The sequence below is a fragment of the Dermacentor silvarum genome, chromosome 9 (assembly GCF_013339745.2).
Source record: "Dermacentor silvarum isolate Dsil-2018 chromosome 9, BIME_Dsil_1.4, whole genome shotgun sequence".
In the NCBI taxonomy this organism is placed as follows: Eukaryota; Metazoa; Arthropoda; class Arachnida; order Ixodida; family Ixodidae; genus Dermacentor; species Dermacentor silvarum.
Genome location: NC_051162.1, coordinates 109,465,512 through 109,520,412, shown reverse-complemented (window position 1 = coordinate 109,520,412; position 54,901 = coordinate 109,465,512). Strand labels below are relative to the sequence as shown.

At 48.6% G+C, this 54,901-nt stretch overlaps 1 protein-coding gene across 1 annotated transcript; it reads right to left on the bottom strand.

The window, feature by feature from the left end:
• Positions 1-7,622: 7,622 nt before the first annotated feature.
• Positions 7,623-29,393, bottom strand: LOC125939886 (histidine-rich glycoprotein-like). Its single transcript, XM_049655393.1, has 4 exons — positions 29,366-29,393; positions 28,260-28,279; positions 20,519-20,733; positions 7,623-8,436 (listed from the first exon to the last, which is right to left on the bottom strand). The coding sequence occupies exons 1-4, from the start codon at positions 29,391-29,393 to the stop codon at positions 7,623-7,625; spliced, it is 1,077 nt and encodes a 358-aa protein (XP_049511350.1).
• Between the last annotated feature and the right edge of the window lie 25,508 nt (positions 29,394-54,901).

Below are 54,901 nucleotides of genomic sequence, written 5' to 3'. Positions count from 1 at the left end.
ATTGATGATAAGGCGCTCCTGCTAACAATGCGAAGCGCCTAGCGCTGCCCGCATATACGTTTCCCGGTAACGAGTAGTGTTGCGCAAGCTGCCGCGGTGACGACAGTTTGCGACGCGGGTAGTGATGTCACTAGCCTTTCATATATAAAGGAGCCAGCCTAGCAACTGTCTTGGGTAGGCAACGCGTAGTTAGGACTCCCGAGGAGCAGCGAGAAACACGAGCAGCGGGAGAGGGAAAACGAGTGGCAATGCGACAAGCGGCCGCGTGCTGCCACTAGGCGTATGGCCGTGGAATTCCCGTACTGGAGATGTACGCACGTGCACATTCTCCTGTGGCTGAATTATACGCCGGAGGAAGAATTGAGCAATAAAGCATTCGTTGCATACGCCCCACAGCAGATGTAGTGGTGGTTTCCAACAGCTTCGCTAGGCTTCCACATTCGTAGGGCCGGAATGGTGAGCAAATTGTTTGTTTTTTTTTCGTTATTTTTTTGGGGGGGGGGCCAGCTGCCGAAGGGCCTGTCTTTGAGAAGTCCTATGCAGTGGTCTCCAGATGGAATATTAGATATTTTCCTAAATTTCTAGTTGACGGTTAAGATTATAACGTCGTACTTGTTTAAGTTGACTGTTAGAAGTAATAGGTTTTGAGCATTTAGGTAATGCTCTAGGAAAAATTTTTAAGAATTTAGGCCAACCTATAGAATAAAAACTTGAACCTGTAAGAAAAACACTCACGCGTGCAACCAAATCGAACACTCATTCGTGTGATTTTACTGGGACATCTTTTTTTTTTTTTTTCTTGTGACGGGTACAATGCAGGTGCACGAGGCCCGGCCCTAGATAATGAAAGCTTTTCCAGCTAGCCTTCCCCATGAACTGCGGGATTGCTCCATGGTTCTCATTTGAGCGTATAGAGACATGCGTGTGTCACAGATCGCTCGCTTTACCTGACCTGGCTGTCCTGAAAAAACTATCCTACAAAAAGACGTGTGGCAACAACCGACACCCTTCGGGCCCAGGCATTCTTTCCGGGTTCTGAAATGTTTCTTGTTTTTCTCATGCGCCCAAATGTATCGGATGCGTAGGTTCAGGCTAGTTGAGCTTCCTGCATAACCAACCTGCGGGGACTTCTGTTGTTTAAATACAAAGTGTTTATGCGTTTGTCCCATTGAAGTGTACAAATCGTATCATGATGCTTCAAAGCTTGTTTTACTGGACACAGTTTCTTTCTATGCGTTGCCCTTGCTGGAAGAGGCTCGCTTTTGAATAGCGTGTTTCGTGTTACACATACTGCTTTATTTAGTCGGTATGAACTGTATATAAAAAATAAAAGCTATACGCGCCGCGAACGGGCCGTTTTCGCAAAGATGTTCGTAGGCGGAGCCGACATACTTGAGGCTATAGCGTGAGGTTTGAAAAATAAATCACACAAAATTTATTCATTACGTTTTAATAATGCTTTGGCGGCAGCGCTTAAATGGCAAATTCAAAATGTTGCATTAGTTGCGATTCCCAGAGTATTAAAATTCGCAGTTTCACCCGAAAGGCGGAGCATCGATCCCGATAGCAAATTAGTCGACAGCTATACGAAATAAGGATAGCTGTTTTATCGGCCGTGTACACTTGTAAACATAATCAGGCTAACTTAACAACATCTATGGTGTCACACGCGTACAAGCAAAGATGAACGCATATTGCACGATAACCGGAAATTCACTCTCAAAACGCTGTAGTAAGTAATCGTGGCAGCACCAGCGAGAAAATTGACCTAAGCTTCGTGATGCCGCTCGCATCAGCGTGAACTAAGCCGCAAAAACACAGCGCAGAGACGACTCTGCCCCCCCCCCCCCCCCCCCCCCCGCAGATGGTCTTTAATATACAGACGCCTGGGCGGGCGGGCGCGGATCGAGTAGATCTAAACAATGACCACCAAGCCACTATAGAAAAAAATTCGGGGTAGCTTACACTAGTGACGCAAGGCTTAAGACACAGCGGAGCTGATCGGTTCCTAGCTGTTCCTGGCTATAGGAAACGATACTAAGTTATACGAAGTAATGCCGAGTGATGCTAAGTTATTCTAAGTGTATAAGCATATCCTCGTGGTCTGTGGCATCGCGGAACGCCTCGCGAAGCACTTGCAGTCCGAGTACAAGTAGGGGATGTGGGGCGAAAGCTATGCACATTGTACGGGCAGCGCGCAGCGAACAAGCCGGGATGACGTGACGGCGCATGTGTAGTAGCGGGCAGCTCGGTGGGAGCTCGGCCGAGCCGCCGCGCCACAGGCGCCTGCTGCAGTCACGGACGCCGCGAGCGTTCGGCGCTACTGCGGGCAAACGAAGAAACGCGGATGGCGTCGGCAGCACCTCTGCGCGTTGCCTCGTTAGTGCTGCTACAATTTGTTTCTCGCTCTCGCTCTCATTTTCTCTTTCTCTCTCCCGAGCATAGCGCGCGACGCTCCGCGAGGTGGTTGCTGGGCAACGCAGTGGAAGGCGGCACGCATTACGGCCCGCTTAAACAGCTCTGCTGTTAAAAAGACAGCTTTAGCGTGTTTGCCGTAATAGCGGGCTTAGCGGAATAGCGGGATCGAAATGCGCGTGCGCAGAACGCTAAACGACCCATACCGTTTACCGTACGCACACTATTTCTCGGATTTAACGTTACCGTGCTTGAGTGCTTTACGTAGTTTACGTACAACCTTGCGGCGGTCACGGCCGCCCGCTTCCGAACTGAATTTCGCGTTTTTGTAGAATTCACTTCATTCATAGCAAATCACTGTGCAAACGGCTTTCGCTTAGTCTCAGGCTAATTCGACGTCAGAGTATTTTGGATAACCTTGAGGAAATTTCGAGAGCGTTTCTCGTTTCGAACGCGTCTAAGCCTAACGAGAGAAATTTTCTCCTAGAGAGCCTACATGCAACGCTGTTTTGCATGTAAGCTCCCTATTTTCTCCGAGATGCGAGCGCCACCTATCGGTAAAGTCGAAGAAGATGCATTTGGCCTCATTTCGCTATGGTTTTGCATTGTCTGTTTCGTTGCTGATACATGGAAGTAAAAAAATGTCACAGTTTCGCCCTAAGGGCCTATTGTCATACGAAGTAAGGTGAGCGGCTTTGGTCCATGAGAGTAAGCAGGTGTGCTGCGCGGCGTAAGTAGACCGACATGAAAAGAGTCGATGACCACAGGCGCCTATGAGAAGCGCTTTCCGTGGGCAGCGCGGTACACCTGTAGCACTCGGAAGCGTGCGTTGGAAAATGGCCCGACTATTACTAACTGGCGCGACGCACAAACAAGCGGCTGAATGATGCCGCGACTGTCAAAACGCTGAGATGCGAAGATACGTGCGGATCGCTTTGAGCGGCTGAGCGCATAAAGGTATGGTAGCGACTGCGAGCGAGCGACGAGCGCTTGGCAGAGTACTGCGTTCGCTCTGTTAGCGCGCGTCCCCGCACGCTTCCACTTACGGCGCGCGGCGAAGCTATAGGGAACCTCACGGCGACGGCGACGGCGATGCCGACGGCAGAAATCCGGTTGAAGTGTCCATATAATTGCTATCGCAATAGAATAGAACGCATTCCTGGCTTTCATTGCGCTGCCTTTGCAGTGTTTGGACGCACACACACATTGAATTAATTAGGTGCCCTACATATGCGAAATTCAAAGCGTAATGGAAAAAGCGTCTCGCACATAAACTACTCTATCCGGCTATACTAAGACTCTATTTCTGCAAAGTTCGTTTGCGGAACGGTAACGCTATTTCCTTTAACCCCGCTATTACGCTAACGTTAAACTCAAACTGCCTAAAAAGGCAGTAAATAAATGTATCCCAATTATTGTTCTGAAGCTCATGTTATAGGCAGCAATGTATGCCTGCCTCGTCGGGGAACACCTTTGCAAGAACGCCACGTTCGCCAATGTTATATTTTTGAACCAAACTTCTCTAGGGTCTAAAAAAATACCCTGTATCACATAAGTATCCCTCAATGAACGTCGGCCCATTTGAACTCCACCAATAAATTCGAGCATGCAACAGGTACCTTCAACACTGTAAGCACGCGCTTGAAGTCGGCGTTTGACGTTTGTTCACCACGCATATCCATCATTCCATAAAATAAGTTTCCATTACCGTACAAAACGTTTAGTTCAAACTTGAAATCCTTCGTAGTGTAGTCGCGGAAGAGGTCGCCGTTACTGAAAAAAAAAGAACACATGCAAAATGTTCTTATCATGAAAACCAACCAATGCCACCGTGGTGGCAGAAGCCGCCCCCCAAAAATGCTCGCCTGTAGTAGAAGACATCCCTGCGTTAGTATAGCAAGGAATTGCAAATATGGCTACCTCTAATAAATATTGATACCTCTGTGTCGCAGCTCCACATAATGTCGACTAATTTATCGATTGCTTAAAAGTGTAATAGCTTCATGCAATAAATTTTGTCACTACTGCTGTTGTAGTGGCGACTATTGTGTCAGTTCTATTTCATGTCGATTTTGTCAGTGTCGCAAATGGAGGGGCGGCCGTGTAGTCCGCATAGTTTTAGGTGAACAATAAACTGTGGTGCTTTTTATTAGGCAACACTTATCAAATCGTCGCGCTTTCGAATGTGTACACGCACTTACTCGGTAGAAAAAGAGGTTCCATATACGGTACCATACGGAGGAAGAGGAGAGAAGGTGGCTTTGCTGAAGAAGTCTCCTGCATTCGATGTACCATCAACAAAGTTGCTTTTGCCGTTTTTGTAGAACGAGTCGTAAAATAGGAAATTACACATAGACGCGCCACCCAGGAGTTCTCCAGCTTTGTAAAGACTTCCCATGGAACACAGCAGTAAGTTGCGTTTGAGGACGTACGGCGGCATGTCAGGGCGCTCTGAAAAGAGAAAAATGAACTTTCAGGACGTGATCCTGGCTTGTACAACCATTCATTTTGTTCACCGTTTAAAGTGTACCATTTGCCATCTGAACAGAACTGACATCCTAATGAACCTATAATTGTGTATATATATATATATATATATATATATATATATATATATATATATATATTCTCATCACAAGAAGCCAACAAACAGTGACACCAAGGACAGCATAGGGGAAATTACTGGTACTTATTTACTGTAGACATAACTGAATGGGCATGAAAACAAGTGCACAAAAAATTGCAGGACGCTTACTTAAGCTTCGCCTTTAAGATGGCCGGTCCTACTCCGGTGACACGAGCCCCCCGTTTTCAGTACTTTTGGAGCAACCGTGGCGGCTCTTCTACTTAGGATATAAAGTTGTCGTATATGCCATAAAAAAATTTTAATTTTTGTAGATTCCAACTATATATAATATAAAGAAATTGATTGATGTAATTTAGAAATAAATGTTCAAGAACAAGCATGATAGATGGTTTTTGCGAACTGTGTCTCAGTTGTGCCCATATTTAAAAGAAACTACCGCATTTACTGCATTTCGGCTTGCTCTGTAGCTTTATAACATATTTATCTATTTCCTAGACGCAGTAAAATAATGTTGAATTTTTATTTTTTGGGTAATTTGCTTTTGAATATTGCCAAAATATCGCGACTTTTGTTGTAAACAGCCCGGAAACTACACACTCAAGAAAGCTAAATATTGGAAAATGAGAATTCAAGGAATTTCTATTTAGGACGCAAAATTTCATTCATGTACCTTCATTAGTTTTCCTAATAATGTGACCGAAATTAAGCAATACTTAGAATTCTGGTTCTACTTTTGCCCATTTTAGCGGGAAGGTATTAAAGCTACGAAGCTGTGGTTTAAAACTAATAAAGGTAGATGAATGAAATTTTGCGTCCTAAATGGAAATTCCATAAACTCTAATTTATCCAAAATTTAGCTTCCTTGAGCATGTAGTTGCCGTGCTGTTTACAACAGAAATTGCGATGTTTTGGCAATATTCAAAAGCAAATTATCCAAAAAGTAAAAATTAAACATTATTTTGCTGCGTCTAGGAAATAGATAAATATGTCCTAAAGCTACAGAGCAAGCCGCAATGCAGTAAATGCGGTAGTTTCTTCTAAATATGGTCACAACTGAGACACAGTTCACGAAAACCATGTATCTCATGCTTGTTCTTGAACATTTATTTCTAAATCACATTAATGAATTTCTTTATATTATATATAGGTGGGATCTACAAGAATTAGGCTTCTTTATGGTATATACGACAATTTTATATCTTCAGTAGAAGAGCCGCCACGGTTGCTCCAAAAGTACTGAAAACGGGGGCTCGTGCCGCCGGAGTGGGACCGCCTAGGGAGCCTACATGCAAGCGCTGTTAAAACAGCGCTTGCATGTAGGCTCCCTAGGACCGCCACCTTAAGAGTAGAACGCGATAGCGCCATCGAGACCCGTTCGCATCGCAACGCGCGGCTGTAGGTCTGGTAGAAATTCTGGAAAAGGGGTTTGTGTTTGAGTTTCCTCGTAGCAGAATTAGGTTTTCTTGTACATTCAAATTACAATCCTTGCACAAAATGCTTTTTTTTTTGCAGCGTTGATCTGTCGACATCGAAAGCGGACTTAAAAGAGCCCGATCGACGCAACAGGTGTTGCGGCTTCAAAATTCGCTCTAACGGATACACTATATAGTCGTTCAAGGTGCGTCCACGATTCCACGTCTTTTTCACGAAAATAGCAGAATACGCTACCTGAACAAGGCAACATCAGTTATGCTTAGCCCTCTAAAAACACGAAATTGTGTTGTCCAGCAGAAACAAAGAAGCCATGAACACTTCCACGGGACAAGGTGTGAACGGAATAGAAACAAGCTGCCGACGCGAAACAATTTTTGAATGCACAAATGTCGCTCCTAGTCTCTGTCCGAGTAAGTGGAGAAGCAACTGCTTATTCATCTATGTCTAGACTAGCTGAATTAGTTGCAACAGGATTGAGAAAGCCTGTCTCCTGCGGCTGAAACTGGAAACGTCGCTCGGCTACTGCAGATGCTCTCGGACGATTTCTATAACACGCCTCCTCTGAGGCGCACCTGTGATTAGAACTACATGACAAAACCTCACTCATTTAAGAGGGAAGTGTTGCCGAAAGGCCTTGAAGATTTTTGCTGTATTGAAATCATTAGCAATTTCACTTTCGCAAGTGCTATTACTTTCAGAACCAGGTACGGTGCACAATTTGCAACCATTGTCAGAAGCGTCAATTATTTACTTTCTTGCTTTAGTTTTTATTGCTGTACAATACGGCTTTGGTGGACGGCTATGAAAGACAATTGAAATTTAAAGCTTCGTACTCATCAATGCTCAATTGCTCGCAGAAAACGGGGATACAACTCGCTCGTTCCGCGCGTTTAGAAGTAATGCTGGCGGCGCTATTTCTGTGTCCTTACTAAATGCACTCGTGCAAAATTGATGCTACATGTTGAGAATATTGAACGCCCCATGATATATATGTATTGTTATGGCAATCAGTTGGCCCAGGTCGGCATAAAATTTTCACTGTTTGGAATCGCAAAGGCGCGTCAGATAATGTTTAACTAATTGTTGAACGAATAGTGTCCTAATGAGGCGGCAACAGAGCGCAAGCATTTTAGGCAACATTTTTAACGTACCGGGTACTGGATCTGGATGGCCTTTGGTTGGAGGCTTAAGCTTCCTGGTTGTGGTGGGTCTGGGTGTGGTTGTCGTTGTAGTGGTCGTCGTTGTGGTAGTAGTAGTAGTAGTGGTTGTTGTAGTCGTGGTGGTGGTTGTAGTGGTGGTTGTTGTAGTGGTGGTGGTTGTAGTGGTGGTTGTTGTAGTGGTTGTTGTAGTTGTAGTCGTGGTGGTTGTTGTAGTGGTTGTTGTTGTTGTTGTAGTCGTGGTGGTTGTCGTAGTAGTGGTGGTTGAAGTAGTTGTGGTGGTCGTTGTTGTAGTCGTGGTGGTTGTCGTAGTAGTGGTGGTTGAAGTAGTTGTGGTGGTCGTTGTAGTCGTGGTGGTGGTTGTAGTAGTAGTCGTCGTAGTGGTTGTAGTTGAAGTTGTAGTGGTGGTGGTTGTAGTCGTGGTAGTTGTAGTAGTGGTGGTGGTAGTTGTAGTAGTTGTAGTTGTAGTCGTAGTGGTGGTAGTTGTAGTTGTAGTTGTAGTCGTAGTGGTGGTTGTCGTAGTAGTCGTGGTGGTGGTTGTAGTTGTAGTCGTGGTTGTAGTAGTAGTTGTAGTGGTGGTGGTTGTAGTCGTTGTGGTAGTTGTAGTCGTGGTGGTGGTAGTTGTAGAAGTGGTGGTGGTTGTAGTCGTTGTGGTAGTTGAAGTCGTGGTGGTTGTGGTAGTTGTGGTGGTGGTAGTTGTCGTGGTTGTGCTGGTGGTTGTCGTAGTCGTCGTGGTTGAGGTAGTTGTTGTGGTGGTAGTTGTCGTGGTTGTGGTAGTTGTCGTGGTTGTGGTAGTTGTAGTCGTGGTAGACGTCGTCATTCTGGTCGTTGAGGTGATTATAGCTTCGTCGGCGTCCGGAACAGATATAGTGGGCCTCGTAATGGGTCTTATTTTGACCCCTTTAAACGCTCCTGTGGTGCCTTCTTCCACTGCGAAAAGCAAATCAAATGGTTAGATTATCTGCAAAACTTCTTTTAGCATTTGGCATGAGCAATGCATTATCAGACTTCACAAAAGCCATGCTGTTCCATATTTTCCTTTATAGTTAACTTCAAAGTTCCACGGGGTCGGATTGCAGCGGGGTCGGATTGCTGCGCTGGCTAAGAAAAGTGGATGCAAGGATATTATTATACTCTGGTAATATTTTGCAAAAGTGGACGAGATCGTGAACACAATTTTTTTCTGCTCACAGTACCTCCTCGCGTAGGCGTCTTACGGGTTCTCCAGTTATACTAACGAGCCTGTAATTTCCTCCTTACCGCTAGCTCTTATTTATTATTTGTAGCATAAGAGAAAAATGACGATTCAATAAAGATGAAGCAAGCTCACAATTCAAGAGATACAAGGGAAGCTCTTCCACTCACGGCACGCTCTTTTGTCCACACAACCACTGAAACGTTCATGCATTGCTTTCTCGTTTTTGACTCTCTGGCGCGGGTCTTCATCGTCGTCAAAATCTCGCCTCCTGTCGCGTTTCCATTGCCCCAATCGCCACCCAGACGCCATGGCTCACAGTGGAGTTTCAAGCCACGTGCACTAAACGGCTGTTATGAGGCTGAATAAAGCATGCACAGGGGGACACTATCCAATGGCGTAACGCCCTTCAGCACGGAGTCCTTTCCTATACGATTCACCCACCCGAGAGTTCCTAGGACGGCGGCGTTGCAGAACGGGCGCAAAGTGCACGCGGCGGTGATACTGACACGTAGTAGTTACCATCAAGAAGAGTGTAGGAAAACTGTGAATGACAAAACTAACTTTAATTGGGTGAATTTGTGCCCACAAAACAAGTGACACTCGAAGCACAACGATAGCGGCGAACACAGTCAGCGATTGTCGAAATCTGATCTGAAGGTCAAGAACGTCGGCTTTTATACATGACTCGTCGAAAGTTCCAGGGCAATCTCTGGTGCTCGCGTGCCTTCCAGAAACTACTGCACAATTCGTATCTCGCATGCACGCTGATATTACAAGGTTTGGCGAGAAAATACACGAGAGATAGCATCAACGATAACGTTCGAGTAAGCTCCAATCATGCAGGCGCGTCTGCAGCGGTGACCGGATAAATAAAAAGAACACATGTCAATATTCGCGGTGTTCGCACATGTACACTTGCACAGAAAGAAATAACGAAAAAAGCGGTTGCATCCGAACACCTGAAAATCTATTAGCATATTATACGGAAACGAGAATTGGACAAAGACGCTGTAACGTAGTGGCCACGGAACCCAACGCTAAACGTGGCCGAGTTCGAATGTGTATCACTTCTGAAGTGGCCGTGGTTACCCGCAAATTCACATATGCCATCCTCATTGTCGCACATAAATTGATTCAGGATTCCTAATATGCTGGAAGGGTGCGCCGAGCAGAGAAGTAGAGCCTATTTCGAAGAATCGCCAATCTGTTGCGCCCCCGTGTTCGGGTTGTGTTCGAAATTCCTACTCGGGAACGGCTGTCTGTCTGGGTTCGGCCAGTGATAGTAATATCGTCAAACGTCGTTAGCTATGCTCATTGTAGAAGAAATGCGGCTGCTTCAGCATTGGAACCACTAGACGGGCGCCAAGGAGCTAGAAAAACCGCAAGCGGACCTGATCTTGATCTTTCCATTGGATAGGCTGATGAATACGCCTCGCCAAAACCACATTCTGACAGGCAGCGCCCACTCCATAAGATGCGTCGAGTATTAATGCATTGTGGGCAGCATTATTGTGTATTGTGAAACCGAGCCGTTGATAAACGTGACCACACTTACTTATCCTAGACATCATGTAGTAGAGCAAACCGGCAGCCACGAGCGCCAGCAGAGTGCAGCACCAGCAGAGGGCCCAGCGCAAACGGCGTCTCGACTCTTGCTCTTCTTCCCTGTACAGACAAGCACCGCTGTTCATGAGTATGAATCGAAGATTGCATGCTTTATTGCTTATTTTATTTATTTAAGGCGACAGCGCCCGTATCGTGTATCGGCCAAAGAGCGACGAGTCATCACAGAGCAAGTGGACGACATGCTCAAACGTGAAGTCATCCGTCCTTCTCAAAGTCCTTGGTCTTCACCTGTCGTGTTGGTAAGAAAAAAAAGATGGCTCCATTCGTTTTTGTGTCGACTACAAACGCCTAAACAAGATAACAAGAAAAGACGTTTATCCACTGCCTCGAATCGATGACGCTCTCGACTGCTTGCAAGGCGCAGAATATTTCACTTCCTTGGATCTGCGCTCCGGGTACTGGCAAGTTCCAATGGCCGAACCTGACCGTCCGAAAACCTCATTCGTTACACCCGATGGCCTCTACGAGTTTAACGTCATGCCCTTCGGGTTGTGCAATGCGCCTGCTACTTTTGAGCGTATGATCGATACCATCCTTCGCGGCCAAAAATGGAAGACATGTCTCTGTTACCTCGACGACATCGTCGTCTTCTCAACCGATTTTCTGACACACCTCGCTCGCCTGCATGACATTCTGACCTGTCTCGCCTCTGCCGGCCTACAGCTCAACCTCAAAAAGTGCCGTTTTGCTGCAAGCAAATTAACCATCTTGGGTCACGTAGTCTCAAAGGACGGCGTCCTCCCGGACCCAGACAAGCTCCGCGCCGTTGCAGACTTCCCTACGCCCACGTCTATCAAAACCCTCAGAAGTTTTATTGGCTTATGTTCGTATTTTCGTCGCTTCGTACGCAACTTCGCATCCATCATGGCGCCCTTGACAAGTTTACTTTCCGACAGTAACGGCATAGCAGCGTGGTCACCTGAATGTGATGCGGCATTTCAGCAGTTGCGCCAATTGTTGACCTCACCACCGATTCTTCGCCACTACGACCCTGCTGCTCCTACGGAAGTTCACACTGACGCCAGCGGAGTTGGCATTGGTGCGGTCTTAGCGCAACGAAAGCTGGCTATGATGAATACGTCGTCGCTTATGCTAGCCGTACTCTAAAGAAAGCAGAATTAAATTACTCAGTGACAGAAAAGGAGTGCCTGGCGATCATCTGGGCACTAAGCAAGTTTCGTCCATACCTTTACGGCTGTTCTTTCGCCGTAGTTACAGACCACCATGCCCTTTGTTGGCTTTCTTCCTTGAAAGACCCGTCGGGACGCTTAGGACGTTGGGCGCTTCACTTGCAAGAGTACGACATCCGCGTCATGTACCGCTCCGGTCGCAAGCACTCCGACGCTGATGCGCTCTCCCGCTCACCACTGACGCCTGACTTGGCGTCTTTGTCAGACTCCGCGTCCACCCTGTCACCATTGACCATTACCGACATGCACACAGAGCAGCGCAAGGACCCAACACTTGCAATGTTACTTGACTAACTTGCCGTTCCGTCTGATGTCCCTTCGACACGAGCACTGCGTCGCCAAGCAACCCACTTTTCCGCGCGAGACAACATTCTATATCGCCGCAACTATATGCCGGACGGTCGGAAATGGCTCCTTGCTATACCTCGTCATATGCGCTCTCACATCTGCGCATCTTTTCACGCTGATACCCTAAGCGCTCATGCCGGCGTCCTCAAAACTTACACAAGGTTGCGTCAGCGCTATTATTGGCGAGGCATGTACAACCTTGTGGAAAAGTACATTCAGGCCTGTACTACTTGCCAACAGGGCAAGACACCTACACACCGTTTCACAGGACCGTTGCAGCCGCTACCATGCCCGGCTCGCCCGTTCGACCGCGTTGGCATCGACCTCTACGGCCCGCTTCCATGCAGCGGGTGTGGAAATCGGTGGATTATTGTCGGCGTCGATCATCTTACTCGCTACGCTGAGACGGCAGCTCTGCCGGCAGCGACCGCCCGTGAAGTTGGGTTTTTCATCCTTCGCAATTTTGTTCTTCGCCACGGTGCTCCCCGAGAACTGCTGAGTGATAGGGGCCGTGTCTTCGTGTCAGAGGGTTTCGAAGCCCTCCTCACGGAGTGCAGGATCATTCACCGAAAATCGACCGCATACCATCCCCAAACCAACGGCCTGACCGAACGGTTCAATCGCACACTTGGCGACATCTTGCGGATGTATATTTCATCCGACCACTCCAACTGGGACACCGTACTCCCCTTTGTCACGTTCGCATACAACACCGCGACGCAAGCGACTACTGGCTTTCCCCCCTTTTTCCTTGTGTATGGCCGAGAGCCTTCCTGCCCTTTGGACACCATACTGCCGTGGCAACCTGATGCCGCAGAGTACACTCCACTTTCCGAAGTCGCCAAGTATGCTGAAGATTGCCGTCAGCTGGCACGTTCCCTCACTAGCGAGACTCAAGAACGTCAAAAGACACGACATGACCATACTCATCAACCACCACCCAGCTTTGCTCCCGATTCGCTTGTTTGGCTTTGAATACCAGCCCACATTCCTGGCCTCTCTTCCAAACTCCTGGCGCGTTATCACGGTCCGTACCGTATCATCAATGCTACTTCACCGGTCAACTACATCGTTGAGCCGCTCACAGTGTCACCAGACCTGCGTCGTCCTGGGCGAGAGACAGCACATGTCAACCGCCTGAAACCGTATTACGACCCACTCATCTTCACTGCGCCCTGAGTCGCCAGGGTGGCTATGCTTCGCTCCCGGGGCATTGTAATGAAGCAGAGGCGCCCCTGGGTATGTGCCGACTGAAGAGGAAGACGAAGGACCGTTCCGTGATCGCGAGAGAACCCCGTGCTACAAACAGCCCTTGCAGTGCCTACCAGTACCTAGCGTTCTTACAACGTTATCGACGACAATAAACCTCGTCGCAATTTATTTATTTATTTATTTATTTATTTATTTATTTATTTATTTATTTATTTATTTATTTATTTATTTATTTATTTATTTACTTATTATTTATTGGGTTTATGAATTTGTTTAAGGAATATGTACAGGAGGGCTAACGCGTATGCGAGTATAACACACAATGGGTATTAACATCGCCACAGTAGGAATTCAGATGCCAACAGGGAATCGAGCCAGCGATGTAGTTAGTCGCTGGCCGTTAACGCGACTTATTCAGCGCAGGAGCGAGGGAGGGAGGGGAAGAGGGGGAAGGGGTGGCGATCGAGATGCAAGGAGGGATGACCACTGTTTTGAAGACTTGGCTAAGCGACTTAAGTTCCCTACTCAGTGAAACACCTAACATACTTTCTTGCGCTAATGAGCAGTGGTTGGACTTTTATTTGTTTACTCGTATACCATGTGTGCAAAATTAAGCTTTATGGTTTTCTTAAATTAAGTCACTGGCAGGCACGTGAAGACCGCCTGTGCAAATAAGTTATGTGGGCTGGTGGACACAAAGTGAGATGATGATTATCGCTGTCAGCAGCCGAATTAAATAAAATTGAATATTTCGCTTTTTATTGACTGCAGTAAGAGTGTATGTATTTTAAAGTTAGAGGGCAGTCGTGTTTCCATACAGTTTCACTTGGAAGAATTCTTCTAGAATGTCTGTGCTTCGAAATACCTGACTCAAAATTTTAATTGTCGTTCGCATGATTACCCATACAAGAGAGTGAGTATCGGCGCAAGGTACTCCCTTATGTGACTTGGCTGTTGCGTGCGGCATTTATTCTGACAGCATGGCGGAGGCAGAGATAACTGTTCCCCTTCCCCTCTCGGCTGGTGAAATCAAGATATTATAGAGCGGTGTGCCGTACGCAGAACGTATGATCCTGATAAACGCGATAACAGGAGATAATGTTTCGGCACATTTTTGTATTACTTGAGATTGCATCGGGATACTATCTGTGAACGCGTTAGCTTCACTGTCATCTACTAGAGTGCTTCTGGAATAGCGGCGACGCTGTACGGAACGATAACCAAAATATCTACGTGGAGTCCCTCCGTGCTAATATGGCTGCTTCTGGCGGGACGAAGTATTCTACCGAAGAAAAAATACACGTCGTACTTGCAATGACTGAGATGAATGGCAACGCTTCATTTGGTATGCGGCGGTACGCGGCTCGCCATCCACACTGTCCCTTCCAACTAGGCCTACCTTCATAAACGTGTTTAGGTGCTTTCACACAACACAGTAAGTTCATCGTCCGAGACTGATCAGGAAGACAATCGTCGATAAAGACTTTGAAATCGACGTTGTCGCGTGCGTAACGTTGATGCCAAAACTCAGCATCCGACAAATCGCCGATCAGTGCGGTCGCAGCGTTGGAACAGTCGGAAATGTGCTAAGAAAGCATGAGTTCATGTATATCATGTTTGCCTTCACCAGGACCTAAGTGAGGCAGACTTTGAAAGGCGGGTTGACTTCGGCAATTGGGGCCTGGGATTAACATAGATATGGGATAATGTCAGGAGCATGAGTAACATGACTGTACAATGCTTATTGACTGTCAGTACCGATCATTTAAATGTAGGAACATCCTTATACAATAGTTAATGGCGCATTAGTCATTTGAACGATGTATGCATATATATGCATGCTATATATTTAACCATGCTGTATATGCAGCGTTGATATTATACTATTCAACCGCCAAAGTTGGTGAAACAAGATCAATGTTCATGATTGGATTCTTCCTCACAATTTCTTAGAATGAGAGCGCGCAAGCGCAAAAGTGGTGAATACCTTCATTCATAGAGTGCGCCTTTCATCCTAAATCTTCAGACTATTAAAAGGTGTAAGGAAATATTACCCCTCGCAATCTGAACATTAAGTAATTACATTAATGTAATCACATTACAGGCCCTACATGGCGTGGTAAAGCTTCTAAGGGCGCCAGAAATTTAGGCGTCCCCGCGTACGTCCGGAGAGTTAGCCCGAAGACGCCGGCCGAAGCACTACGCTAAACATTGATATCTCTGTCAGTGCTTGGCCCGTCGGGCAAAACTGTCAAATCGTGTTTTTCTAATTCTTTCATCGGACGCTGACCGAAACCGAGGGTTTTCCGTTGGCCTCATTTCGTGCGCCATCGAGGAACGAAGCCTGTAACACCGCTGTCGGCATTCATCACCGCGCCAGCTTTGTTACATGCCAGGCACCTGCCGGAGAGAGAGAGAGAGGATAACTTTTATGCAAAAGAGCACACGAGCGTCGATAGTTCCTCCGCTCTGCAGTGGGTGGTCCCCTCAATCCAGGAGTCCAGCGGCCTTAGCTGCCCTTCTCGCTCGGTTGACCAGATTAAGCTGGTCCGTGGAGTCGGGGCTGGACAGTGCTGCCTCCAATTGCCGTGTGGTGGGATGTGTTATGGCTGAGAGCTGTGGTGTGTTTGCGCAATCCCATACCACGGGGTAAAGCGTTGCGTAATGATCGCAGTGTGGGCATTTATAGGAATACAGCGCAGGATGTATGGCGTGGTGGAGATTCAAATGTGGATATGTGTTTGTTTGGAGTTTTCGTCATATTACGGCTTCCTCTCGCGTCAGAGCACTGTGAGGTGGCGGTAGTGTTGTTCGTGAAAGGCGATAGTGTTGTCGGATGTGCTTGTAGGTTAATGGTATGGGCTCGGGATGGAACTCCTCGGCAAAGCCCTCTCGCGGCTACCGGTGTGCATGCGCTCGGGCGTAGGCGTGTGCCTGCTGATTGCTGTGTAAGGACTCATGCCCCGGAGTCCACATGATTTGTATGTATGATGGGAGCTGGTGCACTCCATTCAGAACGTCATGTGCGGCCCTGAAAATGTTAGCACTGGAAAACTTTCTACATGCCGTCTGAGAGTGCGTCAGAACTATGACGCACTCTTTTCTGCCAGAGCGCGGCTTCTCCAAGAAGAAGACAAGTCGGGATAGTTGGTTTGTGCTCATAATGCCGAGAATTAAAGCTTTTTGCTGGCGCAGCAGCGCGTGTCTCGTGTCCTACATCGCACTATGTCACCTCCGCCTATTGTTAGAACACTGTGCGATGAGCTAAAGTGTAATGCCAGCCCCCGCATTCTCAAACGACCCTCAACTCGAAGTCCTTCGTCGACTCCATGGATGGATGGATGGATGCTAGGAACGTCCCCTTGGGAAAGGGATGGTGGGTTGCGCCACTAAGCTCGATATTATATGGCCTAATGGCCTACCTGTCGTCAAAAAAAGAAAAAAACACGAAGAATTTCCATCACCAACATTTGTGAAGCCCTATCGGGAAGTTCGTTTTTGTACGCCTCCGTTTGTGATTTCCATGCTTTTCTTCCAGCAATCTTCCAATCGCCTCTTACTAATCTCTATCGTGGACATGCCTACTTTCCTGCTGCTCTCGCTAAACCCAAGGGCTTCAAGGAGGCCAGAGGTGCCTAAGTCTACCGCCGCACAGATATCTTCAAATTCTAATAGAACATCTTCATCATTTCCCTAGCTTTACCGCAGCAAGCGTCTGCTACTTCAATATTGTACCTCGCTTTATAAGTGCGCATTCTCTGGCATCCTGATCTGGCTTCGAAAAGTAAAGATCTTCTCTTTGAGTTATCGTAAATTGTTTCTTACCTGATTTCATTTGTTCCTCTTGAGTTATTATTCATAGAAGGTATCTTTACCATTGCCGCCACCATGGCCTTGTCTCAGCATCTCTGACTTTCCGCTTGACCGTTTTTGTTGCCATGTTCGCGTACTTGGTCGCGTACTTGGTGGCAAGCTTCTTACTTCTGTTCCTCACTGTGAATCAATGTTCTTTCTGTACAAATATCTGAGCACTCTCCCAGCCCATTTGCTTTCTTCCACATTCCTCAGTCGTTCATATACAATTTTACTCTGAGCTTCCCTCACGTCAAAACTTGTCCAGCCCATATCACCCTAGACAGCTTTATCTGTAGCGCCCAATGCTAGGGCGTCCCACAGACCTTTGTCAGCATCGAGTCCTAATTGTACCCTTGACTTGAAGCAAACAACCGCATTTCTAATTGCAAGCCCTGGACCATTGCACCTTTCCATATACCCCGGAGAACATCGTGCCTATTGTATCCTCATAGCTCTATGTGTTTCATTATGGCCGCACTTCTCTACCCTCTTGCTATTATTGTTTTTTCCGGTGTTTCCATATATCTATGGTCTTCGTTTATCCATATACTAAGGTATTCATATTCTTTACTAAAGGTATTTCCTGGCCCTGTATTTACAGTGTCTGTTCACTGCTTTCATTGAATGCCATAATTGAGTACCTAACTCCACTAAGTTGGGTACAGCGCCACCCTTCGAGTAACGGAGGCGGTATACATCTCAACAATGGACGCGCAGTGCCAGTGAAGCACAGTGACACTTCGGTCGAGGGTCGGAGCTGCCATCAACTTTCTTGAGTGGCGATGGGAGTGTTGAGTGGTGGGTCGTTCTAGATTACGGGGACATTATGATCAATGATTGTAAAATAAAAGATATCTTTCCTCACGGCAATAGATAAGGCTTGATTTTGAACACTATTAAGTAATTTTGTTTTCTTACGTTGCTTTTTACCGGCTTTACATAAGTGGTAGGCTAGGCATTTGTACTGCTGTAGCAATGAAACATGACGGCGTCGCTTTGCAGCGCAGCCTAATTTAAAAAGGAGAAGCCACGCCTACGCCTCGGCCTGGAACGGGCGAAGCAACACCTCTCTCTGGATCGAATACTGCGTGGAAACACCCGGCCAAGACCGTGCTCGAATCTTGATTTCCCGCGCAGAGTCTTGTACACATATCATTCTTGCAGGGAATGCGAATTCGGTGAACGTCGTGAGCCAGCGAACACACAACTAGCACTTGACGTAGCGTATATAAGAACTCGCTTACAATTCTTCGCTGTCTTTGAGGTATACCTTGTTATCTACTTGTCACATTTCCTTGCTCCGTCACATTACTTACACAACACACATGGCTTCTCAAACACCAGAACTCTAGCGTTAAATGTAAAAAAAATTATTTCGGATACTAAGAAACTACTATGCGAGACAAAAATATGAGTAAGCTTGCTGTACTTGGAATCCATGTTCTAAACCTGGGGTACACTGCTAAATTATTTACACCCATTAAAGTGAATAAGGATGTAAATTATGTTACAGTGTAGATGAGTTGAAATGGACAGAAAATCAGGCTGTAAAGTTTATATTTGCTAATCAATAAACATTTCAGCGTTTCTTGTGCTGGGAAAAGCCTCGACTTGAAATCAACGGCATGCACGCTGGAAAACTGTGTGATTGATCATTTCCCCTTCCGTTACTGGAATTAATCGCCAAGTTTACTTGCTCAGGTTCGACTATGTCGCCTTGGCCGTAGAACAGACTTCAAAAGTTTCAAGAAGCGCAAAACAGACATTTTTCAGGTGCCATTTTTTCCATGATTGGAATCACTTGACGCAAGTTGTGACAGTAGTTGTTTTTGGCCATGTAATTATCGGTATGTTTATGCATAATTTCTTTTATTCTTAGTTGCGCATTTTCTGTATTTTAACTTATTTATGTTTGTGCGCAGTAGTGCTTATTGATTTTTATTTTGCGTTTTCATCTTTGTCCCGAGCAGAAATTCTGGCTGTTCAATTGTATTAACCCGTTAGCGCCCACTGTACTAGAACTAGTACACCTGGTTTTGCATCCCTACCTCTTGAACAGCTGAATATTTCTTTTTGGCTATTTCCGTTTCTTGTACTCAAAGGGCGCTCACACATACCCTAACACGGGGTATAATGTACTATTTAATCCATATCTAACAATTTCGCGCCAATTCCAGCAAAACTGCGCACTCATGACGAACTCGCTTTCATTTATTTCTGCTCGCCGGCTTTATATATTTGCGTTGCGCTTTCCACCATGTTTAATACATAGGTTGAGCGTGTTAGAAACAAGCTATCGAATCTGCGGCTTCATTTCAAAGAATGGAACATATGCATTCAAAGTTTGGTGTACTTGATATTGTACAATGGGGGGGGGGGGGGGGGGGGAGGCGTTAGCAGTTTCGTATTCTTTAAGTTGTTTTCCAGCGTGAAGACAGAGGTTCTTTACGGAAGAAAGTGGTTATGTCGCTTGCGCGATGCTCTGGATGACGTTTAGAGTGCCGCAAACATAAAAGGGGACATAGATGTTTTGATTGCGCCACCAGAACCAGCTGAATATCGTGATGGGGAGGAAGGTGATGACGATAACGCCGATGCATTCGCCGTGTACGATGTCTGTAGTTAGTGTCGGTTATCAAAGCCTGCAACAATATTCCGCCAAAATGGTTTCATTGCAATTGCATTATTCAGGACACCTTAGCCACACTCGCGAAGTCAGCGTTGCCGTTGCTGGGCCTTCTGGGCGTTACTATATATGTATTTGGACGCTCATGGCGGATGGTCACGGTCCCTACCCAGAATAAATCAGAAAACAGCTGCGATGCCAATTTTGGCACGCCCGAGAAGCATAGAGATGTGAGAAGTGGAGGGGCACTTTTTGCCTCGAAAAAGGGTGCTTCAAAAATCTCATACAAGGTTATATAGGGGCGCACTGACAAGTGCCATGGCCATTGAAACCCCATGCGCCCAGTGTACTAGATGTAGTACACGCTAGTAATTGGAGAAACAATAAATATTTGTTGCTAACTTTTTAAAGACGTGATACTTGTGTTATCCTTTCATTATTCACTAACCTTGAGGTACATTTCAGTGGTAGTTGGGTCATAATGGGTCAAAACACTCCTGTTGGTCTTTTTGTGCATTGGTTCATCTGGCTAGAAGAAGAAACGCACGCTCTTGTGTTCTTGCGCGTGCTTGATCACCTGGTGACGAACATTGAACCAATTGAGCATCCACAACCACCATCCTTCTCGCTCTCGCTTTCAGGCTTTTTCCTCGCACCCGTATACAGTGTATACGCTGTATACGGTGTGCACAACGCTATCTTTTCGCGCATGGACTTTATATGAAACATCACGGCTGAGGCGACGACAAAAATTCACCTGGAGTGTCGATGTAAATGCTGTCGCCATTAAACGGCGCGAACATAAGTGTGCGCTGTACGTTAATGGGGTGGAGTTGCCACTTGGGGATTGTCCGAAGCCAGTGGTCTCACCTGCGGCGCCATAGCATCCTGTACACTTCGCCGAAGTCGCTGTCCCTGGTGCTGGAGTAGGGTGCCGACGTGAACAAGCTCGTGGCTGTGCGCACGGAGGTGCCTCCCGCGGTGGTGTCCATGCCGACCACGGTGGTGTCTCCGCCGCGGTCGGTGTACCTCGTTAGGCCAAAACTCCCTGAGCGCCCTGTGTCGCCAACCTGGGAGTCCACTTCCTACACGCCCAGCCGCGAAGCAAGAGGATATGACGCGTTGAATGCACAATTTGACAAAGTGGTGGTGGATTCTCAAGCCGCAGTTTTACACGCTACACCAAATGTTGAGAAAGAGATGGGAAGTTTATTTACTGCATTAACGGCTCTCTCTCTGTGTCCGAAATATGGTTACACCTGAGATTTTGCTTTGAGGTTGTGAAATTCTCTGAACGAGATTGATGTGCTGCACGGAGAGTCATCAGAGCGTGAGGCGGAGATGTTCTCGTGGAATGGCACAGCTCGCGCACGAATGCAAGGGTGAACGGAAAGCAAAGGGGGATTCGCAAAATTGGGAAAATTCGACGAGCGCCCATTAGGTATGGGGGACGCTTGCTTACACCCTGCACATCTGGTAAGAGAGGTGACCTCTCCGGCGCTCTATAGGGTGTGTATAGGCTTCGTTGGACATAGTAGTGTTTGTGCTTGGCGGATCAAGGAAGCATCCTGGCGGCTGCACGTACGGAGAAGCGCGGGAGGGCGCATCTCGACTGTTGCGTGCCTCGCATATGGAGCCGGAAGCAAGCGCTCTAAACGCTTAAAAACCGCCGGAACTCGGCAAACTGAAACAAGTCGTTATTCTGAGGAACGATTTCGGGAAATTGTCGAAAGGCGTTACGAAAGGAGTGTCGAAAGTGATGGAAAGCTTATAATTCCTTACCTTACCTTATAAATACTTACCTTATAATTCCTTAATTGCCATAGGCTTGCATTGAGTTATTTCGAAGTTAGATAATGTGGCATTATTAACTCAATAATAAGTAATTATACGCATTCAGCTCTTCAGACAATCAACAAAGCACACGCTGGACGCGCACTTGTGCTGCGGCTACTAACGATCACCGCGCCCCTAAGGGTCTCACGTTCGAGGTAAAATTTTAGCGATCTTAGCGTCTCCGGCATGACATATCCGAGTTCTCCGGCCGCTGCCTGGCACGCTGGCAACGCCAGACTATATCTCGTTGAATCTGTGGCTAGTAAGTGTAGCCTTGACATGGGACGACCAACGAAGAACCGGACACCCGAAGAAGGATTCGCTCATCTTGAAGCGCGTCGTGCGGCTAACCCAGAATCTGAGCGTCGGCGGCGAGCCGATTCGAAATACCGTGCCTAGCAGCACTTAGCATTTCCTAGCAAAACTGAGCCAAGCCTACCAAAACCTGGAAGAAGCTAGGTCGATCACCAGCTCCGATATTTACTCGACCCTTGCACCACTAGTGCAAGCTGTCCACATTTTTTTTTTCTGCTGACATACACTGGCTACATTGAAGTGAGGACGCGTAGAAGTGGAATGTCTCAGCAAAACGACGCCATGTGCGGGAAACGCAATATACTTCGAAATTTGCCGACTGTGGGCGACAGAAGTTTACAGGACGAAAACCGCTTTAAACCGAAAACGGTTTAAAGGAATGAAAACGGTGTCGCCAACAGTCGACAGACCAAAATCGGTCTCCTGCCGGCCTAGCGAACTGAACCGACCAAACTCGGCACTCGCCATCGAACATGCTCGCTTCTCGCGATGACGCCGGCGCCGCCTGACCTAAAGCAGCTACATAGCACTAAAGAGCGTGAGCTGACGGAGCGGCTTCATCCAGGCCCTACAGAACCGGCGGTTAAAGCGAAAGCTATGCTCGCATTGCGCACAACGCTTCGCGCTCGCCTGCGACACTTCCCATGTTTCCTTTCCGAACTCCCTCCATTGTGCCGCGGAGGCGCGTATGTGGACCATACTGTTAAGAGCAAGACAAGCAGCACTGGGCAGGGAGGGCGGTTGAAGTGGCCGTACGTCTAGACAGAGCCGCTGCGACGACTCCGGACAGGAGCTACAGGCGCGTACGTAAAGCGCCTATGTGTGTGCGCGCGTGCGTGTGCGTTAAGGAATGGGGAAGTTGCGCTGCCGATAACGCGGTCGTCACGTAGTTCCGTGGTGGGTTCTTTTCTCTAGATACAGTCTTTCGGAGTATGGTGTGCGCCGCTTGGATGAACTTTTGATTTTGCCGACACAGACAGACAGACAGACAGATGAACTTTATTTGCGTCCTGGGAAGAGGGTCCCTAGGAACCCGCCGAGGGCATCGCCCGCGTAGGGGTCGGGAACCAAAGGTTCCCGATCGCTTCACAGGCTCCCTGGACCGCCCGGAGTTGGTGCGCAAGGTCTGAGCTTGCGATGCAGTGGAAGAAGTCCATCTCGTTGACGTGATGCTTCCTTGTGGAGACGCGTAAGCGGGGGCACCGCCACATCAAATGAGGAAAGGTTGCGAGTTCATTACATGCCAAGCAGTTAGGTGAAATGTCCGTGTACATGGCCATGGTGGCCGGCGACGGGAAGGATTCAGTCTGGAGGAGCCGACGTCGCGACAATTTTAGCGATGTCTCTTTAAAAATTCACCATAGAGTAAAAATAATAGTAATCAGAACATTTATTTTTTTTTTGCTTCAGGCTCACTCAGACTAACCAAAATTCTACTCAGCCAGCCTCACACTCGCGGGTCAGTGTAATCTTGAGGAAGTCTGAGTGAGTCGACTCATAAATGAGTTTGCCGACCTATGCCATAGCCACTCTGCATTCCCCTTTCGGCTCAGCGCTTTCGGTCGCAAGGTCGCGGTGACAATAAATTCAAATACGGATAAGGCACCCTCTCCAGGTTTCCTATCTCCGAGAGGACTCGCTCAGATAGGAACGAGCCCCCTCGAGGCATTCCCAAGTGCCATCCGAAAAACTGTCATAGGGAAACTGGTCACACGAGCCAGCTCTTTCGATGCCATCTCGAGATAGGAAGTCTGGAGAGGGTGCCGTATCCTCATTTGGATTATTGTCACCGTGACCTTGCGAACAAATGATTTAATTTTTAAATGAAATTATTCGTTGATTGCAGTAAAGGAGTAAGCGTCGCAGTTATAAGCAATTTAGCCCTTCGCATTTATAAGCCTTTAAAGGCCAACTACAATGAAATTTCACTTGGCCTATATTATATAGCGTGCAGCAATTGTGGTGTCAATTGCTAAAGAGCAATTATTCGTCTAATTTATGTAGCACATAGCAAGTGACATGTGCACTTGGTGGTTAGCGGATCCGACACAGCGCATCGTTTTCGATATTTTAAGCGCGACGCGGATGTCGCCTGATCTCGGAGGTCTAGATGAGGAACTGCACTGGTTCTGCTCCTTCCGGATTTTGCGTCAACAATATGACTTCTTGTAGGATAACTTTTCCTTTTTTTTTCACGGAGTGTAGCTACTTAGCGTCGACGAAAATTTGTCGCCTTACAAGCTCTGCACTACAAACGAGCTGTTAGTCCGGATATTATCGAATTCCGCCATACTGCCGAAATTGCAATCTGGTCAGCTCTATTGTCACAGAGATCTGCTACCGCTTGTCTTGTTGGCTCAAAATGTCGCTATATGTCCACAGGTGACAATGTCCATAGCAGTACCGCCGGCTCCAACTGATCCGACGCCGTGCGTTGCCACAGACACCGCCCTCCCCCTCTGCCCCACTCCCCCCTTGTGTCGACCGCTCCGCCATTTCGCACGAGGAACGCTTGGAAGTTTGGCAGACGCGACCCGACGTGGCGGACAAAATATAGGAGCACTAGCGGAAATTTCGTTTGATTAGGGCACGTACGGCCGCTGGATAAATAAATATGGCTGCGGCTTAGCTCAGCTAACCCTGGACATGCAAAGCGAAAGCTTGGTTTAGGCTAGTTAAGTCTTGGTTTCACTTGGTTAGCCTTTGATTTAGCTGTAATTTTTATACTTATATACACACGCATCGATATAAGCGAGGTATAAATTATAAGCCGACAAGACCAAGCGTTTTGCGAGCCGAACGGCTAGCTCTTCCTCAGTCTCCGACGCTAGCTTCGCGCGCTTTGCATTCCGGACCCTCTCGAGTGAAGCAGTTCGCCGGGTGAAAGACGCGTGTCAGACACCGCGTGTTGGTAAGACCATAGAGAAAGAAACCTGCCAGCTGCGGCGGTTGCTAGGCAACGGCTCAGCTCGCGGTGCTGTCACCGGCCACAGCGAGAATGCGGTCAGTGCAGCTTTCGCTACAATAAAAGGTGCTGCCTGCGCGTGCATCGAAAACGCTGTGAACCGCCACGGCACCACACGTCGGGGGCTGCTGTCTGGCATCGGCATAGCAAATGCTTCAGGAACGCGCTAAGAACGCCGTCACGCGTGGAGCCGTCGCGCGTGGAAGCCGACGCGTTCCATCGCCGATGGCTACCTCTGTTCGGCCCAGCCAAGCGGCCGACGAAGCAACTATGGCTTGCAATGCAACTATTGCAGGGCGCGCGACGCGGCAGGCCGCACTATTTTTGTGTTATCCAGCGGCCGTGCGTTAGGCATGGAGGAGCCGGGTCTGTTGTTTGTGATGCCAAATAATCGGGCAACTCTCATAAATTCCATTCGCATTTACCGTCGTATCCGTCCGGCTTCGTGAGGAACCACTGCGCCTCGTGGTGGTCGCAGCGGCGACGAGCGTCGGAACGGCGGGCTCGCCCATCCCGCGTCGACTTGCGGCCACCTACGGAAACGCATCGCACATTTTCGCCACAAAGTACGTCAAAACAGAAATGCTCTTCAGAGAACCGTCAAACTGGCGCCAATGTATTCTGTAGGATGTAACAGTGGCGAAGGAGTACTGACGAATGTTACCGAGTTTGCTTGGTAACTTGGTAACCACTGCCACACGTTCACCGCTTTCAAACAGATACATCTGGGAAAGTAGTAAGGTTGAAAAGAGAAGTTTTGTCGACACAAGTGGGCCCAGAATTGCCAGGTCTGGCGTTTTAGCGTCATCGTAAAAATGACAGAGCAATTTTCTCATGGCGTGTAGAAGTAAGGGTAGGTAGGATGACCGTGCTAAATAAAATACGATGGCTGGGCGCGCTTCGTTTGCCTGCGCTTGCATGCGCATTCCGCAGCGATTGTAAAAACGCTGAGCGCCAGTATATGATGATCCCATGACGCATCCTTTTCGTAGGTACCAGAATCTAAAAGAGAGTTCGCAAAAACAAGTATTAAACTACAGAGGGCGCTCCGACAGATGCTAGCATTTTTTAGCGCCTAAATGATTTAGAGTATCAATTAGCGGTGGAAGCTCAGACCAAAATGTGACGACAGTACTTCATTAACAATTATAACGACTCACAAAGTAGATTTTTGTTTGTTAGGCATCCACACGTTAAGAGTTTTTCCAGAAACTGTAACTCTAAAACTTTGCATTTGCGACAAATACCACAAATCTTGAAGGTACATCCTTAAGTACACTTTAATGATCAAAGAGGGTGCAAGATTGGTTTTTTTTTCTTCTTTCCTTTTTTTGGGGGGCGGCGGGTGTACGTGAAAATTTTGCATTGTTCATTTCCAAAGTGATGTACGTCATATGAATTTTGTCCGCCTTGAATGCTGTGGCGAAGTTGACAAATTTACCCAATATGGCACTTTAGGCTCTTTGGCACACAAATGCTAAGCACGATGTCACGTGTTCGAGTCTCAACCGTAGCTGGCGCAATTCCTGGGGGGTGAAGTGAAAGAACGCGCGTATACATAGATTGAGGTACACATTACACAAACCGACATCTTCAAAATTGATCCGTAGTCCCCCCACTACGGCGTCCCTTGAAATCATATTTTGCTCTCGCACGTAAACCCGAGATAACAAAAAAAAAACGAGATAAAAAATAAATAAATAAATAAAGGCTATAGAATTTGCAAACTCATCTACCATAGACCAATGGCGTTTGCGAACCACGGGATCTCAGAAAAAGCTAAATATCCGAGCAGCCTTTAAAAGTAGCCAGTAAAACCGTACATCACAATGTTGTTCGCATATACAAGTGGAGGCTGGAAATGGGAATACCGGGCTGCGTTTTGAGGCTGCGCAGATATTCAGCTTTTTTGTCACCCTTGGTCCGTAAACTATTTGGGATGATAGTACATAGCGATATATGAGATGCACAAATTTCTCCAGAGACGTAATTTTCAAAGTGTTCCCACTTCGGCATTACTTGTAAGGAACATACGGTGCAGATAAATTTCAGCTACCTTTATTAACTTTCCTTTTCTTAAATAGGAACATTTATTTGTGTAATAACTTCATTCATTTTTTTTCATTGAGGTGTATATACGTAGCACTTACCAGGAAATGCTTTCGCTTACACACTCAGAAAAGCGTCCGTGAAAATTGAAACAGTCATGCCTAGTCATTCAAAACGTCGTGCTTTGCTTAAAATTGGAGCCGAATTTGTTTTGTCGCTTCTCAGGTGTAGTGTAAAGAAGCTATGCTTTCGCTAGCATATAAGAAGCGCCGGCGCGGCAAGATGGCTGAAGAATTGGGACATTTTCCCAGGCTCATCTTACATCTTTTGCAAAGACAGGCCTGTCTAATCTACAATTACATATCCGTCCTGATTGACGGCTGTTGAATAAATTTTGTATTTTCCTCCGACGCTGCTCATCTCAGGGCATTCTGAAAACAATAGAAAGCTTTATTTTGAGAACACGCGAAAGCAAAGACAAACATGAAAGACGATGATGGTGGCCATCCGACAACGGTATAACTTCAAATGCAAACAAACGTTTTCCGGCTTCACCCCGCTTACTGTTACAATCAAAGGCGACCGCTGAAATGCAACAGTGCCTATTGGTCGGCTATGACATGTTCACATTTCAATTATGGTAAAACAACATTTGGAAGAGATGAAATGCGCTCTTGGCAATCGCACTTGAATTTTGAAAAATGTTTACTACTTCACTCGCACTGCGGAATGACATTCCAAATAGTTATTGATTTCTGCGTATTCTTTCGCTTGACGCCGGAATGAGCCCCATTTTTTTACCTTAGTGCAGCGTCACGGCCTCACAAAAAAAAGTAATCTCAGTATTGGGTCATCTGGCATAGCCACTCCCAGGCAGCATTCTCACCTGCGACCGACAGAGCTCCCCATACCTACTGCGCCAGGCGTCAAAACTGGCTGCTGACGGCGACCGATGTTCACACCGTTGACCGCGACCTGCTCTTCACCACGCCTAAATGTCTCGCCATTCCTACCGTTCACGTCTCCTCCGTAACCATTGGCACGTAAAATAACCATCAGCCTATTCCTATGTCGTCCACCTGCGTCACTGATTGGTCCAGCAGCTTTGCCACTCCAGTCGTGGAGCTGGCTACTTCACGAAATTGATCGCCTTTCAACCTAATGCACATTTTGCGGCTGACGCCATGCTATCAATTTGGTCGCGCTTTCTCTGCGACTTCCCGGTGTGAATAGCGCCTTACAGCGACGTCCAGAAAGACTAGTGCATCTTACCGAAGTGCGCAGTATGGCAGAGTTCCCGGTGCCCATACTCAACACTATTCCTTCTAGAATCCCTTGTATTTCCATTTATAAAGAGCCTACATACTTTTTCGCAATATTTGGCTTATTTCTAAGTGTCATTAAGCAAGGAATACTATGCAGGGAAGCAGTTTACAACATGCTTACCGTTGGCCGCTTGGTGAGGCCTGGAAGAGAGTCAAGAAACCGAATGAAGAAATGTTCGCTATTTGCTATGCTGCCCGTTGCTTTTAACCCCACAAAGCCCTATGTACAATTTTTGATACGCTGATTTTGGCACCTAAAACTCTGATTTAAGCACTAGATACCCTATGCAGGGCCGATACAAGTGTTTTTGATATACCGCAGGGAGTCCTCAGTTGTGGATAGTTCAGCAAATCAATTACTAAGTATTTACCGTACTAATTAACGTGTAGAAAATTATTGTTTCATTGTTTTCTTTCTACCAATATATCCCCCTATAGGCGTAAATAAATGTGAATAAGCTGTTTTAATTTTATTTGATGTGGAATGTCATTCGTGCTTTGTGGAGTTAAATTGAATTGCTAGTTAATAAACGTGATCCAAATGATGCCTTCTCAATTCTTAAAGCGCAGCTCTTAGGTGCCCGTTCTTGTAGCGAGCTTCGTCATTGTCACTCGCAACCGAGCGATCGAGCGCAGCGAGGATTAAAGATGCGAGGAGGAAAGCGGAGAGGAGGGTGCAGCGGAACCACGAGGGGGAAAGTGGAGGAGGGTATGGTGAGGGCGTCGTAAGAAAAGCGTAGTGCGCCAACGATAGCTACCAGATGGCGCCAGAGAAGCGCGCCTCGTCTAGGAGTTCAGTCGGTGGCGGCTGCTGTGAACCGCGCCCACGTATCACCCATGCGCTGGCTTTCGCGATCTGCAGATTAGCGAGGCAGTGGAGCCACACATCGCTGCGTTTGCAACGTGCCGCACGAGACAGATTGTCCGCGCCAGCCAATATATCGCTTAATGAAAACACGCTTAGAGCTGCGCTCTAATTTCGCATTAGCGAGTATCGTAATCGTCGGTGAACTTTTACTCATGCACCTTTTCTCATTCCTTCCCAATAATTATATGGTACACGCATTCCTTAAATAGATTTGCCGCTTTCATATAATAGGTTAACTACATGCGTTAGTGCCCTTAAATGTTTGCAAAATCGAAAGACGTTCCAGCGCTGGGTACTGATGAAGTTGCCCCGAATGAAAGCGCAATTGTAGCAGCATACCATGGTGAAGCTGTACTCACCCTCAAGTTTGCCCGCGGATGCGCTCATCGCCCCTGAAATAAAAAACAAGCATTGTGAATTATACATTTCTCCACGCGGGGACATTCTTTACTCTACAGAGAAACCAAGGTTCGTAACTTAGGATGACGTCAAAAGTGCTGACATAAACAGGATAGGAAGAAAAATTGCGATGTCAAGGTTAGAGCGTATACAGGTTAGACGCCTAACAAAAAGGGCCCATTCCTTTCTCTCTATATGAGGCCACATGCGAAGAAACTTCAAATGCGTAAGCATTTCTATGCCTACCCAAAGAGGAAACCCGTCCGTCCGTGCATCACGTCGAACGAAAAACACGGCAGCAGCAGCAGCGAGCACTCAGCGCACTCTGTCCCAATCGCAAATCGCTTTCAAGCGCGATTACCGTCCGCAGCAGTTCGTGTCTACGCAACGCTGTCGTTTATACTTGTCGAATCAAGTTTCACATCATTGATAATGACACCCGGCTGCGTGGAGATCAGTAAGTGACACAGTGCTTACTCATACTTGGACAACTCCCAGAAGAGCTCCTGCGCGTTTTTTTTTAGCTTATGAACTAACCCCAGCGTAATGCACAAAAATGTAGCAGGTAATGGACGTAGCAGCTCCCGCTTTAGCACTGGCTCCTGGACGGACAAGTGTCAAGTCTCGTGGCGCCTGTTCAATGCAGTTCATCTTGCGACGGAAGCGTTTATTGCACTTCCACATTCCCCGGTCTCACAGAAAAAGCGCGCGATTATATTTCTTATATGCAAGAATAATTCATTTCTGTACGATGCACCAAGAGAAGGCTACGTTTATTTCCAATAACCTCCCCTCAGTTGTATATTACGCAGCGGCACATACTATTCTCAGCAGTAGTAGTGTGCTACTGCTATTAACTATTTATCTACTGCTATATGTATTATCTCGGGTATTACTTTCCATACCCCAATCTAATTAGGATTTGAAAATTTAATAAGAATAAGTTCTGGGATCTTACGTGGCAAAACCACAATCTGATTATGAGGCACGCCGTAGTGGGAGACTTCGGAATGAATTTGAAAACCTGGGATTCTTGAACTAGCACCCAATGCTCGAACTAGCACCCAATGCAGAAGGGCGTTCTTGCATTTCGCCCCCATCGAAATACCGTCACCTAAGCTGGGTTTTGATCAGGTGCATCTCGTGCACCGAAGCGTAATGCCGAAGTCACTAAGTAACCACGGCAGGTAAGAATTATCACGGTATGCTTACAGTTTGTCCGACAATAGCGCGCTTTCAGAGGGCGTTTTGAGCTTTCTTGGTAGGGCACGTTCGGGCAAGTTACCTCTCGATTCACACTTAAGCTGCTAGCGGAGCATCTACCTCGTTCCTTTGCACAGTGTCTGGCAACCATTTTGCCTTCGCGTGAAGGAACTGCGTAGATATACGAAATATGCTCACCCACGGTGGTGGGACAAGTGTTAAGAGATCCTTGGACACCACTTGCTGTGAAGGAAGGCTGCGGACTTCTCAGGCCAGCAGTGCTTCAAGAGAGACCCGAGTGAGGACACGTCCAAGCCTCGGCAATAGTGCTTCTTCTTCTACTCCTCGTGAAACATTGCAGGCGCATGCACCTAGTGACAAAATACAGGTTTGTCTAACCTATATGAACCGACACTTTAGCCTATTGCATTTTTCAGAAAAAAAGTTGTTCTCCGCGACATGTCCCCAACCCCAAAAGAGACCCTGACCGATTCTCTTGGAATAAACTAGTCTAGTTGGTGATTGTATGAATGAGGTTTTACCACATGTACTGGGTACATAGGTAGTGCTGAAAAAATTGGAGGACGCTTAAGCATCGCCTCTAAAAGTGGAACGCGATAGCGTTATCGGGCCCCGTCCGCATCGCAGTTTTGTTTCAGTGGGCTTCATTGCAACACAGAACGTGGAAAAGCCGGCTTACAAAGACCAAGCTTACACCAATCCCCTTAAAGTTGGCTTGACTTTTAAACAGAAATGCATTGTAGGCAGACGTTTTTCCACGGTTGATATAAGTCGGCTTATATGATTATGTGAAGGCCCTAGCACTTTTTAATAATATTTTATGAATTGTTTGCTATTGCCCTGACGCGCGCGCGTCTCCAAAACGCATTAGGCAGGTCCAGTCCCAATTCGACGTGCCGGGAATGCAAGCGCCATCTGGATAGCATTTTCGCAAGTAAATTACCAGACCGCACTGTGTTGGTATGGTAGACATGCTGGCAAAGGAGTTTGTGCTTGAGTTTCCTCGTAATAGAATTATGTTTTCTCGTACATTCATATTGCAATCCGACACCACCTTTTCTGGAGGTTACCCGCCGTGGTTGCTCAGTGGCTATGGTGTTGGGCTGCTGAGCACGAGGTCGTGGGATCGAATCCCGGCCACCGCGGCCGGATTTCGATGGGGGCAAAATGCGAAAACACCCGTGTACTTAGATTTAGGTGCACGTTAAAGAACCCCAGGTGGTCCAAATATCCGGAGTCTCCCACTACGGCGTGCCTCATAATTAGAACTGGTTTTGGCACGTAAAACCCCATAACTTTTCTGGAGGTTGTGGTGAAGTCGTACTTTACCATTTTTCTGACAGATTTCACAGTGAGAAATTCAAATTTTGTTCACTAAAACCCTGCGCCACGCGGAGGGCCTGCGCGGTCGGGGTGGTTTGGGATATTTTTTTCCGCCACGGACGCCAGCGCCGAATTTTCTGCGACACGGGGCCCTTAACGCTGTCGCGTTAATACGCCCATATCTGACCCGAGACAACCAGCGAAAAGAGTAAAAAATCGCAGTTTTGCCCTAAAGGCGAAGCATCGATTGCCATTGCAAATTAGTAGACAGCTATAGGAAATAAGGTGTAAAACCCCAGAAAGAAAAAGAAATAAGGATAGTTTTATCTGCCGTATAAAGTTTTAAATAAACAAGCACGGTGTCACGCGCGCACAGGTAAACATGAGCACATCTCGCTCGATGACCGCGGGAGCTCGTCAAAACGCTGGAGTGATAAAGCGCACCAGCGACAGCGAGCAAACTGACCTTCGCGCTGGTTCTCCCTTCAACGCTAAGTAAACGTCGAAAGCGCAGCTCATACGAAGCTACCAGCACTCGGCGAATGCACTTTGGCCCGTCGCAGGTCGCTTTCAAGATAGCTCCGTGCGCAGCAGCCTCGTAAGCAGAACGCACCAACCCCCTCCCGTCTCCGTCGCCTCCTCCCCGTTCATAGCGCGTGAACGAAGACCGTGCGCTTCTGGCCGCCTTCGGGTACGGCCACGCTAGCGGCAAAAAACGCGCGCGTCATGCTGCGCGTCAGCGCCTTGACGCGAGGCCACTGTGGCACGCGCGTCTGGCAGCGCGATAAGATCTCCCGCGCGAGCAAGACCGCCAGCGCTCGTTGTTTTATTCGAGAGACGATGATCGTCGATTGAATACCCGGCGTCGACCGGCGGCGGTCCGGTAGTGATTAAAACCCCTATATATAAAAAGTAGCGTCACGCTTTGAAGAATGCCGCCGCCTCCTCGCACACGGAGACGCCACCACGGACGCGGTCGAGAGCGGACGCGTCTCACGTCGGCTCCTGTGATTTTCGTCAGGACCTGCGGAACCCTGCACGGCATCCCACGAAAATTGACCCTATCATCTTCCTAACATCGTTCTGCACCAGAAGACACCACTCTCGTCCAGGTAGGCCGATGTTTGGGCATTTTATGTCCACTTCTTGACCTCACCTTGGGGAGCTACGCTTGCCCTAACGAGTTAGGCCCAACGCCGACTGCGCCGGGACTCTCCCGCGGACGCCGCCTTATATGGCGGTCACCGCTCTCCGTGGATATGATCCCACTACCTTGGCGTGGAAAAACGTTCCTGCCTCAACGTCCGAAGACTCCGTTCCACCCACGGATATCGTGGACGAGGGACTATTTACAGTGATGACGCTTCGTAAGCGCCGCCAGCAATCTAACACTGCTAAGGCCTCGGATACCGATAAGGCCAAGTCAGCGAAGACCCCACCCAAGAAGAAGACATCCCGTGTATCGTGGCGGCCCGCCGCTATGCCCCGCAATGCTGCGGAAGACTTCACCATCGTGCTCAAGCCTCGAGTCACGGTGGATCTCAAAGCTGCGTTCCAGCCAGGTGAGCTAGGAGCCAAGCTTGCCTCATATGTGAACGCTACCAGCAGTGATTGTATCAGTGTGTGGCCCATTTGGGCGCAAAGTATCATCGTTGTCTCAACCAACGACATCAACACTGCCAACCTTCTCTCGCGAGAATTCTCGCTCAAGACATCCCAGGGTCCCCTACCGATGATCGGCCACGCCAAGATCAGCGGGGAAGTGTGCCGTGGCGTCATTACGGTGCACGAACAGGAGACCTCCGCCTCCCTGAAAGCCAAGATCCACTGGCGGGGTGGAAACATCGCTTTCATCAGGAAGCTGGGCAAGACTTCCGTGGCCCTCCTCACTTTCGAAGGCCACCACGTGCCACGGTTCGTGCACTACAACAGTGTCGTGACCCCGGTACGCGAATACAAGCGCACCATACCGGCCTGCTACTGCTGCGGGATGGTGGGCCACCGCCCGGAGCTGTGCCCCCACCCCAACGATCAACGCTGCGGCCACTGTGGTCTAGTTGTGGGTGCCTCTGAGGAGGGGATGACCCCACATGAATGCAAGCCATCGTGCCTGGTGTGCGGCGAGGAACACCTCACCGGATCCCCGGCCTGCAAGGCAAAATTTCGCCGCCTGCAGCAGACGGGCGGCCAACATGGTGGCCGTGGCTCCCTGCAGCAGCGGCCAAAGCACAAAACATCTGACGTCACGCCGGAAGGCCGTCAGCCGGGAGCAACCAACCAAACGCCCAAGACCAATCAGCAAGTGCCACATCCACCCAAGACATCACAGGCGTCACAGAAGACGTCATCCAAGACACCCGACCAGGGCGCCCCCGTGTTCCAAGCCGGGGAATTTCCACCCCTGACCTCTGGCGGTGCCCCCAGGCAGCCAGCAAAGAAGACATCCTCTCAGGTAGGCAGCTGGGCGGGGGCCGCCTCCTCCTCCCCCGAATTCCTCGTGCTCAAACAAGAGCTCGCAGCGCTCCGGGCACAGAACGCGCAGCTTCTAGTCAAAATAGCCACTTTGGAGGCAGGTAGTACGCCCTCCACCCCCGCGTCACCGCCCCCTCCCCTCCCCAAAATTACCGTCGCCGTTCCGGAACCTAAGCCCATGTGCGTCGCTCCGTCCGTCTCGGAGCCCTCTAACACTGAACAGCGTTTTCAGGCTATTGAAAGCGCTATGACTGCTCTGGTGACACAACTCACCACCATGAGCAAAAGCATCGAAAATCTCTCCAATACCGTCACCCATCAGGTGACGAGTAACATTAAGACTTGGCTCCAGGACACCAACCCTCGCAGCCGCAGGGCTAGTCCCCTCAAGGACGTTAACCGCCCTTCTAAATTGTCTTATACCAACGACCTCGCCGAACTCTCTGAGGACTCCGAATCCCTACTTGCACAAGGCACCAACGTAGGGGCCGAGTCCATCCCAGCCACCCCAAATTCTCAGTATGGCGGTAGCACCTAAACGCTTACCCCCATCGCGAAACCGAAAACCTCAACTACTTTCTCTAATTCAGTGGAACTGTAGAGGCTTCAAGGATAGGGCCAAACGGGCCAATTTCAGCCTCTATCTCGAAACCTTCGAACACCTGTGCGCGGTCGTTGCCCTTCAAGAGCCCGGCAACGCCATGCGCCTCAAAGGCTATAACACTTTTCAGCGGGACCCATTCACCTGCCTTCTTGTACATAAAACCTTAACTGCACAAGAAGTCGACCTCGACCTCTCAATACCCTACTCGTACACCATGGTCACAATCCTTCCCCTGCGCAGAGCCGACCCCCCGGTGCACATCCTTAACATTTACTGCCGACCTAAACTCAAGAAGATCACTTTCGCTGACACCTTCACCAGGGCGCTGAAGATCGCAGGGCGCGATCCCCTCCTAATAGTGGGCGACTTCAACGCCCCTAGCAGGCTTTGGGGCTATCGCAAGGAAGAGATGCGTGGAAGGAAACTCGCGGAGCTAACTTCCACGCTGGGCATCACTCTTCACACCGACCCTGCGCAACCAACTCGTCTAGGTAACTCTGTGACCCGGGACACCTGCCCCGACCTTACCTTCACCAAAAACATCAAACACGCAGACTGGGTCAATACTGAGGAAACCCTCGGCAGCGACCACTGCATTCTCAACACCACACTCTCAACACGACCCCTACAACGCCCCATCACACAGGCTCACCTACCCAACTGGGACGCCTTCCGACAGTCCGTACCTGTCTCTCCCATCCTTCACAATGGTTATTCCCAGTGGGCCCAATCCATACTCCAAACACTAAGACAACACGAGACCGCAATACAACTCACGGACAGCCATCCGGACGTGGATAACCATCTCCTCCATCTTTGGGAGGCCCGTCGCAGCCTCACAAAGAGATGGCGCCGACAAAAACACAACCGCAAACTCCGCATGCGGATACTGGATCTCACCCAGAAGGCGGCCGAGTACGCTGCCCAGCTCGCCGATTCAAATTGGGTAGGCCGATGTAATACTGCCGCCAGGCAAATGTCTGGCCGCAATACATGGAGACTCTTCCGTAGTCTCATCGACCCCGCGCAAACGCGAGGCGAGGCACAAAGACATCTACATCGAGCCTTTCACAATTTTCACGGCTCCACAACACAGCTAGCTCTCTCGCTCCGGGACCGCTATCTCTGCACTGAGCAGGACCCGCGGGGCCCCGAGTATCACTACGCAGGCAGGGAGAACTCGGAACTGGACGCTCCTTTTCAGTTACACGACCTCCGTGCGGCTCTTGCCAAAATGAGGCGGGGCACGGCTCCCGGGCGAGACAAACTCACCGTCAAAGTCCTAGCAAACCTACCCGATACTGCACACCAGTCGCTTCTCGAATACATCAATGTTATCTGGTCCGGAGAAACACCCCTCCCCCTAGATTGGAAAACATCTCTAGTAACCTTCATACCAAAGGCAGGGAAACCCATCAACACTGATAACCTTAGACCCATTTCTCTTACTTCCTGTGCGGGGAAGCTAATGGAAACTATGGTCAGGGATCGTCTCTCCTCCTACTTGGAAGAGCGTAACACTTTCGCTGACTCCATGTACGGCTTCAGACCCAACAAATCTGCGCAGGACATACTCCTACAACTACACCACGAAGTCCTCACTCCCATAGAACACCCCCACAATGACAAGATCATTCTAGCGCTTGACCTTAAGGGAGCCTTCGATAACGTTAAGCACGAAGTCATCCTAGCTCACCTCAGTGCCACTAACTGTGGCGATCGCACTTTCAACTATATTCGAAATTTTCTCACTGACAGAGCTGCATACATTCGCATCCAAGATCAGGAATACGGCCCTTACCCACTGGGCACGCGAGGCACACCACAGGGCGCTGTGTTGTCGCCTCTCCTTTTCAACTTAGCTATGGTACAGCTCCCGGCCCGGCTGGGTGCTGTCGACGGGGTAAAGCATGCGCTTTATGCCGACGACATCACCCTGTGGGCCACAGACGGCAACCTGGGCAACATGGAGGACAGCCTGCAAGCCGCAGCCCATATAGTGGACGAATATGCGGCATACTGCGGCCTACAATGTTCCCCACAGAAGTCAGAATTCGTGCACATTCGGCCCATGCCGAAGTGCACTTCGTCCATTAACCTTTCCCTACATAGTGGACCCATTAACGAGGCACAGGAGATCCGTGTCCTTGGACTCCACATACACAAACACCGCCGAGTAGAGACAACACTTCACAAACTCCGTAAGGTTGGAGAACAGGTGGGCCGCATGGTCCACCGTGTTTCCAACAAGCGGGTGGTCTCAAAAGCAAGGATGCGCTTCGTCTCGCACAAGCATTTGTCACGAGTCGCATCTTGTATGCGACTCCGTACCTGCACTTACGGAAACACGATGAAGATTTTTTGGAGGTCACCCTCCGCAAAATCATCAAGCGAGCCCTAGATCTCCCCATCTCCACCTCCAATGCGAGACTTCTTGCCTTGGGGGTGGTCAACACCTACCGGGAGCTTCGGGAGGCTCACTTGACAAATCAATACACCCGCTTGGCGCAGACCCCGTCAGGCAGACGACTCCTAGATCGCCTACACATCAGGCATGAATTCCACACACAGGAGCGGGTACGAGTGCCCGAACACTGGAAATACGCGATCCATGTTCGACCCCTCCCCACCAATATGTCCCATGAGTCACACACTGGTCGCCGGGAGGCGCGGGCTCTTGCCCTCCGACGCCACTACGGCTCCAAACAAAGCGTATTTTACACGGACATCGCCGGCACTTACCATGGGGGTTGGTATACGGCCGCCGTAGTCCACCAAGACAGGCAGGTGGATGGTCTCTCCTTCCGTGCACCCAATGCTACCCATGCTGAAGAGGTGGCCATAGCCCTAGCTATCTCACATGACGCTTCCAAAACCATCATATCTGACTCCAGAGGAGCCTGTCGAAATTTCCAGCTGGGATGGATCTCACCCCTAGCTGCTCAAATTCTTCGACCTTGCCCGCGGGTAGGTGACCCCTCTCCCCGCTCACTAATCTGGACCCCCGGCCATCAGGAACTCACAGGCAATGAGGCAGCCCATGTTGCCGCCCGCGCACTCATTCCCCGGGCAACTGCCTCCTCCACCGATGACCACTCTGATCCAGAATATAATCCTCCTCTTCTCACTTTTAAAGACATAAGTACCCATTATCGGGACTCTCACCGCCGCTTTCCTGCGCTCTGCAAAGGGCTCAAGAAGGCGGACGAGAGAATTCTTCTTCGCCTATTCACGAATACGCTACTGTGCCCGGCAGTGCTCAAACACTTCGACTCTTCCTTTTCCGGCCTCTGCCAGTACTGTGGGGAGGTGGCTGACACTTACCACATGGTATGGGCATGCCAACTCAATCCTTCTCTAACCCCCAACCCCAACCCAACCCGAGAGGACTGGGAGGCGGCCCTGCTCGGCTGCCTGGACCTTCCGGCTCAACAGGCCATGGTCCAGCGTGTCACGACAGCGGTTACGACCAATGGGGTCCCTGAATAGGGACTCCACCTAGTATTGTAGGGAGCTGGCCCACTAAGGGCTGGTTTTCCCGAACAACCTCTGTGTAAATAACACCTTAATAAATGTTTACCACCACCACCTCGCACACCCTGTCCGAGGCCGACGCCGCGTCGGTATTGGCCTAATGGGATGACGTGGACCGTCGAGCCCCTGGGCGCTGGCTGCGTTTGTTTACGATCACGCTCCATCGCCATTTTCGCCCGAGAAGCGTCTACCGACTGGCGAGGAGCACGACGATAGCGACGATCACAGTCAGCGATCGTCGAATCTGATCAGCGGTGAAAGATAAACAAGTGCACGTGTTTCAAGCGGTGTAGGCGGCGCAACGGTCGAAAAAGGAGCGCGAAAGAGAGGAGAAACGAGGAGGAGGGATGGCGGAGGAGGAGAGTGTCGCTACTTTTTATATATAGGGGTTTTAGTTGTGATGGCTCCGTGACGTCACCCTCGTCGCTCTTGATTGGTTCTTCATCTCGCGGCACGCGGCATTTGCCGCAGAAATGGGTCTCGAACCATTTCGCGCGGCATGCCGCAAAACCCCCCATTCCTGCCGCTTTTGACGCGAGCGGCATGACGCGTTGCCGCGCGTTTTTGACGCGCGGTTTCCGCTAGCGTGGCCGTACCCTTCCTCTGTCGCGTGCGCGAGATTAAGCTGCAGTGGCCGGCTCACCCTCGCACGCTTTCACTCGCACACGCAACGCACGTCGCGCGGCGACGATTTTATCGCCGTTGGACTTTATACCGAACATCACTACGACGGTGACGGCAAAAAAAAATTGTCGCAGTTTCACCCGAAAGGCGAAGCATCATTTGCCATAGCATATTAGTAGAGAGCTATACGGAGTAAGGATAGTAGATTTATCAGCTGTATAAACTTGGACATGCAGCAGCACTAGCAATGCGCAGAACTGTTGTCGACACCTTCGGCGTTTTGCCCGTATTCGCAGCGAGAGCGCGCGGCGTTGGTGTCTGTTGCCGGTGCCTCTGGGGGCGGCTCGGAGGTTTTCGATGAGATCAGAATGGGACACTCGTCGAGCAGCGTCGGAAATCTTACCCACCTTCTCGCCTCGGCACGTTTTTATATAAATACGCATTTGGTGCCGCAGCTAAACGTCGCCTCACCTCCCTCCCTCCCGTCCCCCCACGGCCTTTCGCGCAACGGAAGAAGTCGCGTTTGCTCTCTTTATATGGGGATTGTAAAGGAGGAAAGAGACGCTTAATTCTCCAGCTCTTCAGGGGCTGAGCCGTGCTCCCTCAAGGGCTGCAGAAGATAGCGCCAACCTTTCCCTTTCCCTCAAGAACCACTTATCGGGAGCACGACGCAGAACGCGCGTTTGCTCTCCGACGTGCGTTCGCTCCCCGTGAAAGCGCGCGTCCCTCGCGCCCTTTCAATCGCACATACAGCGTCCGGAGCGCGGCGGCGATTTCATCGCCGTTGACGTCATACGGAACGTCACGGCGACGGCGATGGCGACGACGACGCCGACGGCAGAAATCCGCTTTGCAGTGTCCATATAATTGCTGTCGCAATAAAATGAGGTTGGAGTGTCCATATAATTGCTATCGCAATAATAAGCCGCCTGCCATGAATAACATGGCTCTTAGCCCGAACGTCAATTTCAGTAGAATTATTTCTGTAGTCAGATTCGACATATCCCGTGATGTGTGTGTCCGCGCTGTTTTTCTGTTCGGAGTAGCCGTTGCCTTAGCGCTGCAGAGAATGCCGCGGCAAAGCCGAAACCATCGAAACTGCGCGCGGAGGACGGTTCTTCGGAGCGCGCTCCCGCGCTCTACAAGCGACCAAGCAGTAGCCATTACCATCACTATGGCATTGTTCTGCCGCCGTTGGCGTCTCTGGCAGATTTGAACACCAAGACTCCACGGTAACACATTTTAACGACCGCGGCACGTTCTGTGTATGCATGTGAGTTCCAAGTGAGCAGAGGCGCTGTGAGCAGATACGAGTTATTGAAGGCCTCATTGCAACAGTTAGCCGTCCCGAACCATTTTGCACAACCACCGTGTTTGTGCGAGCTTTGTCGTGCTCGAGGCGAGCTGAATGCTCAGAGTGAAACGAGAGTATTTGGAAATCCTGAATTTAGATGACCAGGAACGTTTCCATGTCTTTGAGGTCTGGTAATTGGATTGTTGTCAGCGTTCGACATGTTCCCCGAAGCGCAAGCCACTACTAAAGAAGTTACATGCAGTGCGGGGGGAGCTAAGCTGCGCCCCCTAACTAAGGTAAATACACCGGGTAACGAAACTTCCATAGAAGCCCATACGTTCAAAACATGGCGGTTCATCATCGCTTCATGAGGCTTAGCGCCACCTGTGTGAGGAGGGAACACTTCCGGCGGAAGAAGAAAAGTAATGTGACGCCATATCCGTTAAAAGCAGAAGTGACGTCATTTTGTTTTCAAAGGCACGAAATTTGTTTTCGGGGCCTGCCATTAGAGCTGTATATTCAAATGCTCCGCCATTCGACGTGATGGGCGTTTCGAGCTTTCAGCGCGGAAACCAATGCAGAAAAAGTTCAGCCAAACTGGTGTCCAAACCGCACCCTTGCGCAGAACATCCTTTGTTTCGAGGCCGACGAACGCTTTGGGCGTAGAGTGCTCGTCCCTTCGTCGGACGCCAAGTCCGTCGGCCAGCGCTGTCCCACGAAAACAACTAAAGTGAAGAATTATCTGGAGGTCGCAACTATAGCTTTGAGTGAACAGGTAAGAACAATAAAACTACACGCATCACCAAATTCAGACAAACGTTGACAAGCAAGGCAACACAACATGTGAGGGGGCGTATTGTAACAGGTGAACTTTACCGAGTGCCCCTTTCTGCCCACTTCAAGAGCTGGGCCGCGATTTTGTAGCGAGGCATTATGACCTGTACTACTCTAGTCTTATCATACACCGCTCACGGCCGGCGGATCCCGTTGATAACGCGAGCGAACCGTTGCTCCGACCACTGACAAAGCGTGATAAGCGCGAAAAGGCATTATTACTTTAAAGGCATCGCTACAAAATACCGGCCCTGCATTGCATTACAAGTCGTAGTGGCGTCAACGCCGGCCGCTATCGGTGGGCGCCGAAAAAAAGGTATTTATTGATAATGATAAAGTAAAATAGAGCTGTTCTTTTCTCGCCATGCGTATATAAAATTGATTAGGAATTTTATTTTAGTTGAATAAATGTAACTGTCTATCGCTTTAATTAAAAAACGCTTTTTTCTTTCGCAATGTTTGTTCCCTCCAAACGTAGTCGCACTTCAATCGCTGCTCCCATAATCACCCTTGTTTAAGTCGGTGACAATTCGTTCTGAATCGCTTTTTGCCCGAAGCTTCGCGACCATTTGGATCGACCTTGCCCTAACCGCGGCCTTAAAATTTGTCGACTCGTTAATGTTTACTGCGATGCGCGTGTGTGCGTGTTTCTGCGTTTATTTTTTGCACGCCAATACCTTCATACGATTGTGCGCAGTAGGTCGCTTACTAAGTACGCACTGCGCATATTTGCCGGTACGCTCCGTGCTAGCGTCTGTCTCCGCGCCCACGCTGCTCATAGTGCAGGCAGTGCGCGATTGATGTGCGTATTTGGGCTGCTTTGTAAGCCATCACTCGTCGACTTTGGTCTGCCAGTGACAAATATCGGCGGTGCGTTTCGGTTATAAAAAGCGTGTTGAGAGCTTCCAACAGCGCTAGGGGTCTACGACGCATGAGCTGTCGATCAGAGTAATGGAGATGGTCGTGCTATGTCTTTAAGACACTTTTTAGTTAGCTTACTGCTTGGCGGCAACAAGTGTTCTGCTTAGGATCAGATTGCCGGATACGCCGTTACTCGACCCTTCACGGCTGGAGCAGTACCGGTGGTTCCGGCAAGGTAAATACACCTGGTAGCGAAGCTTAAATAGAAGCCCATACGTTCAAAACATGGCGGCTTATCGGTGGTTCATGGGGCTTAGCGCCATCTGTGTGAGGAGGGAACACTTCCGGCGGAAGAAAAAATAATTTGACGTCATATCCGCTAAAAACAGAAGTGACGTCATTTTGTTCTCATAGGCTCGACATTTGTTTTGGGAGGCCTGCCATAGAGCTGTATATTAAAATGCCCCGCCATTCGACTTGATGGGCGTTCCGAGCTTTCAACGCGGACTGCATGCTCGTCCTTTCGTCGGACACCAAGCCCGTCGGCCAGTGCTGTCGCACGAAAACAACTAAAGTAAACAAGTACCTGATGGTCGCAACTCACTGCTTTTGAATGCACAGGTTAAGAAAAAAAAAAGCTACCCGCGTCACCTAATTCAGACAAACGTCGACATGAAAAACAACACAACGTGTGAGGGGGGCGTATTGTAACAGATGAACGTTACGAGAGCGCCTTTCCACGCACTCCAAGAGCTGCGTTGCATTGCAAGTGATAGCGGCGTCAACGCCCGCCGCTGTCGATGGGCGCTCTCACGGTGGGTGCTGTAAAAAGGTATTTATTGATAATGATCAAGTAAAATAGAGTTGCATCTTCTTTTCTCGCCATGCGTATATAAAATGAATTAGGAATTTTATTTTCGTTGAATGAATCTAACTGCGTCTCGCTTTAATTAAAAACGCTTTTTTTTCTTTCCCAGTGTTTATTCCCTCCAAACATAGTCGCGCTTCAATCGCTGCTCCCATAACCCCCCTTGCTGATGTCGGTGACAATTGGTTCTGAACCGCTTTTCGCCCGAAGCTTCGCGACCTATGTGGATAGACCTTGGTTCCGGCACGGCTAGGTCAGCTGGTATAGCCCCAGGTAAACGGGAATTGCATCACGAGCGCCAATTTCTCCCCATGGTGCTTGGTAGGCCATGCTTCTGTGAAAAAAAGAAAAAAAAATGAAAAAAAAGAAATTAAGCCTGCTGTTATTGCAACGGTTTGGCTGATGCGCGAGGGGGAGACGGCGATCCCGCTTATATGCAATGCGGTGGACGAGTGTGCGATTTTCTAGGCAGACGCAAGAGGAAACTAGCGCGAGTTCCGTTTGCTACTACAGTCTGCATTATTTTAACGGCTGTCATTTTCAGCCTTTTCTTTTTTGTAATGACAATTTCCTTTTGCGTGTGCGGCTCGTGCATTGAATAAATGCCAGCAGTACATCTGTGTTTGCTAAAATTTTACCCTATTCCGTCATGATACGTGAGCCAGCATGCCATAGCGTGTGGCTATTGCATTTCGGCAGGAGATTAACAGGCAGTGAAATGTGCTTTGTTTTGCAATTTTACTCGCCACATTTGTACAGCAAGAGATACAATACACAAAAGAATATCGCAAATCTGAGTATCTCGCATCTACAGTACAAACTGCAATTTCCACAGGCGCATATACATAAAGGTTCTTACAATTTCTGAATAGCAAAAAGTCGTTTTTTTTTACTTCGCATGAGACAATCTTACCAAAGCAAATCGTTTGCCGCAGCAGTTATCTGTGATTACTCATTAAAAAATGTCATTAAGCGAGACCGGCTGATAGACTGATGGCAGCACATTTCCCATACCCTAACACAGACGAGGTGGAGTTATCCGTGCTGGAGCTGTGGTCTGGAAAAAAATGGAAGTAATAGAAGTTTTGTGCTTACACACAACGCAATTTCAGGAACAAATTTCAGCACTCTTTCCACTATTCATGTACAGTCTGTTTCACACTTAGGGGAAAACTCGGAGCACCTTGAAAGGCGCTCCGAGTTTTCCTCTTAGTGTGAAACAGACTGTACGTTAACTCTTATATTTAATTGTAGGATTTATGCTAAAATATGGCACAAAGATTTAACAATCCAAATTCTTATTTTAACTGCTACTATATTGCAATAACAGGTTTGGTAATGCTGCTTTCTCAACAGCTGTCTGAAAACACTGATCAGTTTCTTACAGCTAAATTATATTCATCACTAAATTTCCAATTCACTTTTCAATAAGGCACTGACGGATTAGTTTGTTCAACCTATTTGTATACTCCTTGTCTGCCTAGTTCTGCAGAACGCCTATTACTAGAAGACGATCTTTCAAAAGTTGAAAGCCACTGGTAAACGGTCTATGAGCATTTCCTATTATAGGCTAATTTGTTTTGCACCGGGGGACTTGCGGGAACACCGGAGCGCGTGGCTCGCTCAGCGCCGACGTAAGCACGTTCGTAGGCATTGCGCGCCAGCGCGATTTGACCCGAAGGTAAATTCGTTCGTTCTGAACAAAAACTGCTTGTCTGCTTAGTTCTCAGTTAACAACCGCGAAGATCGCACATCGCAGATGAATATTCGGTAAAGAAGAACAGACAAGCCGGCGTTTTCTTTTTTTTCTTTTTTTTTTCGCGACACATTTCGCGGGGCAACGTAAAATGCACCCGGCGACGTAGCAGGAACGCGAAGAAAACGGCGCTTGCAGTGCTTTCTGCACTAGCGCGTTGTTCCTTCAATTGGTCTCCGCATCTTGTGAAGCTCTAGGCGACTTGCAATGTCTAACCAAGAACAGGCAAGTCCCTAACTTAACCCCTTCGTCCGTGCAGCAAGCATTCAAGGATCTTCAGCACAGTTATCAGTTTATTCCATAAAGCGAACAGCAGTTGCTGAGATATAACGAAACGCGATTTCCGTCAGCAGTTCAGCTAGCACTCACTCGTCTCAGAAGCTGCTGTCGATAGGTAGCTGCAATGTATTTACACAACACAGAAATATACCGCGTACGGAAATACCCTTCCTTTCGTCTTACTGCCGTTTCGATAAGGTTAGCGGCTATTCGCTATAGCAACTGCCTAAATAGCGTGCTTACCTTTCATTCTCTTGGAAGCGGAAAAAAAAGTGGCCCTGCTGTCCCTTCCTGTGCTTGTCAAGCGCAGAGCCGCGCGGAAACGTCTTGTGACCTTTCTTCTGTTTTTCGTACATCGCTGTAGCCACCGGCCGATGCAGAAACAAAATGTTGCAGCGCACAATAGAAGGCAAAGGCGTGCACGTGGGCATGAGGTGCAGAGAGCGGCAGGAGCAGACGAACGGAATGGCAGCCGAAGCGATAAGAGCGAAAGTGTCGCCCGTTGGCGCAACATGTGAAGCGACTAAATAAAGGTATAGCATGCTACAAAAAGAAAATAGCCAACAACACATTTTATTTCTGCATACAAGTGCATGACTTTATTGTTATGTAGGTTGAAAAGATAGAGCCACATATACAAAAGTTACTGAATTTTCTTTTGACTACCAGTGTCATGACGACGCTTTATTGCCGATACCGAAACCAGCCCGACTGTCTACCGCCTGGTTCGGGCTCCTCGGTGGGCAGATAACGCTGCTGTTGGCGTGACGAAACACATCAATTTACGCGATAGCGTTAGCGGCGATAGGTCGTACGGGCGCGTCGCTCGGCTGCTGTGTTCTTTGGTAAGGCCGCCACTACGCCTCCCGTGCAAATACTTCTGCTATATCTATATATTCGGTGCTTGTGCACTGTTATTATTCCACAGTCGGCCCTGTGCACTGGACGCCTCGACTTGGACAATGTTTAATTGTTTTGATTCTGTGCCATTGCGTACAAATATTTCTAGATGCCAAATTCAAAGAATGAAGTTTCGCCTTCCAACTCAGGATTATATCACACTTCACAGCGTGATTCTACCGCACACTAGTATTAATAACAGAATTCCTGCTCCTGGTAAAAACAAAAATGGCTGGCTGATCAACCCAAATCTGCGAGAAAGTTGTGCTTTAGGTCCGCCATTTTCTATTGTACAAAGAGATACTACCTTGGTATTTAATGTCTGTAACACTGACTAATTATGCATCCTTTTAACTGAAATAATTTGTCTTAGAGGCCCTTCAGTTTAGGTGATCAGCAAACATTTGACGGCTTAAGCGCATAGGTGCATGAGTTTGTAAAGAGCAAAGCCTGTTAAGATAAAAAACGTGGCTAGCTTAAGCCGCGTTCAGACTCCGTACGCTACGTACGGATGGTTCGCACGGATCGTAAGCGTAAACGTACGCAACCGTACGCGGAAATTACGAAACATTCGCAACCAGTCTGGGCGTAAATGTTGGAGTACCCACTACCTTTACAAGCACAGATATGACTGTTAAGGGCCGTTTACAGTTCGACGTAACGTCAGCGCGCGCACGCTACGTCACGTTGGCGAAAACGACCCCCTCAATAGTAGGGCGCACTGGCGTAGCCAACGTAACCGGCGGGTTCCGCGCGCCCGGCGCCGAATTGGCTTCTGACCTATTCGCGCGTCGACTGCGCCGACCCAGAATGCATTTCGCGCGAAGAAATAAAGGCGCCCGCGCCGCTTCTCCCAACGTTTATAGATACTTTTCGAAAAAGTATCTATAAACGTTGGCTTCGCCCATGCTTCGCCGACGGTCGCAAACAGCCGTTCAAAGCGGCGCGCGGGCTTCGGATCGTTCTGCGCATGCTCCGTAGATAACAGCCGACGGCGCGCGCGTTGCAGTATAGAGGAGATGGCGTTTCGGCTGGCGCAGCGCAACCGGCGTAGCGTGACTGGCCGCAAAAAACGCTGGCCCACGCGCCCATAACGTCGGACTATAAACGGGCCTTTACGACGCCGCCAATCCGCGAAGCAGTTTCGGTTTGCACGTTCTGGTCACGTGGCTTCCGGCCTCCTGAGCTTCCTCGATTAGAAAACCGGCGAGCCCTATTCTATGGCCAGCCGCCGACGCCATTCGACGCTGCTGCATAGTTGCCGGTGATTTTGTGTGTGCGCGCGTGTGTGTGCGCATGTGCCTGTTTCTGTGCATGCTTGCTGAAGTGCTGTGCAGTGCGGAAGCTTCTTCGCTGTGCAGGGATGAGTTGCTTATCGAAGAAGTGCGCCAAAGGCCGCTACCTTACGACCAGCGTCTCAAAATGTATCGCGACAAACATCTCCAGAACAACGCCTGGCATGATATAGCAAATATATGGAAAGAAAGTGGTAAGTGTTATTCTTTTCAATTTCTATATGCGGCAATCGGTCCTTTTGCAATTACCAGTCGCGAGAATTAGCGTACTATTAGGACGGTAGAGAACCAGCGCCCGTGTCTGCTTCCTTTGCTAATGTATCATTCCCGTGTATAACGAACGCGTCTCGCAAGTTTCTCACAGACTTCGTTTACTCCGCTAGCTGCTTTATGCGCTGTGCCCACGACGTTGCACGACCGCGATGTTCTTTTTATGCGAAACATTTTCTCTTATTCAAGCCGCTTTTCTGTATCGGGTTGCCTACGTTTAACGAGCAGAGTGTCGATGCGTTCTGTGTCCGTTCGAAGAAGAAGAGTGTATTGAGGTGACCAAGCTAAAGTCGCGGATATAGTCCTGCGTAACGCGGGAGCATTTCACATGCGGCGCAGGGACGCTACGTCGGTGAAAAGTGGACGCTGTAAGGTCTAGCGTAAAGTCTCACCACGCCGGAGCAGCTGTCGCAGTGTGGATCGCGTGCTAGCTTGGCTGAATGTCATAAAAAAAAAGTTAGCTTGGCTGGCAAGTAGCATGGTGGCATGCATACTGTTCGGGTTCACTGAAGCGAGCGTGTTAAGTTTGTGCCTTCGACAAACAGGAAAGCTGTAGCTCGCCGCGGACTTGCCTTGCGCTGCGGCAACAACTGGTAACTTTAGTGATCTTACGGCATGACGCGTCCGACTTCACCGGCCGCTGCCTGGCACGCTGCTGAAAACGCCGGACTCGTCGTCCGATCAGACAACTACGGCCATCTGTAGTGAAGGGTGAAAAGTGGCTCGGCAGAGCTGGGCTGGAAGGACGTAGGCTGGGCGCAAAGTGCGAGTACAGCCACGCCTAGGAAACTCCGCTAGGTTCTATTCTGGACATTCCGCCATTTTCTTCGAGGCGTGACCTAGGCGTGACGCTTACAAAATGGCGCTGATGGCACCGTTTTGCTTTTGTAACGTGACGCAAATTTGACGTTTCGCCTAAGAAAATGTAATGTATGCATTGGACCTAGCATTCTTGACAAAGCAAAACAGTTTTCCTCCGCAGTGAAAATAAAGCAGCTAGCTCAAAGCGTACGATTATTCCATCAAAATCGTTTCTCGTGTCCGTCGTCCGCATGCTCACAAGAAGTCCTCTGCTTCATTAGCTAGGATGCGTGTCCTCGGGAAACGGAATGAGTCATCGTATATTGGCGGCCACACACTTGCTTTCTACTTTCAGACAGCATACGCGTCCTGCCAGTAATGATGAGCGCACGCTCGAAGCTGCGTTATCACTATCTTGTGAAACGCAAGTGACTCAGCCCGATCGAATATCACCGATAGCGTTGCGCGCGCCACGGTTATCCGCTTGCGCGACGGACGCAAGCGCACTCGCACCGCGAGAGAAAACTTCAAGGCGCCGCCTTGCGTACAGCCGCCCATTTTTTTTAACCTGAACGCGCGAGCGTCGACCGCCGTAGGGAGCCTATATGAAAGCGCTGTTGCATGTAGTACAGTGCCTAGAATACATGTAGGCTCCCTAGACCGCCGAGCTGATCAGCATCACAGAGCGGAGCGCGGCGTTGCAATGAACGAGAATATGCGCATGCGCGCTTTGAGCATGTTCTGGGCAGCTGCTGTCTGTTAGGCTTTTCCTAGAATGACGATAGCGGTGCTCAAAAAATGAGGGCGTGGTGTCGACCGCATTTTTTGAGCACCGCTATCGTCATTTTTTTTTTTTATTCTGAACGCTGCCATTCAGTTGTAACGGAAAGGTCAAGTGGTCGTGCTTCCGATGGATGAACTATGATTACACCCGCTAACTACGCTGCATCCGCGTCAGAATTTTTACACCGGAGTGGTTAAGCTTTTAGTTATGCCTTGCGGAGTCGACAAGAGACTCATCAGCGGCCGGCGCGCGCTCTGGCTCTCTTCGCCTTCTTCATGGTCTTAGTTCATGCTTATTCAAGCCAATCAAGCCTACCCGTTCTAACGTCATGCTAATTAAGGTATTTGATGTCATATACACGCTAATTCAAATCACGGTAATGAGGTCATCGCAAATTAAGTTATTGCTAACGAAGACCTTGCTATTTGAGACCTTATCAACTAAGATCACTGTAATTAAAATCATGCTAATTATGATCATGTTAATTAGAAGCTTGCTAATAAGCTAGGTGAGCCACAAACTCCGTGGTTAGTCCTGTCTTGCAGCACTATATAGCGCAAGCTGCTTACATTTTTTCATCCGTTATCTCTTTTTGCTGTGTCTTCTAAATACCGCTGAAAAAAAGAATGGAAAGTGCAACATGATACGACCTTCCTTTGCTTTGTTTGCTGAAAGGCGTGAGCTGATAAGCGAGATATTCCGATCAGACGTCATTGGTATATCGCACTTCGCGGTTATAACGCCCTTCACCTGCCTTCTCGAGAATGCAGTTGGCGTAGTATTAATGATGCCATCTCGGGTCCCTGAGGAAAAGAGTAGCTGCAATACGGATGTCGTTGAGTGGCACATCCCAAAGAAATATCGCGAGGGTTTTATGGACTTGCATCTAGCTACTGTAAACAGAATAATTTGTGCGTTCAGAGATGAAGGGCGCATATGTAATGCGCCAAGAAACTGCGTGCGGAAGACGACAGCAGAACAGGATGCTGCCTTGGTCCAAGTATATAGCCGAGGCTAATCCATGACTACTGGACATATTAGAGATGTGCTTGGCCTGGATGTTAGCGAAGAGTTGGTCAGAAAAGGGCTCTCTTGGAAGGCGGTCTGAAAAGTCGATGTGCTGCCCGAAAGCCGCTTCTTTCGGACGCAGCAAGAGCAAAAAGACTGCCTTTTGCCCAGGCTCATCTTCACTGGACGGTAGATGAATGGCGCAATGTCGTTTTCACCGGCGAGTCTACAAACTGCACGCAGTGGGACCAACACCGCAGAGTATACAGACCAGGCCTGACAAGGTTCGTTTCTACCTATTATAAATATGCGGTTAGTTTCTGACCGTTTCTGCTTTCACAGTATTATTCCTGCAAGTCTTTTTTGTTATTGCTATTTTCACAGTGCGTTCGTGATATAAATTATCGCACTTTTAAATTTACTGATTGTTCCCCACTTTTGTAGGTATGCCCCCTTATACGTTCAGCAAGCAAGAGCCAGTGGACGCAGAAGTGTCAACGTTTTGGGGGGCAGTAACGAAAGAGGGTCTTGGACCACTACACCGAATAGAGGGCCGATTTTGTGCAGGGAGACTCCTACTTAAGCGTCATAGAACAGGAGCTCCTGCCTCATGTCCTTGACGGTCCTTTTCCTGACGGCTGTTTCATATTGCAGCAGGACTTGTCCCCCGTGCACACGTCTCGCGCTGCCAAAGACCGCCTGGAAGAACTCTGCGTCATGGTTGCTGACTGGCCACCACTGGGAGCGGATATGAATATTATTGAAAACGTGTGGGGCATAATGAAGAGTAACCTTTCAAGAAAAGGGGCTTCACAACGCGGGCTGCGACGAACTATGGCGCAATGTTCAAGCCGAATGGGACCTCTTGAAGATGGACCGCCACCTCACACCAGCGCTGTACGACTTTCTTTCCCGACGCATGGCAGTGGTTGTTAAGGCTGGTGGAGCCTTTAGCAGCTACTGAAAGACAAGCAAGCTGCGACAAGAAGTCCCCAATTTTTCAAGCCGGTGAAATGATAAAAATCTCCAATACGCCGTGGCACCACTTCCAGCTAGGGCATCCTTATTGAGGCTTTGTTTTCCCTTTTTATTTGCTCTCAGGAAAAGCAATAAACTTGTTTCTTGTAAGACAGTGACAAAGCGTCTGTGCTATTCTTTGGAAGACGGCCGTTTCTAATCAGCTCTGCTTGCAGTGACAGATATCTTTTATGCCTCAGAAAAGCGCTGCGTGAACCACAGAAAAAAAATGTGTAGCTTGCAGTAGTGCTGCAAGGCGGGACTAACCACGGAGCGTGTGGCTCACCTAACTTATTAGCAAGCTTTTAATTAACATGATCCTAATTAGCATAATTTTAAGTACAGTTATCTTAAGTGAAAGCTCTTAAATAGCAAGGTCCTCGATAGCAACGCCCTAATTAGCATGGTTCTCATTAACAGGGAGCTAATTAGCAAGGATCTAACAGTAAGGTCGTAATTAACTTGATCATAATTATCAATGCTCTAATTAGCGATTACCTCATTACCGTGATTTAAGTTAGCGTGTATATGACATCAAATAGCTTAATTAGCATGGCGTTAGAACGGGTAGGCTTAATTGGCTTGAATAAGCATGAACTAAGACCATGAAGAAGGCGAACAGAGCCAGAGCGCGCGCCGGCCCCTGATGAGTCTCTTGTCGACTCCGCAAGGCATAACTAAAAGCTTAACCACTCCGGTGTAAAAATTCTGACGCGGATGCAGCATAGTTAGTGGGTGTAATCATATTTCATCCATCGGAAGCTCCACAACTTGACCTTTCCGTTACAACTGAATGGCAGCGTTCAGAATAGAAAAAAAAAAATGACGATAGCGGTGCCCAAAAAAGCGGGCGTGGTGTACGGTTCCCGGAAAAGCCTAGGAGACGACAGCTGCCCAAAACTGCTCAAAGCGCGCATGCGCATATTCTCGTTCATTTCAACGCCGCGCTCCGCTCTGTGATGCTGATCAGCTCGGCGGTCGACGCTCGCGCTTTCTGGTTAAACAAATGGGCGGCTGTACATTTCTTTTTATAAATTAAAAAGTCACCTTTGTCATAGCCTTTGATGACGCGAAAAGTCATTATTATTAATTACAATACAAACGCAGTAGTGAGAAGTGTAAAATGTCGCCGAAAGTTCGCTAGTTTCAACCAATATTATTTCAAATAACGTGTTATAATGAAAATGATGGTTAAAAACACAAATTCCAATACCACCCGATAACGATACGCGTTGTGAACAAAAGATTTTCATGGTCTCAAATGACAGGGAAAATGCAGCGATACGCATGCCTCTCGACCGACATTGCATATGGCCGCTCACTGCCATAATTCGAGCGGCTCGTCGCACCACAAATTATGGCGGAAAATCTTTGCAATGGCGGCCCAGCGCAACGTCACGCAACGTCAAATTGACGTCTACGAAACGGCCCTTCCTGTGACGCTCTTCATGGGATATTCCTTCAGCCAATCAACAAGCTGACATGCCGGCTATCTTGGAACGCCACCACATATTCGCGAAATTGCAGGTGCATTGCGCGGACTTCTGCACGCTACCGTCCACTTTCTTTTTAAAGCGCCGAAGTCGCAATATAGGTGCCAAGGACCGCAAAAAGTCTTAGTCGATAAAGTTTGCAGGTGCACGTCACGTTTCGTCATTCTGATGAAAACGCAAAATTGCATTTTGCAAAACTTCCGTTTCCCGGCACAAATTTCAAAACACGTGACCTCTGGAGAGCTAATGAGACAGCCAAGATGGCGGATAATGGCGGCCGTGCAGCCGCCATGCGTGTCGAGAATAGAGCCTCTGGTTTTCTGTCCGCGCGAATTGCAGCGCCATCCATGAAATGGATGCGAAACCAAAATCGCTTTTCCTTTTTTTTTTCTTGTCAACTCTCTCTCAATTGTTTCTCTCTCGCCTTCAACAATCGGCGGCGCGGCTGGCGCAGCCCGCGCTCGCCGTCGGCCGTGCTGATAACGGCCAAAACGGCAGCAGTTTTTTTTTTCTCACACTATGCGGTCAGTTTTGCGGTTTTCGCCTTCCTCGCTAGCAGTGTGGTCCATGTGGCACCCTACCGTTGCATGTTTGTCGGCTTTTTTCCGCAATGTCTCGCAGCTGTCGCTGTTCATGTATGGTTCGATGGTGTATGAACACATCATGACGAAGTGAGCCATGCGACGTTAAATTCTACCGCATCCTTAAAGACAACAGGTGAGCACATTGCAGTTTACTTCCCGGTTTTTATTTGTGAAAGTAATTGTGCGCAGTCGTACGTGGCTGTGCGGTGGTGAGGCAGGAGCTAGCTGATTTGAAAACACCACAACGATGCAGTAAATCAATATGCCACAAGCAGCGAACATAAAGCTCCTGATAAATATAGTACCACCTGTGTGTATCACAAGGAACACGTGTGTAGGTGTGCACTTTGTACTTATTTCTAGCTGATTGGTCGCCATCGTATAAAAATGCGTTTCCTGAGAATTAGGGTTGATGTATCTCAACTAGTACTCTGCCGCGACGCGAAACGAGCTCAGTTTTGTATGTTCCAACTGCAATGTTATAATTTATCTTCACTGTTCTTCAGGATGGAAGCGTTTTTAACCTACGCTGGAAGGACGGACCTAATGAGTTTACCCAGAGATAAGGTCAACAACCGCGGGATATGCTCGGCGCACTTCACGTACGTGGATTTCACGGACCGATCGAGTGACACGCAGGCCGGGAGAAGCTATTCTGCGCATTGGCCATTAGAGCAATTACAATAAATGTTTTTTTTACATGTGCCTACATGAAACACCATCGGCGTTTTGTTGCTTTCTATATATAGTGTGTTGCATTGCCTGCTCCAATTCTGGTTTTCACAAACGAACACAATAAAGTGAGTCCAAAGAACTGTTGTGTTGTAAGTGGAATTATTTTTTATATATAATTTGGGCACATGCTTGCTTGATCTTAGTAATGAACGGGATTGCGTGCATGAAAACGCAAAAAGAACTCACTGCGCACAAGCACGAATGCAGGGAGTAACGCCTGGCACGGCCAGACTAAAAACTTTTTAGACCAGACAGGAGAGGAGCGCGCGCTTCGGTCCGGCGGTGCATCTGATAACGCCCGTGACAAAAAAAAAAAAAAAAAAGCAGCCGATCCACGATGTGAATGCTGATGATGGAGCGAAACTCCTTGGACGATTACGGCTGCTGCTCGAGCTTTCGCTTCGGGGTCTTGCTGCCGTTGCCAGCGTGCTGCTGCTTCTCGTGCTCGTAGCTCGGGGTTAGCTTCGCGGCGTTGCCGTTGGGCTGCCGCGTCTCATTCTCGAAGTATTCGCAATGCACACAGACGGTCGCGCCGCGTAGTGGCCAGCGAGAGAAATATTTCAAAGAGTATCCGCACAGTCAATGGCAGTGTTACCGTGTGGCTCTCTATGCGCGGGCGCGTTTCTGTTTTGTTAACAGCTTCTGCATACGCCATGGAAGAAAAAAAAAGCAAGAGTTGCGTGCCTCTGTCCACCAACCGAGCAGCGAAGGATGAGATAAGCCTTCGTTTGTTTCCGCTGGACGCGTAAAAGAAGTCGGCGGTGAAGCTCCGGATCGGCAATCCTGTGACTCCGCCAGTGAAATTTGTGGCGCACACTTCGTCGCCGAAGACTTATTCTGGAGCAACATCGGTTAGCAGAATGCTAATCGTTGACATTGTTCACGAAAGCATAAACATTACGCTTTTACGATGTGGTAGTTGTAGCTTACGTGAAC

Coding starts and splice junctions, on each gene's coding strand:
- LOC125939886 (XM_049655393.1), bottom strand. CDS start 29,393: ATGAGCGCATCCGCGGGCAAACTTGAGG. Junction 28,280..29,365: donor ATCCGCGGGCAAACTTGAGG/GTGAGTACAGCT, acceptor ACTCTCTTCCAG/GCCTCACCAAGCGGCCAACG. Junction 8,437..20,518: donor AGGATGCTATGGCGCCGCAG/GTGAGACCACTG, acceptor ACGCCGACGAAG/CTATAATCACCTCAACGACC.